The sequence below is a fragment of the Diadema setosum genome, chromosome 6, assembly GCF_964275005.1.
Source record: "Diadema setosum chromosome 6, eeDiaSeto1, whole genome shotgun sequence".
NCBI classification, from domain to species: domain Eukaryota; kingdom Metazoa; phylum Echinodermata; class Echinoidea; order Diadematoida; family Diadematidae; genus Diadema; species Diadema setosum.
In genome coordinates, this window is record NC_092690.1 from 13,836,877 (window position 1) to 13,908,965 (window position 72,089).

Here is a 72,089-nt window from a genome sequence, read left to right on the forward strand (position 1 = left end):
TACAGGGAATGACATCACATTTCAAACATCTGTGACGACATGAAAGAAAGATAGAAGTAACATAGAATTGAACATTCAAATTTTCTTGATATGCTGCTGTACATCATGTAAGGTAGGTATTTTATTATTATCATCATTATTGGAAGAATATATATGGTGCCAGGAAGGAACTACTTCATGCATATTTTTTTTTTCTTTCTTTCCACTCATCAGTGATCTTGTATTAGATATAAGACTGGGTGCATATGACAAAGAGTTACACTACGCGAAACTGCCGGTACACTTTGCCAAACTGTCAAAGCAAAATGATCAAGTGTTATACAATATAGGTCCTACAGTACCTTACACGTACTGGTAAATGCATATATACTAGTAGTCGCTAGTCTTTCTGCGTTTAATACATTATAGCTCTCACTTCCCTTTCAGTCACTTGCATCACCTTATGTTTGTTATAGAATAAAACACAAACTTGGTAAAGACGGTTAAGGTAGGCCTATCATTCGAGAAAACTTCAGAATTTTTTTGCGCAATGTTGTTGACCGCACATACACTTCCATGCAAGCCAAATTATTGCAATCAATTATGCAGAATACATGTGCTGTGATTGGCTGTACGCCCGGAGATTTGTGACGTAACTTTATTCATTAGCCCCGTCATCCAATGAGTGCGCCGCTGAAAGACCCCCCACGGAACGTGGAGCTTTAATGAATGAACTGTGCGAGAACCGCAGACTCTGCATGGCAGAACAGTTGTTTACATCTTGCTTCAGTGTACGCGGCAAGTCGGTGTGTTTCTCCTGTTCGCTTGCGAGCTCGCACGCTCGAAATCCCTTGGCTACTTTCGTCGCATCGCGCAAGTGGTGGTGGCAGTTCGAGTACGTTCACCGTGACTTGTGTGCGAGGACGTTGGAGAACAGCAAACCAACGACCCGTCCTGGGATTAGTTTACCAAGATAATAGGTGAGTGAACCAACTTCATGCTGTTGTTTTTACCGACTGTCATTCCGAACTACATGTCTAACTGAGATAGTAAATCACAGTAGCTTTCTTCTAACCAATATGTATGATTTAGCAGTTGTCTGATAAGCGACATCGACCTGCTTTTGTTATGAATTGCGGGAGATCGAAGAAGCTCGAGATACCCAAAACCTGTAAGTTACAAGACGAAAGACGTGCAAGTCTGCTCAGAACGGGGAAAAAAAGTTATCAAATTAACCATAACCTCAAGGTCAGGCGGGATGTAATTGAGACCTGAACTGTATATTTACAATTCAGGCTAATCAATGAGAAGGTAATGTGAAATTCTTCCTTTCTCCTTTCTGCAAAACAAGTCTAATGACTTCTTATGCATAAGAAGAGGAGGGGAGCATGTACATACACGTGTGTGATGAAAATGGAAGAGAGTAAAAAACCGAGGTTAGTTTGGCTGCCACAGTACGCACGACTTGGAAAAACAGTAGGCTGACTTCACAACAGATAGTGGTGGCAGGTTTGAGGTTTGCTTGCTTGCTCCCAAATGTCACAAATGTGTCTGAGCTGATGGCGAAAGCAGATATTCTATTTTCCTCCTTTCCTGCATCTAACTGATCGAAGTCATGTGCTTTTGCTTTGTGTCATTTTTCTTACTGGACGTGACATTTTTGAGATTTTTTGAATTGCAATATAAAACTAAAGCAAGCTAGCTTCGAGATGCCCATAATTTGACCATATAACGCCTTCCAAAATTTGACTACCTGCTACATGCAGGACCTGTGCTTTTGCGCTTGGTCAAATTTTGGCATCTACAGGTCAAACTGTGTTGCATTTTTTTTTTTTTACTTAGTAGGCCCTATTATGGAGTTGAAAATACTCAAGAAGAAGCAAAAGATGTGTAGAATCTAACTGTTTTATAGAGTAAAGAACTTTGTACTTTTATTACTGTAGCCTACACTGTATCTCGTCTGCTTCAAAATGAGAAATGATGTACGACGTTGTCAACCTCGAGCATTATAATAGTGCTGTAAGAATTATCCCAGTGCTGTGTATGATTTTTACTTGGGGGACACTGAGCTTTGTATATTCATTCTTTTTTCTTGCAGTTAGACCTATTGTTGGTGTACTCAGTAGACTCTCAAGTTCAAAAATGATAAAAATAACTCACCTGTAGTAGGGATGAGCAACATACTATGTAGTCCTGCAAAGTTTGTTAGGGGATGGGAATGAAAACTGGAAAGGTACATCGTAGATGAAATGAAAAAAAAAAATGAAAGAAAATGAAATGTCAGGGAATCATTAGCTGTCCAGATGAACCCTCATTGGTATTATTTGAATGTGTTTTAATCAGGCAAGTGATTCTTTTCACCTACCCCATCCCACCCCCCCCCCCACCCCCCTTCACCTGAATGTAGCCATTCACCTTCTGTGCACCTCCGTCTGTTGATTGGCTGGATTGATGAACCGCTCCGAGCCGAAGCACTGTGACATCATGCTGCTGGAGGAGTGTTGTCAAGTTCCCGACGTCAGCAGCCGGAAGCCCCGTCCTCACCGTCTTCACATCCAGAAGGTATGATCTCCCTTTCTTCTGATCTCAAGTAGAGCTTTAATGAAGGGGGCATTCCATACATACACTATAGTTTCACATTGGGTACAGTAGTTCATGAATCAATAGTGCTTTGTACGGATTTGTGGAATTTATTGTGGTCCTTGTATGGCAATTTAACCAGTACTCTGAAAAACTTAAAACATAATACACTGAACAAGGATGATGACATAGGAGGCTCTACACACATATTTCCAGTAATAGCAGTGTAATTCCATTACTTGACCGCTTGCTCAACAATTTCACCTGTGTGGAATTCATGCATGCTTTCTTCTTTTGTTCTACTTCCTTGAGCAATCAATAGTGCCTTTATATTGTGTAATCATCATGTGAAAATACTCTTATAGATACCTCATCCCAATTACCATAAATTTTGAAGCTCTGCACCAAGTATGACCAATTTTCAATTCAAAAGCAAAAGTCTAAAAAAATCATCTGGCGGTCTCCATTAACACAGTCCTTCCCAGCTTGAAAGCTTAAAGGGAAGATAAACCCCAAGAACAATGTGGATTGAGTGAAAGCAGCAACATTAGTAGAACACATCAGTGAAAGTTTGAGGAAAATCGGACGATCGATGCAAAAGTTATGAATTTTTAAAGTTTTGGTGTTGGAACCGCTGGATGAGGAGACTACTAGAGGTTATGACGTATGAGTGGACAACAATACCAAGAAAATATAAAGAAAATACTACAAAAATCCATTTTTCATGAAAATTACAAATTCCATCAACTTGATATTGACATATGTTAAGGGTAGCAATTATTCCCCCTGCTTTCTGAAAGCGGTTGGTCCACTGCTCTTTCATAATTCTAGAAAAGTGAATTTTTGTTGAATTTCCTTTATATTTTCTTTGTATTGTTGTCCACTCATACGTCATATCCTCTAGTAGTCTTCTCATCCAGCGGTTCCAACACCAAAACTTTAAAAATTCATAACTTTTGCATCGATTGTCCGATTTTCCTCAAACTTTCACTGATGTGTTCTACTAATGTTGCTGCTTTCACTCAGTCCACATTGCTCTTTGGGTTTACCTTCCCTTTAAATTGGGAAAGAATAGGTTCACACTACATTTCCGATCTTTAAAAGCAACTCGGAAGTTTACTACTGCGCACATCCACACAATACCTATTCTGAATACTGTTAAAGTGGTGCTGAACTAGAAGTGAATCATCAAAGTTTAAAACTTTAGAGTAAATCTTGAAAGATTACAAACAGCATGTGATCCTAACTAATGTAGAATATATTGTCTCTTGAACAGATGTTTAGAAAACTGCCGATTGTAGTTTTAGTGGGTTCATTCATGCACATGTTGTAGTATTACACCATCAAATTAGGGTCATTTTGTGGGAAAGCCACATTTTGTCATTGTGTGAAATAGGTCATCACCTTTTATCTCAAAACACCAGGACAAACAAACTATATGTAATTAAACTTTTACACCAACAAATAGCAAACAAAGGCAAATAAATGCCACTACTCAAACATTGTCACTCATGCTGCAACAGTAGATGTTACATTTTGACAATGACAAGAAATTCTGAACAGAGTTTACACCACACTCCACCAGAGCATGTGCTTTAAGTTGTGGTTTTATTTTAGATGAAAATAAAAACTGGGTACAGGTACTGGTATGGTATTTTCCTTTCCAGATTTCAAGAATTCTCTTGAAACGTAGTCAGTATATTTGTTTGTGATTCACTGAAATTTTTTCTCAGCACGGGATGTGACATGTATGGCAAGATCTGAGACAACACCAAAAGAAAAAGAAGTAGCAAAACAGACAGGAACGAGAGGTTATGGAGTTCACAAGTCTTAGCTCAGAAAATACACAAAACAAGTTCATTGCGAGGTCTGTCAGCCGAATTAGGATTGCGGTGAAGTCTTGGTCTATGGGTGCTCAGCGGACTGTGGCCCTCCATTGTCCGAGTCCTGAAAATAATTGCGTGCGTGAAAGGATTGGCGCCAGTAGTGATGCATGCTTCTCACAAACCCTAATGCCACGCTAAGTTCACATGGGGAATGGAGCAGAACGAAATTGGTGGTGTCACACCCCAAGAGTCGGGCACTGGACTCACTTCAACAGTTCACTGGTGTGAAGAAAAGGACCAGACAGACAGTTAAAGAAAGAAAAAAAGGAAAAAAAAAGTATGACGTAAAGTTCACGTTCTCATGTGCCAGTCTCCCTGACATTGTGTTGAGAATAGATGTAGACAAAACATTGTCGTCACATAACATGCTATTTTCAGACTGAAAAGAGTCTTAGCATGTTTACCTCGCACACCACTTTGAGAGTAGTTCTAGTTAATCCGCCCCCCCCCCCCCCATTTGATTGTCAGTCTGTCTGTCTGTCTGTCTTTCTCCTTTTCATTTGAATCAGCCCTATTCATTGACAAGGTTGCAAACATATATTTAACATTAAACAACAAGCATTACAAAACTTAGCCACACCTGAGAATGAGTTTCAACATCTCTTTCATTACCTTATGCGAGTCTTGAAATCAGTTTCAAAAGTTGAGCAATTACTTCAACAAATTTTTTATCTGCATGACTAAATCTGTGTGAAAAACACAACAACAAACAAACAAGCATGAAACTGTTTGTCATTCAAATCATAGATAAAGATGTGATCAGTCTTAATCAGTCCTAAGATTTAAGATGTATTTCAAAGGCCAATGCCCTGTGTATCATAATTGATTTGTAGTGAATCACATGCCAGAGTCCCTAACTTCTTTTTTTTTTTCTAGCGAGGTCGATCCCAGATTTGATACATTTCATTGCAATATTTCATTGCAACATTTCATTCAGCCCTTTCAGAGCCAACTTTAGAGCAAATAGCAAAAAGATCTTCTTTTTTTTTCTTCTTTATAAAGTAAGTATTCAACAGTTTACTTAATAAATTTGATTCATGTCATTCGGCTGTATCTGTGGATTTGCACCATAAAGTAGCTAAGATGACAAGACTGAATTAGTGTCATTTGAATACCACTTGACATGAAATTACAAGACATTTTGCATCTTAGAGCATTAATACTCAGGGGGAAAGGTTTTCAGAGCAAAATGAAATTAACATCATCCCAAAAAAGTTGTGTACAGATTTTGTGGTTTTGTGGGGGGTGGGGTTGGGGGGGGCGGGGGGGGGGGGGGGGGGAGAGGAAGGGCATGAGATGTAAATTTTTACACATGTATTTAATTTTGAATGTCCTATCTTTTGATAGTCCTTCTCCAGAAAAGGTAAATGGATATTGTTATCTTAAACCAGGTATACGTAGGAAATTGATTACTTTATGCACATTCAATCAAAGTGAGATTTAGGTTCTTATGAGGCATAAGTGATTCTACATTATGGTGTGATTTGTCTAACTATAAGCTGCATCAGCCTTCTGCATAGTCAGATTATTTATTCAATTGGTTAAGCTGACTTACCCTGACTCCTGTGTGATTCTTTATTTTTTTAATGGAAAGAATGAGATTTCTTTTTAAAGAGAAGAAACTGTAACATTCACTGACTTTCATGTGTATCTGGTTGACTGGCCATGGCTGCACAGAGCCGCGGAAGCCCCGCAACGAGTGAATCCTCGAGTGCGCTCTTGACCAACCCACAGGGAATTCTTGAAGTTGATTAGCGGAGATCAATGGAATACTTTTGAACTTCCCCCTCGTCTATTTTCAGCCAGCTTGGGGAGGCTTGTGTCTCCAACAATAAAGCTTTTCACAGGCGGCTATCAACTGGCATTGTGATGTAGGGATCAGCGGAACGCTTGGTCAACTATGTCCCCATGGAAACAATGAGGATAAATGGAGGAGGGGGAAGTGACTGCCACCTCATGATCTGAGCTTAGTGCCTTAAGGAGCTTAGTCACGGGTGATGGGCAAGGAGGGCAAAGAATGAAGGGGTAAACAAATTGTTGTATTGATCCCCCACTTGACTCCCGGCTGTACTGAGTATAAGCGAGTCCATTTAGCAGTCTTACTAAGGGTCATTCACCTATTTCATCTCTACATGTCCATTCTTGAAATGTCCAAATTGTAGGAGTAGCTGATTTGTGATGGAAATAGCAATCAATTCTGAGAACAACAATGACTGTGATTTGATAGCAGTGCAACTTTGACAGTGACACTAATTATGATGAATATTTAGTCATGTGTTGGGTGATATCAATCATGAAAATAAGTTAAGACCCTCATGGAAAATTTAGTTTGCATGTTCTCTTGTGCAATTTGAGAACATCTTTATTCCTTCAAGCGCTAGGAGTAACATGGAAATAATTGTTAATTACATATTTCCTTTATATCTTGCCATTGCATTTGATGCCAAGATATTGGAGGATGGTATAGATCAAAACTTACTGAATACATCAGCACTGCATGGACCAGCATGTCATACAGTGTAATATCACTATTAAGTTAAGTTGCATTTCTATCACCTAACACAACTTGATTTTGATGATTTAAATAGTGCTCCAGATGGAGATAGTTACTCTAAGAATTTTTTGGGACGAGGAATTAAAATGAAATGGAGAGATGTGTGAATTTTGTGATTTTGAATTATCTTGTGTGGATCTGTCAAGGCGGATAAAATTTTTGACAGCTGTGGAGAAATAATCTTCACTATCTTCATTTTGACTTGAATCTCAAGTGTGAAGGCATTTGTGCACACACTGATGTAGTGATTTTAACTTCAACGAGGGATGGGGGAAAAAACTTGAAATAAATGTGAAGTGTAGACTTGAGAAGAGAAAACACACTTTGAAACATTCATAAACTTTTAATACCAGAGTTATGTCTAAATGGTTGTTTGAGATGCACAATTCACTCATGCAGGCCTCAGCAATGTTCTGTATTTAAAGCTAGCACATTATTCTTCGTTCTTGGTGTTTACTGTTTGTGGGGACCTTTGGGTATATCATTCCAAGTCAGCTGATTTGTGGCTGATTGTGTTTCTTTCTGTGCTTTACAGCAGTCGGAAACACTTTTAAGCTCTTTTCATTTCTACTCCAGCGTATGGGAGGACCAAGCTAAATGTATGATATAGCTTCTACAGTGCTATATGTTAATGGGGACATAGTCAATGTTTCTTGTTTAGAAGATTTGCAAAAATCTGTCAGAAATCTGATACCCAAGATTTCCTGTATGAACTACGGGGCCAGTGTACCAAGCCCCGTTGCCAGCCCGCAGTTGACAGTCGTGCCTGTGGTCATGGGATCAATAACCTCTGCCGATGTTTGGCCGCTGACGGAAGCTGGGGTCTCCGTATTTCTCGCGAGACTTTTCAAGGGTCTGCTAATCCTCTCACTTCAATAGTTTGCGCAGTGCAGTTGATACGTTGTGCCTTTACGCACATATTAAAGGGAAAGAAAGGAGAGAGGCGTCGCGCTTGACTTGGTTTTCCTTCTCAGCTTTGCATTATTGTCACTTGCCGGTCAAGATTGTTTGTTCTGCGGACCTTGAGACGTCAGAAAGTGAAAGTGCTTTCATTGCGCAAGCAAGGCTTTATATTGTCTGCGTTGGTCAGTTACCTTAGTTCAGTATCTGACTCATGCCCCTATTGTCCAGTAGATCAATGCAATTGTTCAGTTTAATAGTAGCTCATTCTATGATTTTTGTGAGAAAATATGGAAGGCAAACATCTCCTCCTTTTCCTTTTTCTACATTTGCTTAATATCGGCAACTAAGTGAGATCCGTTCTTGTTGTTTTTTCTTCCTCGTTTGTTATTTTGTTTTAGACATTGCTTTTTATGAAATACAGGTCTGTGATTTGCATTAGCATCAAAGGCTGATCACAAAGAAAAAAAAAAATACGGGCAAACAGTCATTCAATAACTAAACGTAAATGTGAAATCATGGTGTGTAGGTTAATGAAGGCTAACTAGCGTCAGCATGTTAACTTGTTACTAGGCACACGGATTTGAGATCTCTATGGATGAGGGTTATGAAATAAACTCATGACCGTTCTGCTCTAAAGGTGTGGGGGGGGGGGTACTTGAAAGCTAGTCTTTAAAACATAGGCTAGGATGTTGATATTAGGTTGCTGCTTTTACTATTCTTCTTTTGGTGGGTATTCTTGATGAAATATGTATTTGATGAGGAGTAGAGCTAACATTGTGTTGTTGATATTTGCTTTATTTTTTATAGGGAAAATCATATTGATTTAAATGTTTTTGTTTTTTTTTGGCAGAATAATCTCAGTGAAATATTGAAAGTCTGAAATCACAGACTATACCTCAGCACAACATGTGTGTCTGTGGAAACAATCCAGAATTTTGAAAGTGCACATTACCTTGTGATTACCGTGAACTGTTTAATGGTAGTCTAGAAACAGAAGCATTTTGTAAAAATGCAAAGTGAAAAGCTTCCAACACGTTTTATATTTTGTGTATTGTGTCTATTGAGGGTGACCTTTTGCCACCCCAAGAAGTGTTACTTACTTGTTCCCCAAAACTGAAGATGTTGTAAAGGCACTTCTGTACCCAGTCAAGCGTTTTAATAAGACAGAGTCACACAATATCAAAGCATGCATGAAGCATTATTTATCACTTTCCTGAAAGGTACAGCAAGAGGATGTAAATCATATTGATGGACTTCATTGTGTAGATTGAGATTACCTACAGGATATTGTACCTAGAAGCTCACACTTAAGAACCACTGGAATCACTTAATCTGACATTGAGGTGACAGTAATTCTCTGATAAGATACTACTACACTGTAGTAACATTAGAAAAAACAACAACAACAAAACAAAAAACAAAAGCAATTATTCAACATAGTGCTGTGGTGTTTTGTCTATGGAAAAGGTTTGCACTGATTTCTGCTTGGGAAAAACTTCACTCCACAACTTATGCTGAAAGGAGAAATAACATGCTGTTTGTGCTGAATGTAAAGCCACATGTAAAAGACCGCAGAGTGTCGGCCATTAACCCCCCTCAAAACCACGGCCTCAAAATCCCATTACTGTTGTGCGCGGTAATGGTGCCAGTGGCAGTGAAAGGCCTACTCATGAACTGCAGATTGCATTTGAACATTTTGACCATTTGGGTCTGCAGCTTTAAGGCTAGGAAACCAATGCCACAAAGGTCTACGCGCAGGCAGCAAGCAAGGTATTGGAATGACTCAGGCTACCAAACCAAAGTTCGCTCAGGTCAAAGGGGCTCTCCTCTGGGTATGCCCCTCTGGGATTCAGGGGCAGAAAATTGTGGTTAAAAGTCGATTTTTTTTATTTATTATTAATTATTCTGGATTCACAGCAGTTGGCTTTAACCTGTTGCGGATAACTTTTGCAGGGTACAGAAATGTAAACAGCTGACTTTATCCTCTCATGGAGGATAAAAAAAAAAGAGAGAACAAAATTTATGAGGTTTTTTTTGCATGTTATCTTCGTAGTTTGTGCTAGTTGAATCAAAATTACCGAGGCAGGTGTTTCAGAAGTCAGTGGCAAGGGCTCTAAATGCTCCTGACTATGATGTCACTTAACACAACGTCTGTATAGATCAGACTAATTCATTGAGAATCTTGTGGGTTATAAGAACTTGCAGTTCGGTCTTTTGTACACAATCAACACCAATGGGGGAAGAGGGTTAATCATGTTATTGTATACTCCAGTTGTCTCAAAGAATACATGTTTTGGAGCAGAATATGATGGTTTCCAAGAAGAAATAAAAAGCTTTATGCAGCACGCCTACTCCTACACGAACATGTGAAAGGCATTACAGACTGTATGTGAATTCCTGGTAATATGTGACGTTAAAAATCAATTCATAATGCATGACATTTGGATGCATAATTTGTTAAGATGGGAAAAAAATGGAAGGGCATTGAAAAAGAATAGAAAATGCTGTTAAAAGAGTGAAATGTGTGACCTAAAAGAAGACCTAAAAGAAATGAACGTAAGAACAAATGTAGAAAATCAGTTGGTTTTCAGATGTAGTCTAGCCATTCCAGAACTTGTGTGACTCTGTGGCAAAGCATTGAATTGCTCATTTGTGTTTTGGTGGCTGTAGTGTCTTTTAATAAGAATATGCAATAAGTTGCTCCTGAAAGTTCAACAACAATAGGGAAAACGATGACCTTAAAGCAACAAGGGGATTCCAAATGTCAGAGCTTTTCATGAAGAATTTATGTTGAAAAGCGAGCTGTTATGAAAAAAAAAAAAGAAAGAAGATAAACTGAAACAAGTAGTTGAAAAATCATACAGTCAGGAACAATGTAGTAAGCTTCAGGAAAAGTCATAGATAAGTATAAAGAAAACTATGGCTGCTTATACAATGTAGTTTCAGGTAACTTATGTGGTAGTTTTTGTTGGCATGTGAGAATTGATGTCATGCTCACAAGCTTGAGACATTACACAGCACTGGAGTTTGTTTTATACATGTACAGTATGCGAAATGTCACGACCTTGTGCTTTTCCACTGTTGTACTGTACAGCTGAAAGTCGTTTCCCCAAGGCAAAAATTGAGAAAGATCGTCTCTGAAAATCATTTGGGTGAACAAACAAAATGAGCTCACTTAATAGCATAGAAAGGATCTAATTGTTACACAAGCAAGCTGGCTCTTCTGGAAATAAATTTGCTAGTGGAACGTTGTCCGACATGACTTTTTACTGGTCTCCAAACGGCAATGGTTTGTCATATTTACAACAAAAAAGCTCATAATTCCTTTTTGATCTGCGTGTGTATCAATGTCCAGCAGTTCATTCAAAAGTAGTTTCTTTTGAGGAGAGATCTGTGATAATTTGAAAAGAAAAAGAAGCCTCTCATTCTGTGTACAACTGTTATTCCTTGTGATATGTTTTGGCTTAGAGAAAAAAATAAATGAATACAAGTGTACCCACACACATACACAATATTAAAAGGAATTCATTACTAATGTATATTGGGGATATTTACTTCCCAGCAATTTAATACTTGTGAGTAGCTAATTGTCATTAATTTGGAGTCAGATTTTGCATGACCAATTTTGGGGTCTTTGCAAAAAGACTACCTTGCAGAGAAATTAGGCACAAAATAAGGTTTCAGAGAATGGCAGTTGGAAGAGGTGATAATTCTCACATAGCGAGTAATTTCACACATCTGTACCTGCTGTTAACGTGTGAAAATTAGACTGAAACTGCCACACATGAACTTTAAAGGTGCCCCTCTGAAGTTTGTATGTTTGTTGTGACGTTTGGAGTAAGTGTTCCATCTGCTTTTCATTAAAATGACAAATCGCTGTATTACACTCCTCTGTCGCTTGTCGATTATTGAATATAAACTAATTGGCATTTTATTTCACTTCAGTCTTCTCACAACGCATATGAACCTACTGTACAGTCTCTGTGATATACAGCTAACCCACAAACTTTTGCCTGTATTTTAATGACACTTTAAAATGGGCTTTTGTCAAAATTCTCAAATGGCACTCTTCATTCAGGAGTTAGAGGAATGAGTTTTTAACTCACAAGATTTGACGTGCTGTATTTATTAGTCATCTTTTAGAAGTTTTGTTTTAACTTTCAACATGGCACTACATGTAAACAATCTGGATGTAAAAGCAAAAAAAAAAAAAAAAAAAAGAAAGGAGTTTCCATTGATAAGTGAAGGTACAGTAAGTATATATACAGTCATGTTCACATTGGCATGTGATGTTCACATTATGATGTCATCATTATCATCATCAGTGTAAGTAATGAAGCATGCTGGCCGGATTTCTATGCAGAGACAAGAGATAGTTGGCTCAAAAAGAAAAGGGGAAAAAAAAGTTCAGACGTACAGTTGGCTATGAGTAATTGGCAGACGTCGTACAGGCACAGAGCAAACTATTCCAGCGATGGGGGATTTTAGTCATGAGCGGCTCATTAGCAGATCGTGAAGCGCAAAACAATGCAGTGAGGTGATTAGCTGCTTTCGTGCAAAGTAAAAGCTACACCAGGCCGAAAAATTCCAAGAGGTAGCATCGCGTCTGATAAAGTCTCATCTTGTTTTGTTTCTGCTGCTAAAGAGAAGTTTCCTGCCCAGAAATAGGGTATCTCAAATAAGGTGAGATTACAGGAAAGTGGCGATTTCCCCCCCACCTAATCAATGGACAAAAGCTCCCTCTCTCTGTGAGCCGGCGTGCGTACCCCCCATTCTGAAACAATGGATCAGTCCCAAACAGATGGGGCTAATTTGCATGCAGGCTGACAAATGCCAATTAGGTCTAGACCAATGGGAGATGGGGGTGATTCATGAGGGGTGGATGTGTAGGCTTGTTTGTTGCAGAGGATCAAGTTTTTTGCTGGAGAGTTAAAGTGCTGCAAAGTTTTATCACAGCCACATGTGTGTTTCTACGGTGTCCCTGCTTTTGCCGTTCCACTGGGAATAATGTTGGAAAGTGTGTAGCTGGGCCATCCTCTTTTCTCCTGCAACCGAACATTTTTTTATAAAAGGATACTGTGGACAATTTCCATTCTTTAATACGTGGATTGATACGGATTTAGTGGTCCAGCCTAATTTTGAGACATAACTCCAAGAGGTGTGTATCATTTTCTCAAAGGCTCCTGTAACTCACCTGTTGATTAGTAGCTACACTAGTGTGAGTGCAGGGTCTTTCTCACATTCATGCCCCGTATGTAGTCTGCTATAGCAGTTTGCCACACGACGCTCGAATTACAGGTACTGCCTGTGAAACTCAGGTTTTCTGTCATCATACACACTGTACAGTGTACTGTATATTGCCTCTCTATCATCAAGCTAGCCTTGACTATCGGTCTATAGCCCAAGTGTTCAGCAGTAAACCATTACATCAACAGTTTGATTGAGCACTCACTTTCACTGCATGAATCTGCAATTGCGTTTCTCGCTCCACAGATACAATTGCAGAGCAATTATCTGTAGTTATACAGAGTGCATTCTATACTATAGGAGGCTTCAGCCTGTGATAGTCACTAATAGTGATAAAATATTTACAGCTTGTACTGACTGTTAATACTATTTACTATCATATGCATGGGTCTTATGCATGGGGCTATGTAATGTGAAATACTATCTTACCTGCATTTAAACATGAAGATGTACATCACCTTTGTGAGTAGATATCTGTGTAAATTTGTGAATTTTACACTGAAACAAGTACTACAAGTATTGTAGTATACACAGTGGCTTGTACACATGTGGGAGCTAGTGGTAGCTGTGATGGGTGCTATGGTTTTTGGTTGTTGTTGTTGTTGTACAGGATACAGCTATAGTTTGTGCTACTAAAAGTCTGTGACACCATTAATACTCTCCTCCCAGTGTGGAGCCAGTTGTGTTGGGGTGCTGAAAGAGGGTTGCCAACCTAATCCCCATCTGATAGTTTAACACCATCGGAGTTCAACTCCATCTGCTGGGCTGTGATTAAGACTAATCACCACAGGGGTGCCCCTCCCTCCTTTTCCCTTCTCCTTCTCCTCCTCCTCCTCTTCCTCCTCCTCCTCCTTCTCCTCCTCCTCCTTCTCCTCATCCTCATCCTTACCTCTTTAACCTAAGTGAAGTACCTGCCTTTGAAAGACTTTTGCCTTATATTCTCAGAAAAATATCATTTGATGTCAGACACACATTGGTCAAAGTTTCAAATAACCTCACATTTTGTGTTATAGTGTTCCTTTTTATATTTTTTCTTTGCTTAAGTGCTCCCCCAATTGCACTGTCATGTAAAGTTTTGCATCTCGACACAAAGTGCATATTGTGATATGTTTATGGCATGACTCCTCTTTACAAGACAACCATGTCTATTCATAATCAACCCCGTAATTCTTGTTTTTCTGCATATAATTTCCTGTTTTGTTTTGTTTTTCTCATATTGTTTAATAAGTACTGGAATACTCTTTACCCTGTACCTACTAAACTTGTAGACAAGCATGACCCCCTACCCCCCCCCCCACTCCACACACACAGGCCCACACAAGAAAACCAGGCATACTTCTCCATGATTCTCCCTGAAATCATACCAAAGATATTATGGTAGTTTACCACATCTTACAAAGCAACAAGATATGAAATAAACTAGTTTTAACAAGTTGATTCCTACATGTAGCTGAAGGAAAATGTATCTTTGGGTGTTTCCGTATTTGATGTCAGAATGTCGACTTTGTATGCAAGGAAGCAATTTTAGAGTGAGTCGCAATTGGACAGCGTGTCAAAATTGATGAACTGACTTTCTGATTGTCCATACTGTGTCAATATTTACCTGACTGTTTGCTAACATTTACATTCATTTTCCTCTTGTTTGGCAAATTTGTTCTTAAAGTACACATCTCTTCATGGAAGTGAATGAACTGTTAGCAACAGTTTAGCTTTATTATACTGTACAAGGTTATGCAGGCGATTTCATGCAGTCATAAATGCTGTGTAGTCCACCCAGATACATTGCACAGTTGATCATACAATCGTTTTCGGGTTGCTTCTTGCAAAAATCATCCATCCATAAAAGATCTATTCTTATGTTGTACATACCTCACCACTACAACATGTATTTCCCATCTTCTATCCATTTGTAATCCCATCGCTAAATATCAATGTTTTGTAGGGTTGTTTTCATTCAGCTAACTTCAAAATGTAACTCCTACTACGGTGTATTAACTTGATACATGTACATGTACCTTGTAGGACCTACCTAAAGACAGTTCTTGTACAGTGTAGGCCTCAGTTGTATACATCAAGCATACACATAGTACATTATTATGATACCTAATTGGCTTCTAACTGAAGAGGTTAATGATTCGTCCAGTGTCCATATTATTATCATCTTCGAAAGAAACTGCCGTCTATTCTCACCCACTTAACAAAAATTATGTCGACAATATCAGCAAAACCACAGCCAGTTTCTCTTTCATCACACCAGTTTCATACCAGTGTCTCAAAGATTTTTTAGTCTTACTTTTTCAAACCCTTTATTTGAGGAGAAAAAGATGTAGTACAAGCAACATCAGAAGTTGTACATGAAATTCAACAGACAAAGTTGAGAGAGGTTTGCTTTTGTGCATATACAGCTGTATGTTGATTTTCATTGACTGGAGTCGAATTACAGTGATTTTTCTTATTGTAAACATCATCCAGCTATGAATGCTAGTGAAAGTAAAGAAGTGATCGTTTGATGATGCAATGAAAACTGGTTCTTGAGTAGGGCTCAGCGATTGAAAGCGCAAGTAAACTTTGGTCGTGTGCTGAATACACGAGCTGTACATTAACAGGTGCACCTAATACACGTCCCTTCCGATACTCCACCAGATGCTCATACCTACGAATGTTTGTGACTCCATCTTATGTTTACATTGCAAAGGATCAAGGTAGAAAAGTGAAAGCAAATTTCATCAGTTTAGAAACTCCAAAAAAAAAAACTCGTAGGTATGACTGTGATGCTCTATGTGCGGGTATCAATATCCATACAATGTACATGTAGATTTTATAGTAGAGTGTGGTTTTCATAGTGGAGGCTTTGATTGGTTTCGGTTTGTGCATTTTTTCCCTTTGCCCCTGTGCCCCTTTGGGCTGATCATGAGCAGGAGGTTACCTTCTTAAGGAATAATGCATGTAATGTAGCAGTATCAAACATTTTATATATCAATTGGAGGAAGAATCTGGTGTTTTGTTTGTCATTGTCTGAATATATATATATATATATATATATATAACTTTTTTTTATTGATTCTATGATATTCGTAGGAAGTTTTATGGAGAGGGAAGGGTGTGATTCAGTGTGGAAGTATTATAGTGATAGCTGGCTGGTTTTCAGATTTTGCTTGTAAAACTTGTACTGTGTGCCAGAGGGTCACTTGTGCCGAAGTCTACAAGAATTTGTCCAAGAAGAAAAACAAAGTCTGAAGAATTTTCTAAAGTACAGCCAGAGAGAATCGAGTCAGTGACCAACACGATTACATAATGTACAACAGTCGCTTAACATTTTTGCCTGTTTGTTTCTTTTTGTTTATTTTTTTAAAAGTGCAGCCAGAGAATCGAGTCAATGACCAACACGATTGCAACAGTCGCTTAAACATTTTTGTCTGTTTGTTCGTTTCTTTTGTGTTTGTTGGGTCCATTGTCCAGCTGGGATACCCCGACGGTCTGCTAGCCAAGGACATTGATCGGTATAACATTATGATTGGCGGCGGGGAGGCCCTCCGGATCAAGACTGAACCCAAGGCCCAGGAAGTCCCAACAGGTTTTGAGCTGCCAGACGAACTCTCCGGAAGCCCCATAGGTAATACATGTACCAACGATTCCATGAAATGTTTACAGTGTGGAGAGGGAGCAAGTGCTTCCTACATATATGTTTTGATTATCATCATTATCATCATCATCATGAATTTTGTTGTTCTTCTTGTTGTATTTATTATTATTATTATAATCATCATCATCATCATCTTCATCATCATCATTATCACCTTATCTTTCAAAATTATGAACTCTTATAGAAAAACCGTATCGGGCAATTGCCTTCCCCCCCCCCCCCCCCCAAAGAAAAAGAATTAGGGTTAGGGTTACGGCTACAGTTAGAGGAATGGTCTGGGGTAATTGCTCAGGGGCGTAATTGCTTTAGACCCAGAAAAACAACAGAATATGCCATGGAGTTGTAGAAACCATAATCTTTAATAGAATACTTGAATGGGCAAATGACTATATTTTCTTTATGCATGTATTGAGGACTACCTGAAAAAAAATTATTGAAATCAAGTATACAAAAAGAAAGAAAAGAAAATGCAGGGCAGATTTTTCTAGCCACCTGCCTATAATGGACACCTACATATGGTGGACTCCTAATGACTTATCTCCCAAATTTCTGTTGTGAACAAATGAACACAGGACTCATAACACATGTGGTAGGAGCTACATGATTAATTTGTGCAGGTACACTGAATGTTCAACATGGGCAAGAAAATCTCTTCAGGATCAATATTTTTTCAAACCAGTATATTGCATGGATGTTTTTCGCACGAGGGAAATGCTCAAAATACCTGCAAGAATGGCGATTATGCTTCGTTTACAATAAAGGAAGAATTTCTGGTCCTTGAAAATGTTATGAGCAAACTCGTCCTTGTGCGGCTAGGAGGAGTATATGATCGTACGTGATGTCTGAAGTGGCATACATTTAAGCGCACTTGTGTTGATGTTCTAATGAGGAGATTCTTTACCCTGGAAACCATTTGATCAGACAAGGGGCTGTAAAACAAGCTGCAGTTCTGCACACAGTGCATGGATGTTTACAGTGTGTGTGCGTGGATATTATAGATGCATAATTCTGTTCTGCCTTCCAAACAACAAAATCATCACATAAAAAATGAATTGATTTATAGAGTATGTGTTGCATGCCCAGTGGGTATTAAAGGGAACATAAACCCCAAGAGCAATGTGGATTGAGTGAAAGCAGCAACATTAGTAGAACACATCAGTGAAAGTTTGAAGAAAATCAGACAATCGATGCAAAAGTTATGAATTTTTAAAGTTTTGGTGATGGAACCGCTGGATGAGGAGACTACTAGAAGTTATGACGTATGAGTGGACAACAATACCAAGAAAACATAAAGAAAATTATACAAAAATCCATTTTTCATGAAAATTACAATTTCCATCAACTTGATATTGACATATGTTAAGGATAGCAATTATTCCCCCTGCTTTCTGAAAGAGGTTGGTCCATTGCTCTTTCATAACTCTAGAAAAGTGAATTTTTGTTGAATTTCCTTTATATTTTCCTTGTATTGTTGTCCACTCATACGTCATATCCTCTAGTAGTCTCCTCATCCAGCGGTTCCAACACCAAAACTTTAAAAATTCATAACTTTTGCATCGATTGTTCGATTTTCCTCAAACTTTCACTGATGTGTTCTACTAATGTTGCTGCTTTCACTCAATCCACATTGCTCTTTGGGTTTACCTTCCCTTTAAAGAAGGTATTTAGAGACAGTAGAGGCTAGAAAGTACCCTCTGTATAAAGTGAAATGTGTGGGTTTTTTTTTCAGAAACAGTCAACAAAAAGAATGGTTATGCACATTACACCTGAATTCCAGTGACAGCAGTTGAATGTCTGATTGAAATGAAAATAATACAATACATGTATGAGGCGCTTAATACAGATATTTCTAAGCGCACAGTTTATCGGAAATTTAATATTTAATCCCAAATAATACAAACATACAGAAAAAAATACAAGTCATTCTAATGATTGTGATTGTGAAAGTAGAAACAATAGTATACCAGTGATGCTGATAATAAATCCAAGAACAGTTCAAGATGATCAGAATGATCATGGCAATGACGGTAGTGATGGTTAATGTTTGCATTTTGTTATTTTCGTTACCCAGGTATAGTCGAACGTTAGAAAATTTTCATAATGCTGCCCTGTTGCAGGGCAATAGTTTTATCCATTGCATTATCCCATCACAGTCAATATAAAGAGATTGTACTATACCTTGAACAGTGTAGGTTAATTATGACATGTAGGCATACAGTTTCGTAGAAGCATTCACAGCTTTAGGCAGCTGTGACAATGCATTAAAATTTATTAAAATGCTTCTCACACATTGAACTGAATGAACTTTGACACCCACAGAGTTTAATGACCTCGTGATGGGGGGGGGGGGGGGTGGTGGATGGGAGATGGGGGTGGGGGAGTCGAACACATCTGACGTCATATCTCTTGTCACAAGAGTTTTTTTTTTTTTTTCTTTGAAGGAAGTCCTTTTTATGTATTTATTCAAACTATGCCAGAGCAGAGATGTGTAAACTGTTGGTGACTTTCCGTATGGAGCCCAGCTTGCCTAATTCACCGTTCTTGGGAGAAGCATGGATGAATTCGTGCCAAATTGGAAACAAAACATGATTACCGTCGGGCACTGCTCCAACCAGAAGCTGCAGTGCCTTTGCTCCTTCTGGAGCAACTCAAACAACAGAAAGAACATACAGGGGCACAGTTTTTGCCAAGTGTTTTTACATAGCTGATAAAACCCTGTGTAGTCAGGGTTAAATTTTGTCACTTTTTTGTTTTGTATCCACAGTGCGAATAACTGATGAATCAATATTTTGATATTGATTGGATTTGCATAATTTTGGCCAGCATTTTACTTGAAACCATATTGACTTTAGCATAGTGAATGAATGACCCAAGATATACCTAAATCTTGGTGCTCTGCCTCTCATGCAAGTCTGAAGTTGCTGTAGAAAAGACATGATCTTAATGCATTACAAGCAATGCTTGCAAAGTCAGTGGAAAAGAATCACGGTCTCCAACTTCTGTAGACCCTTTTTCTGGTGAAGTCCATGAACATGAGCAGATTAGTTTTATTCCGTTGTGATCCGATCACTTTAAGCTGCAATTTAATTTTCAGTGTTTTTTTTCTCAGATTTTACTTCCACAAAGCTGTTATCACACACAAAAAGGAAGAGATTATTATTCTTCTTATTCTTTTTTGTAGCACATTCATGCCCAAGAAGGTTACTTAGGGGACAAATTATGGCAAAAGGGTGATTGGGTTTTTCTGGAGAAAGAGATGCATTTATCTGACCTAGCAGCAGCCTCAGATTGGATGATATTGGCCGCTCCGTACAGGATTTCCATTTGGATGTCTTTTATTAGACCAATTTGAGCAATCGATGGTGAGTGAGGGCAGGCTAGTCTACACAGTGTAAGCAGTGGCAGCCTCGGGTCGCTTCTGTCCATAGCCCAGACTCACCAGCTCAAAGATGAATTTCTTTTGGCACTACCACCCAAAAAATTAATTATTCCCCTCCAGATTTCACATCCATTGCTTGATCTATGGTTAACTAAAAAGTAATGAAAGCTTTGAAGTTTCAATGCATTTAGTGATTTTGATGTCAAAGGATTACAGTGTCATGTGAGTTTAGTAGAGAATTTGATGAATCTGTATAAGATTGTGGTGCAAGGAACTGCAAAATCCCAGAATCAAATTATTTAACTGATGTGTGCTAATGGACTACAGTGTATGCCTATTTTATGTCAGTTAGTACAAGCTTATGAAATAACACTCATTTTTTTTTTTTTTTTGAGGGGGGGGTGGGGGTGCAACAGAGACAATCAGTTAATTCAGACTTTATCTAATGGGCGTAACACTCCGTTTCTTCTGCCATCCCTGTGGTTCCTGATCGAGAGGTTTAATCACTCCCAGAATTGTCTTACAAGTCCAAATTTGTGAGATATACATATGATGTTCAATGGGAGATATAAATCATGGCGTGTGCAGGACTTGAAAGCTTATCTACATCCGCAGTGATGCAAACTGTGTTTCAACACAATAGACCATTTTCTGTAATTTATTCAGTGGATTGCCGTAATTGCAACCACAAAGCTTACCCACAGACTTGTCCTACCTATAGCAGCAACTGATGAATGCTGAGAGAATCCTTGCAGAAGAAACTAGTAGCAAGAAGCAGGTAAATACACTTGTACAATGGGTTGTTATCACTATCAGGCTGGTGGAAAAGAAACATCCGTTAATATCAATACATTACAGAAACAGTGTATTGGGTGTGGTGATGGAGGAGGGGGGAAGGGGGGTTGGAAGGGAAACTTGACAGGTAGGGGTCATTGATACCAAAGGGGGTCACTGATCACTCTTTACTGTACATACTAACTTGATAGACTAGATAGCCATTGTAGTATTGAGTTTGATACCAATGTCTTTGTTCTGCGTAAGCTGCTGTATACAGGTAATGACTCAACTGTACAAGGTTCTGTAAGAATATTATAGCAGTTGAAGTAGGCACTATGTTTAAAAACAAAGAAGATGGAGGAAAGGGAAGGCAAACGAGGAAAAGAAGTGACAATGTGATCTTTTCTTATTAAATGCCATTTCATCTTGCCCTTGTTGTAACATCTCTGAGAGAGACCCCGTCTGTCACTGACATTCCTTTCTGTCTGTCTATTGATATGTGCAAGACAGGTGATGACATCACAATGCATAAATTCAGAACAATAGCCGTCACCGCAAGTGGGGAAACAGTGCAGTTTCCTGAGCAGGTTTTATCAAGTATTGAAATATCTGTACGACTGATTCTGCCTGCAGAGCCTAGTGATGACTATTCATATCACCTGCATCTTTCACTTTTGTTTCTTTTTCTTTTCTTATTCTTTTTTCTTTTCTTTTTTTGTTGTAAATATGGACTTTCATTTTCTTGTTCTTGGTATGTGTAGGCCTATGTTATGTCAGACAATACTGCAGACAAATTCTACGATAGTCTTGTAGAAGGAGGTTGACACAATTTTGTGACAAATACTAGTTTTTGTGCTATCATATACATGAACACTTGTATGTCAAAGCGAAAGAGATCAGAGCATTAAAATCACCTTCGCATGAGGGAACATTGATGAACATGTCATGTGAAATTAGTTTTCAGATTTGATTTTATATACAAATAAACTCCCTCTGTTCAGGAAAATATAGGAAGAAAAGCCTCAATAAGGTGAAAAGTGTAGAGGTGCCATCACATGAAAAGTGCGTACACACAAACACACATGTTTGCAACTTCCCATGCTTTGATCAAATGTTGTTGTTTTTTTGCTGCCCTTCCACAGCATGATATGCAAAAGGTCTGGTCATGCAGACTAGTTTGTACAGTAGTTAACCTGCGATGGCCAAGGAAAGTAAGGAAAGTAGAGAGAGTGAGTGAAAAGAGCTGCCCTGATTGGACGGTTTGCTCCGAGTCTAGTGAGGGAGCGTGAGGGAGGGTGATAAGTGTGCCCAGGATGCGGGGTGGTTCTATCGCTGGCCCACACCTGTTTCCGCCCAGATCCTGTTTTTGTCAGCGGGCCAAGCAAATAAGAAAGGGGAGGGCGGGCAGGAGGGAGAGAAAAAGATAGAGAGAGAGAAGGAGAGAAGGGAGTTTACTGACAAGGCTTGACCTATGACCTTTCAAAGTGTAGGTCAGGAAAAGTCTTGACTGTTATCATCAACTTCAGATCCCTATCAAATCTTCGTGCCCATTCACAACTTAAAAAAAAATAAATAAAAATACTTCCCTGATCTGCGCCTATGAGCCCCAGAGAAGTATTTCTGGTACAAATGCACTTCTCACGTCTCCTGTCTCATTAGATCATGCAAGTTGTTTATCATCATTCGCTCTCCCTGCTTGCTTTTTAAACAATTTGTCTTTCCTCAAATTAGATGTCATATGCTCCATCCTTAAAGATCAGACAGGAAGGTGTTTTTTTTTTTTTTGTTATTATCATTATCTCTTTGTTTATAGAAGTTTTCAACAACAGGGCAAAAAGTTGCATACATTTTTTATTTGTGGAATATTGATAAGTGAAGCAGGTGGGGTGGATTTCTTTTTTTTTTTTTTTCCTTTTTATTATCAATGCCTAGAAGATGACTTTGGTGTCCTTGGTTGCGTTTCTCAACTCACTTCTGGTGCAGAATTAAGGTTTCCAAACAACTTTCAGGGAGTTTTGGGCAGTTGATAAATGCAAAGCAGTTTTGATTTGGGGGTTAGAAACACGCTTTTGAAATGCCAGAAGAAAAAAAAAATTGTTATTGAAGTTTTTTGAGCCCTAAATGCATTTCTGCAGAGTTGAGAAGCGCAAAGTGTATTTTGAAACACATTTATAGTTCAGACCTGCCCATGCCAATGTACACCTCTCTGTCCCACGGGTCGAACTGCAAATTGGAGCTGCGCAGTGACAAGATCTCCCAATGGACTTATGACAGAGTTAATGAATGCAACAACTCGAGAAATGTGCTCCAAAGTTGTTTACCAATATGTTTTGATAGTGGGTATTGAAACAGCATTTCAAACATAGGAAAGTTGATAAACACAGCCTTTCTTACACTGATCTTCATAAATTTCACCAACTTAACTGAGATTCAAAGTATGGAAAGGACAATCTAGACATCAACAAACCTTGAACAAACATATTTCTGTCTTTTTTCAGTGGAGGAAAGGTGGTAAAATTTTCAGCATAGCTTCAAGACAACAAAATGTACTCAGACATATATGAAAATTAACACTTTTGCAATGAAATGGTGCTAATTCAGAAATTTTTGGAATAAGTCATGTTTGGGCTCTCAAGATATACAGATAATCCTTTTAGAAATGAATGTTATCATACCCGAACAATGAGAAAGTTGATCAGAATGAATGACAATTGAAAAAAAAATACAGGTGTGGAAAGCATTATGATAAAAAGTGTTTATTGTCAAAAGACTGCTAAAAGTGGATTAGTGTGTGTAGTAGATGTAGTGGTACTCCGCCTGACTCAGAAGATCTTTGGAACATTTGTAGCTCATAGCATGATCCTTAGCGCAATCACAAAGACACTTAATTCAGTAAATATTCTGTTGTAAAGCCATTTGAAGATGGTGTACAAGTGTAGGTATATCATCAACATTGCAATCGTGCGATCAGTATGGCTTGTTTGGATGTTTCCTGAAAGATGTGATGATGTTTCTGTTTTGTTTTGTTTCGTTTGTTTTGTTTTAGACCCAAGTGGCTTTGATACTGTCACTGAACTGGTCATAGTTCTCTTTCTCTGCATAGGGTAGGCGTGTTGTGATTATTTTGTTGAGTTTCTGGTTCTTTTTTTAACAGTGTTATTTCAGGAAGGAAGACGAGGCCATGTAGGTTGCTACACCCAAACTAGCCGACAAATTCACTCGTAGTTTTCCGTGGCTTGCGAAAGCTGTGACAGATACTGTCACGAGGGTCCGTGGCTGTTTTTATCACTCTGGAAACCGCTCAAATACCGAGCCCCGTTGCTAACTCATTGTTGAGTCACGGTCGTTGTGAACTGACTGTCTTTGCCGAGTTTTTTTGTCAAAATGCCAAGGTTTACCATAACCTCAGTGCGTGCCGTTTCTACAGGTGACTAGCAGTACTACACTACAGTCTGTGTAGGATATGCTGTGTACACAACAGGCACATAATGTACATGTACATGTAAAATATATTAGTTTACACAATCAGGTGTGATCCCTACATATATGTTAAACTATGGATCTTATCTAAAATGTAAATGATGGTCATGCACATTACTTTTATTTTTCCACTTTTTCAATGAACCATTTAAAGCCATGGTTATTCTCGCATAAACATGAGAAACATTGCAAGGTATGAAGTTTATGCATACGTCATAGAAATTTAATATGTAAAATGTAGCCAAAACATTAGACAACAGACATACAAATCCTAAGTTTGGATCAATTTTGATAAAACTAAGGAATCTCATTTGAAGAAAATGTAAGAAAGACTTAGCTTTGAGCCAGATATTGGTATGATTTACTCCTATTTATTGCACATTTTTTGGTGAATTGATTCTTGATTCTTTGGCATTTTTACTCCATATATAAATAAACTTCTCAGATTAGTTTGATGCCAAAGGTTGTTATCTAATAGTGTTAATCTCTTACTATCCTATGCAGATTGATTATTCTGATAGAATAAAAAAAAAAGATTAGCTCAAGATTTTCTGAATCCTGTAAATGTGAGACTTTTCTCCAAATCTCATTTCTACCCAAATTTTACTCAAGCATGATTTCATAGTAAAAATTAACATTTTGTTGCTCCATATACAAGTACACATAGTGCTAGTAGATAGAAATATTCTTGATGTTTCTTTCTCTTTATAGTATAATCTCTTTGTATTTCTCTTTTTTTTATCAGAGGTTACATAATGACCACAATTTTAATCGCGTGATGTATGCGAAAAGTAGACAGATTCCTTCCTCCCGCTGCTGCGCTGAAATAAACCCATAAACTACGAAACGACCGGATTCCTCGGCTGAAGATGAATGCGTCCTGTTTGACGCTCACTAAGGATCGCTGCACTCTTTTTTCCAGGCCTGCTGATCTGTGATAGCTTTCGTCTTTCTCTCTCGCTCTTCCTTTTTAATGAGGGCAGGGATGTAAGCCACCAATTTTCATAAACAGGTTTTATACCAACCATTGTGGTTTGCTTGTATCAAATGAGGGGGGTTATTAACTCCCAAAACTCCAAAGAATGGGGGACAAGAGATGATTGATGGGTACCAAAGGGGTCCTGTCCCAATTAGATGCTCACATGACCATCCAAGCGCAGTGTTGGGGGGAGACAACTTCTGACCGGGGTCAAACGGTTTTGTGAAAGAAGAGAAACCAGTGGAAATTATTACTCTGTTCGGTGCAATGGCATTAATAAGACAAACAAGCGGTGCTAAGGGTTTTAGTCTACTGCCAAGACCTATCATACGAGCATAGAAGATACCACAGGCGAGGGGAAAATGAAACACTTCTCATTTATGGAATATCACCAGTAAAATGCAGCATTTGAAAGTATTTCTTTGACTGATTTTTTCTGCACTTTGATGATGTCTCATGGAGAGAATTTCAACAAGAGCGGACCATACTTTAAGTAGCTGCATGAGTTAATGCAACAGCAACTGTTCAGGTTAGTACGCCTTAGACTTTTTGTGCAATGAAAGTCAAACATCATTCGGACGATTCAAGAGAAATCATTTTTGTCTCACTGTGTACTAACCAGAGGATGAATGCTATTCGAGAGATGTCATCACCTGTTGATCAAAACGACATCTTTGCAGGGGAGGTTTTGAGTCCATACATTTTGATGATTTATCAAGATTTACTCTGGTTTATTGTTCATTTTCACAGAGTCTGTGACAAGTCTTCAGTAAAATGTCTGTGAAAAAAAAAGATGTCTGTGAAAGAAATAATTCAGTGAGATAAATGTGAGGGGAGAAACCTTATATAATGCCTCATTTTTTTTTTCTAATCCTTTACTGGAGCAAGTTTGATTCTAACCCAGCAAAGTAAGTTTGCCTGAAAGGATAACTTGTGTCATGGTGATTCTACATATTTAGTCTGGCGTTTGCCAAAGTTTCAAGCAAAGTTGTATTTGTTTTCAGCGGGTCTGTTGATGAAGACTGGGCAGCAAAGATTTTTGAAATGTTGCAAACTGGTTATAGTGTCTTGATAACTAAAGAAAGCCATCATCATAGCTCCCCAGGCATCGCCAGTGAATAGGGACTTCGTCAGCCCCCGCCCCAGCTTCCGGATTGTGGTTTAAGGTTTTTTCAGCAGTGGGGGCACCCTCGTGACCCTCCTGCGAAAAAGGGGGTTCACCCGCTGATTATCATGCTTTTTTTTTTAGGAAGCCTTTCGTCTCTGAGGATGCTAGGTGTTGTTGTGAGCTATGAAAGGAAATCGTCCATCTCCCCAGCTTGTGAATAGGGTGGGTGAAGACACCATTGTCATTCAATCAAATACCCCCGCATTTGATTGGGGTCGGAAATTGTGATACATTCAAACTTTGGTATCTTTTTTTTGTCAGTGGGAGGGTGTGATTAATCAGTGGAATACTGACGTTTCGTTTATTGTACAAATATTTCATCCTGGAGCCGTTTTTTCAATTCTTGTGGAGCTTTGTGTGTCATTTCGTTCAGTAAATTATGACATTCTCCGATCAATATATATATATTTTTTTCAAAATATATTTACGACACCCATGGCTGTTTGTGTTTTTACTTGTCTGGTCTTTTCAGTACCCAAATTCTATACATTGCATCACACCAGTAGATATTTTCCTTCCTGTGTAGAAGTCTATTTTGTTCTTTTTCTGGCAGTATTATTCCATTGGTGTTACCACATCTCGCCTGCCAGCAGGGGATACTGATATTCAAATATATTCACATGGAAAGGTGATAAAGAGAGTCAAAGACAGGAAGGCAGTGTGCCAAATCCGTGTCAAAGCCCTTTGATATGCAAATCAGCAAATTCCTGCCGTGTGGACACTCGCTGAAATGCAGGGAGGAAGGAATTTTAAGATAAAATCGATAAAGCGCCCTCCCCTACTTTGTCTCTGTGGTGAAAGAGACAAAGCTGTGCGGAGCGGAAACTAAGAAGGACCAGCGCTGTGCCATTGAGTGGTGTTACCACTCTCAGAGGGCATTGACCTGGCATTTGTGGGGATGAGCCCTGGGTTCAGTCTGTTTTCGTGGCGATGGGGAGGTGTGGCCTATCTGGTCCTATCATTTTACTGTCTGGCTTAGGAGATCAATGAGGCCTGGTCTTGTATTAATCTGCTTTTCATATTTTGTCCTTTTTTTTTTCTCTCTGTACCAGAACATGGCTGCCTGGAACAGGTAAACATGGAGTTCGATCTCAGTTCACAATGCACTTTTTTTTTTGGATGGGGTTACAATGACATAAAAGCATGAAACAGGTGTTTGCTTCAAATCGTCGACAATATGGTGGAATCGGCTTGCACAGGAATATGGGCCTAATGCCCCATGACTGTGTATAAGGGTGTTGACTTTTGATGTCTACTCATTAATGCCCAAGTAAAGCAACATACAAATGTACACTATCACTTGTGCATATTATATGTGGTGTTGAGGGTCTATCAGTGTGCTGTGTAGCCACCTGTCCACGCTGTGATCATTGTAGTTGATAGCTGTACGCCAGGTTGTTTTTGCCACTAAACTCGCCATCTCGTACACGATGAAACGTCGTAGCTATTGTCAGCTCCTCTTTGAGCCTCGGAGATGTTACGACACGATAATGCGCAACAAAACCATTGTCGCTTTTTTAAACCCAGGGGCTGATGGCAGTTCGTAGGTTTGGCGGTTTATTTTTGACCCAGGCTTTAATTAATATGTCCTTCTGGGCTGGGTGCTCTTCACTTTGCGGCCGCCTGCAGTGTGGGAGGAGTAAACAAAATATCAGGGTGGTGTGGAGGCTGCAAATGGGACACTGTTTGTGATCATGCTGTAATCTTCGAGATTAACCTTACAAATATCACTTTAGTGATCAGCTGCAGCAAATTCCCACGAGGTTGCCTGGTCCATACATACTACACGTAGTGATTGACGTGTCTGATGCACAATCTACACTCCCTTTAGTACTGTATTCCGTATGTCTGTGAAGTCACTTTCAGTTTAATTATATACCTGAGCATAGCATGATTATCACCATTATTTATTGACTGTTACCTACATGTAGTAAAAAGCATATTGAAATTGTTATGCAAAAAGTACAGTACTGTTGGACAGAATGCAATATAATAGAGATCTGCACTCTGATGTCCTGTATTGTTTCATTGAAAATGAAAACTACACAGTACTGATTGAAAACTAGAAGTATTAAAGAAAGCTCATGCATGTATGTGGGTTTGAACAGAGTTCTACAATATTTTACAACAAACTTTTACAGTCAAACTGTTCAATTCACAGACTGTTTAAACAGAGTTCTACAATATTTTACAACAAACTTTTACAGTCAAACTGTTCAATTCTCAGACTGTTTAAACAGAGTTCTACAATATTTTACAACAAACTTTTACAGTCAAACTGTTCAATTCACGGACTGTTTAAACAGAGTTCTACAATATTTTACAACAAACTTTTACAGTCAAACTGTTAAATTCACGTGTTGGACCTGCCATTCTCACATCATTCATGCACCCTGAAATCCATTCTACACATGTACTCGTGATATCATATCATGAAGCTTTTCTTTTTTTTTAAGAATTCACTTTCTGTCAATGTGATTTCAGTGTTTCATCGTAAATATTTTCATTATTAGTATGACAATTTACTTTGTTTGGCAAAATAAATACATACCATGGTAGAACAAAAAAAAATAATAATAATAATTTCTCTCTCTTTGTTAATACCGTCAGTGCTATGAAGCTGGTGATGAAAACACACTATATGAATGCTAGTGTGATGCACCTGTTGCAAGGTATGCTTCAGAAGGTTTTAAAGTTTGACTTCTGTTCCCCCCCCCCCCCCACCCCACAGACCTCCACCCGGCAGTGCCCCCACCCACCCCTGGCACCAACGCTCTCATGAATGCCTGCCTGAGAGAGAGCTTCAGCAGCTTTAAGAAGGAGCAGGAGCGTCTCGGCATCCCTAAAGGTGAGTGGAGCCTCCACCCATCCAAGATGTGTTGCCTCGGCAACAGAGTTGGATGTTGAGAAGGCCAAGACACAATTTGCTGCGATTTGTACCTTGGCGAGAAGTGGGATCTCTTTGTGTGACCATGATTAAGGACCAATTGTACATGAGTTTCCTGTCAAGTTTACCTGAAATTTAGTTCATTTTGCCCATTGTGCAACTAATTTTCTGGTTTATAAGTTTTAAAAGTTGAAAAATACAGACATGCCATTCATCAGCCCAAGATTGAAGAGATGAATGTGTTTCTCAAGATTACCTTGTATTTTGGACAGCGATCTTTTCTTTACAAATTCTTCATTCTTATTTGCTAATGGCAGTTATGTTCCTCTATGCTGATTGTTGATTTGAGAGCCAGGAGAGAAAGTCTTTAATTGGAAGACTTACTTTACAAGAGCTGTCTTCTTATGGCCCTTTCAGATGTGCAATCTTAAAATGTCATCCTTTACATGATACTCCTACCTTTGGGTGTGATGAGGTTAAGTTCAAGAGTTTGTCTTTAATCCGGATGTTGCATGTCCTTTCGTCCCTGCACCCCGTAGATCCCTCACAATGGACGGAGTGCCAGGTGGTCGCCTGGGTTCTCTGGGCCATCAAGGAGTTCAGTCTGGAGGGCGTGTCCGTCACCAACTTCCGCATCAGCGGGCGGGACCTGTGCAGCCTGCCGAAGACCGACTTCTTGAGCAGAGCGCCCCCCTTCATGGGCGACATCCTGTGGGAACACATTGACATGCTCAAGAAAGGTGAGTCTTGCCTTTGAAACCGGCCAATCAGAATAGAATCAAGTTTTCAGGGAGCATGGTTTGTTTGTCTGTTTACAAAATAAAGTTATGAATAGATTTGGATGAGATTTTCAGGAAAGGTTGATAATGACACAAGGAACAGATGGTTAAATTTTGACAGTGATTCAGATCACTGTCTGGATGTAGGATTTATAGAATATATGGTGGAAATCAATATGGATAGAAATGAACTGCTTGGCGTAGGTGTGTGCTTTTGAAGTGCTTTCTACTTTCATAAGAGATCTGTTTGTGAAGTTGAGTCAATTGTATCTTAAAAAATATAAGAACATAGTTACAAGCTCTTTTATCAAAATTTTATTCAGTTTGCTTGTTATGAAAATGCATCAAAGTAATGGTTGTTATTGCTCCAAATCTTTACTTTACTTCAAAGGCACCAAGGAAAGATAGATATTGCTTTTATTCACAGCAAGCTGATGATATAACAGAAAGTTTGTCAGACAACACATTAGTAATGAGATGTGTTTGCATATTTTGAAATAACTCTGCTGCTTTGAAGAACTCAGCTGCCTTTTTTCCAAATATTGAGCCCTGGAATCTGGCCGATGTGTATTAATGTTGACAGCCTCCCCTCTCACCCCTTTGCACACAGAATGCGACCCGTCCAACATTCCAGCCCAGTCTCCGGCCTCCACACAGCCAGCGGCGACGACCACCACGACCACCACTTCGGCCGCCCCGGTCTCTTCATCGCCGCAGTCGATCAAGCTGGAGAGCGTTAGTTCGGGCTATCTCAACACGACCTCCTGTATGCCGAGACTGGATGACTTCTTAGCACAAGGTATCTAACTAAGAGTGGCATGATGCACGTCACTAGACTGGTGCAAGTCAAACCAATCTCTGTGCATGATTTCCGCTTTTGCTTCTTTTTTCGGGGTAAAATTTTTGATTCTTGCTAATTCCATCCAAACTCTTGTATGCCAAACCGAGTCAACTTCGTAGGGCAATAGACAAAAAGAAATTGTGATGGGCTCATGATTATTAACCATCATTATGCATGTTAAGAAATAGATATCCTTGGGGGGAATTTAGCTTTAGCTGCCTTAAAACTAGTGCAAAGACCTAGGTTTATTTATGGAGATTTTTGGATCCACCCATCAAATTTATCAAGAGTTCATATGGCTGTTCTAACTATAATTATGTTTTTGAGCATTCTCCTAATTGGCAAGTTTGGAAAACTTCCTTGAACAAGATGTCATACAAGTATATTACTAATATTTAACAAACTCGTATCATAATCCCAAACAAGCATGAAAGAGACCCCATGGATCACTAACAATATTTTTGCTCATGTAGGCAAGACTATTGTTGGCTCAGTTTAGTTGAAACTCAAAATCCCAATACAGACAGTTTCATCTACTCTCCCTTGCTTACTTTGATTTATAAATACATTTAATCTATAGAGGCTGTCATACAGAACTTAGTACAGTAATTAGAGCTGACAGTGCTATAAAAATCAAATTGTTTGATTACAAGTGAAGAAAAGGATTTCAGGTCATTAAGAGGTCAAGAAGGAGAGATTAAGCCGATCATATATTTTAGTCACTCGGAAAAAATGATTCTGTCAAGAGTTACCGCATTGAGGATCATCCTCATTCAAAAGCCATCTACAGTTGAGGTGTTCACTAGTCCCAAGTAAAGACTAAGGAATGGAATTAGACATAAATGGTACAGGTTTGAAGTGTACCTCTCATGGCACTATGAAGTGATGTAAAATGTCTTTGAAAAGAAGAGACCTACTTCGAGCCGTAGGGAATGCAAGGGCAGTGCACTCAGATTTGTGAAATATTGCTACCGAGCTTCTCCCCCTGATATTCAAATTAGCGATGTCAGCGCAATTAAAACTGCTACAATAACAGTTTGCAACTAGTGTAGCACTGCGAGACTTAGTAACCATGGCGATATGACCTTGTTTCTCGATCTTCATCACTCTCATTTCAAACGCATCGAGTAAAGACAGTCTGCTTCTGAGCAGAGTGTGATATCGGATTAGCAGAATTTTAGACGTCTTAATGAGTATTTCCTGTAACTTACAACACGTGACAGGGACCGTCTTATGTCTTGCCTTACGACTTTGGCCAAAACACGCCGGATCAAGTGCGTAACCCTGCCCCGTACGAAACCCATCATCTATATATCAGAGACAAATGCAAGCCAAGATATGGTTCTTTTTCATCATCAACTCAACTCATCGTTTTCACAACGTAATACCGTACGAAACTTTCTAGCAACTACTGCAATGTTCTTTAATTGCTATCAATTTCAAGTTTTCCAGGAAGAAACGTTGTCTTCACTGTTTTGTTCAATATATATCAAACATATTGTGTTGGTATTGGATGTCCTCCAGGATCATACAACTTTATCTTTCCCAACAAATTGAAGATAGTGTTGACAAACATGTAAGTCTCTGTGTTCATAGTACAAATAAGAAATATTGTTAACAAGTTGCTGTCATACGACCATGATGGCCATTTTATCTGTGTGCTATTAAGGTTGATATTTCATTATGTTTTGATTACATGATTTTTTGATTACGGATACAAACATATTTCATTCATTTTTTACGCCAAATTTGCTCTGACCTGTTGCTTATTAAAACAATGCACTACTTTTAAGAACAGTAGCATTTAAAATCAGTAGAAGAATGAGAAGGATTAGAAAGGGCAGTAGAAGTAGCTTCTCACTGTCAGCAAGTTGTAATATTTAAGTTACTTGGAAAAACTTTAGAAGGGTGTTGGCATTGTTTAAGTAAGATGCTCATCCTTAAAAAGCTCAATTAAATGTTCTTGCAGAGCAGTCAACTACATGTTATGACATTTAGTATGCTTTCTATTCTTTAAAAAAAGAAAAAAAAAATCCGGAAGTAGAATATATTCATTAAGTGAAGAAAATGCTGTCTTTTCCTTAAAAAAAAAAAAAAAAAAAACTCATTTAGCATGCACAGTAATTACAATTTTTTTCATTTCTAAACCAAACTGTGATTATAGCCATAAAAATGTGTTGTTACACTGCATCAGGTATCAGTATATTATTTAATAGGCAGAGGTTGGCACCCCTCCCTGTGCATGTATGTTGCACACAAGTTATGTACAATATAATCAACCAAAAGGCAAATGCACTTCCCAATGAGCATCCCGTGTATGCACGTAGCTGGCTGAAAGTTTGCTTCTTGCAATGTAGTCAGAAACGATTGGGTGTTATCTCATTGAAACCTACAAGAGGAAACTACTGGTGTATTTTTATCTCCTGCCTGCTATTCCTGGTGGCATAGAGGGATGTGACTCCTGCGGATTGCCCACTAAAAAGATTTTAGGGAAAAGATAACAACAGGGTCAGGTTTAATCACTCAAGACAATCCCTAATCTCAAGACTACAACACTTTGATGGAGCTCCCAATGTCCACAACACTGGATACTGTCCGAAACATCAACAGCCTCTGCAAAGGAAGCGTGGCATTTAGTGTTGACAACTGTTATTGTTTGATATGCAATACTGCCTCGACTTGGTTTCCAACACTGCCGTTTTGAAGATGATTACTGATAAACCATCTGTATTTGTGTATTGTTATTGTTAAGTATTATCATAATTATCATTATGATATTATTAATGTCTTTATTTTGTTTTGTCTTCATCTTTATTTTTTTTTCAATTTTCTTATACTCCAATATCAAAGTTTTCTACATACATACGACCATATCGTTGCCAACCTACAAAACTAGCAAATAGTTATCAGTTTAGTTACTGTTGAAAATTTATATCATGCACATGATCAATACTACCTGAGGTTTTTGGGTTTTTTTTTCTTTCCATAAGTGACAAATTAGAAGAAACTGCAACCAGATATTTGTTTTTCTCAAATTATTTGTTTTCCTCAAATTATTTATGTTATCACTGGAAAACCACAAAATGGCACTTCAGTGCTGACTAGATAACAAGTTGTGACATCATGCAGAAACTGTGCAGTGATGCGTTAACGAGGCTCCCGTTCAGGAGAAACATTTCACACAAAACGCAGTACCGGACGTGCGTCGCTAAATACAAGGAGGTAGTGCTTTCCAGCTCGAAAAGAGGAATGTTATTGGCATGAAACTTGGCTCAATCCAAATAGGCTCGTAACGCGTCTCCAGGAAGTTTGTTCAAATGACATTGGCTGAACTTCCTTGATGGGGCTGATAAGACAGTACTCAGAACTGCCACCTCTTCACTAAAACCTTTTGTCAGGAAAAGGCTTTACACAACTTAAACATAGTTCCCTTACGGGTCATGATGCGTGTGAGTTGTTTTGCCAGCAGTTCATGCCCAGCTGTCGACTTACTAACCCAGTGACCCCTTAACAACCATATTGTTACTTTGATTACTCTGGTACAGTACATTATGTACAAGGCAGTTCCAAAGTGATTACATCTTTGAGATTTTCCACGGAATTCAACCTGTTTCTTAAATAAGTCTAGTGAATGTGAACAGTTTTCTGCTCTGCGGAATTTTAGTATATGTATACTTTAATCTCAGTATACTAAGCAAAATGGCATTCAAGACTAAACAATACACAAATACACACCATTGGTTGGGTTGAGTCTCGTAGGTTAGGCTCCAGTGAATATTGTAATCCATGCAGTTTGCTGCTTAAACAAGTTTCAGACTTAAGATTTGTCGTAAAAGATTTATTTTCCATGAAATGAAGCAGTTAAAAAAACAAATAAATGAGAGGAAGGGTTCAATAGTTTTATGCTTGTTTAAGTTTTCTTCTTTGTGCATTTCCAGTTTGAGCCAGCACATTGTGTTGAGAGGGCATTGTTTTTTCCAGAGAGTTTGTTGTGCTACAGGATTTCTGTTCTGGTGTAAATCATCTTGAATGGAGTGTAAGAATACATCCTTATCACAACGTGTCCGTTTTGAGCATGCTGCGTAACACGGTTGGTCCTTGGAAAGGGAAGAGAAAACAAGCCCGAAATAAGACTCAAGGACTACATGTAGTCAAAAAAGGGAAAGTTGAGAGGTGTTTGTCACGAGCGGATATTTTGTTTGGTGGTGGGATAGCTGGGCATTGATACCAGTGAAGAAGAGGAAGTTGGGAGTTCCTGAACGTCAGAGGCTCATTCCTCTGGTCTGCAGACCAGGTTAAGCCGAGAAACAGGAAGAGTGGGAAGGCCCGATATAACAGATTCATTTCACCCAGCCACACGCTCTGGGCGTACTCTGCCTTCCCTCATTCATAAAAAAGAACAAAACAAGCTGGATGATAAAACAATCCTGGTGTGGTGTGTGTGTGTGTGTGTGTGTGTGTGTGTGTGTGTGTGTTTTCTGATTTATCTCTCTGTGGTTTTTGCAGGCCAGAGTGTTAAGTTTCCCAAACATTCGTTCTATCTGTTCTCCCCACTGTTGCTGACTGCTACGCGGCACAGCTGGTCTAGTTAGTCAAGCGCTGGTCCTTAGAGCCACTGGGAGTCAGTGGGAGTGCCTCTTGAGATATTGTCATTGAGTCTTTTTTTGATGCTATCGCGACGCCTTTTTTATTAAGGGGCTGCCGCGATCATACTGTCTGCAGCTATCATATCGTCTGGCGTGTAAATCGTTCGCTTACAATGTGTGAAATATTGGACAGGACGTGACAGAAACCTTTTGACTGCATGTCAGATGAAAGCCCTTGGGTGTACCTGCTGACCGAAACAATAAACTCCACTGCCTGGTTTCCCGATTTCCTGTGCTTCTTTATTTTATGCAAACAAATGTCTCTTCCGTTCATCCGACCAGAACCCAGGATGTATCCACCTAATTGTTACTACGGTATGTTACATACACTTCCACTTGAGAAACTTAGGAATCTCTTTCCTGTAGTGAGGAGTTTTGGTCAGTTCCGTTTCCAAAGAAGTTTGCCACCGTTTAGATATCAGAGGCTCACTTTATCTGGTTCGTCGTAGCTGAAGTTTGTGATGCAGTTGCTGGGCAACAGAGTGGTATCATGTTTTGAGCGAGACGGGGACTTATCGGGCAGTTGCGAGGCATGTGACTGCTCCTGGGAAGGAACCTTGATATTTCAGCCAAGAGAGGATGAGAGGCACGCGGCTCTTGGTGTTTTGAAATGTGAAAATGTAGTGAACAGGATTGCACTAACGTGCCTCACTCCCGGCAGACATTTGCACGGTGTAGCATTTCCTTCTCGAGAGTTTTGAACACTGGATGGTTATCTGAACCTCTGCTGCCTACACAAGGCATACCTGGGTCTCTGCCTATCCCAATCTAATCAATTCTTACCAATTTTGTGATGCGACATGCTAGTAGTAAAACTGATTGTTATTTTTATTTTCATTGTTGCTTCCAAGTTATACCTGATGCAAAAGCACAGATAGATGGACAGACAGATACACACAGACAGGCAGGCTATTCCTGTGTCTACCATTTTTGTAGGGTTAGGTTTTTCTAGTTTACGTAAATTTCAGCAGATTTTTTTTTTTCATTAGGCTATAGAATTTATTCATTTTTTAAAATCCATGTTGTATTTATTTCTGATATGAGATGATCAACACTAACTGACCAGAAGTTATATCCCACTCCACCCACTCCCCAGGTTTCTCTGTAGACCAGCCCCAGGCGGTGCCTGTCTCCGCCCCCCAGTCCTCCGGCTTCAGCGATGGCATGTACCAGGTCTCCGAGTCCCTCCAGACACTCAACGAGTTCAACGCCGAGGACATCCTCAACATCAAGCAGGAGGACACGGGCAGCAGCTCGGACTACTACAGCCTCGAGTCCTCGCCCAACTCCAACCAGCACTTCCTGGAGACACCAACGCCCGAGTGCTACAACAACCCCCTCATGTACGAACCACCCATGCCTTACTTCAGCGGCCACAGTACGTTCAAAGGTGAGAGTGAACCCCTGTACCTTCTAGCAGCACTAACATCATGGGGCCATCACCCCCCTCCCCCCATATCCATAGGCAGCTGACCAAAGTCGAAACTGGTCCAACTTTGCCAACTCGTTGATAGAACACCTTAGTGTCAACCTGTCTTATAGTTTGTACAAGGTGGCATAATTTTCTCACAAAATTCTCTGCAAGGACAAATTGGGTGAGGTTCTTTTCGATACATGTTAAGTCAAAGTGACACGTCAGCAAAGATTTGAGTGAATCAGACAAGTAAGTACCAAGTCAGCTTCCTACACAGTTTTACTTTCTTAGAGTCATCCAGTGTGACGTGGGGGGGGGGGGGGGGCCTATGGGGACGCCGTGGTTACGTGACCAAGCCAGCTATTTCAAGGTTCCCTTGGGACACCACATCAGTTGACTCACTGACATCCCAAGTTGTCAAAGCATTCTGAAGACTCATCTTTACGCTCTGTGCTCAATTTTACGTTGGAAATCTGATGCTTTTGTGGCATTGCTTTCATTCAATTCATATTTATCGCCTGGATACAATCACTGGGAAGAAATTTCATCGAACACGAAAAATTGCTATTCAGTTTGGAATGAAATCAATTTTGTTTGTTGTCATCTTAAGTGCTGAAATCAAGAGAACTGATACCACAATCACAGAAGATTGGTCTGGGCTCACTCAACCCCTTGGCTTGGGGGATTAATATAGCAATACCAAAAAGTTAGTCAACTTTACGGAATGCTAGCATCGTTAAAGTAGAGCAGGGCTTGTGACACAGGTATTCCTGCGAGGGTGACTGATGTAGGAATGGTGTACGGTCCATTTGTAGTCACTCTTCCGGATCGTGCCCTCCGTCTCCGAGACGTGGATCCGCATAGTCCATGGTCTTAACTGTGCTACTTGATAATCTTCCCACTTACACGTTATGGACTAATGCCTGCATGCATTGACATCTAATCAGTAGCGCAAAGGTGGTTGAGACTCCAGAAATCGCACCTCGCAATCACCCCCATCTGCTGGCATGCCTGCAGGGTAGAGTTAACATGTAACCGAGTATTGGTAGTCAGGTTCATGAGAGAAGCCACCTTGGACTACCCTTTGGTGTATACAGAGCATCAAGTGCACAAAGCCCATGTGAATTCTGGCATTGTGTTTCATGGGGTACTATGGGGCATCCCTTTCCATTGTCTTTTGGTAATAGAAATACAAAGCAGTACCCGCTGCATGCTATAAGGATTAGAACCAACACTTGCTGTCGGGCGAAAGCTCGGTGGTCTAGTGGAGATGACGCCTGTCCGGTGATCAGGAGGTCGTAGGTTCGAATCCTGCTCGAGTATGTACGCCCATGATTTTTATCATGGCTACTACTAAAACACTGATCAATTCAGTGCTTATTTACGTCGATGTAGGGCAATTTGTCAATCAGTTGCAATGAAAACATCACGATGGAAGAATTTTCATGAATTTGAATAGAAATGGTGTGTTGCAGTGTGTGGTATAAAGTGGTCTTGAACATTGGCCTTCCACTGGTGTTAGAGTAGAGGGAGATCCCATGGGGCTATAAAAAGTCAGGAAAACAGGCAAAGGAAATTGATAGAACAGGCTTGCTCATCGCAATCGGAATTAAATCAGGGTGTGACCGTATCCACAAATGCCTTTTCCTCCTGGTGACTTTGGTTGATTTCCTATTAAAAAAAATTCCAATGGAGTGTCATCACGTTCACCATGTAGTAGTGCATGCAGTCCTCTTTGACCCCCAAGCTTATTTTTAGCTTTCCTTAATGTTTGCGTGTTAGGGTTTGGAACACTGCGGCCAGGTAAAGAGTGAACTGTTCGCCCACCATTGGTATCACATAACGTATTGGTATGTGTGCATGTGGCAGTTGAGGAGGGCTGCGCGTGTAACCGTAGCATCATCCTGGGCTGTGTATTTGTCATCCCATGTTTGTCAGACATGGTTTTAGCTCACGCTGGTCCTACTTCACCCTCTCCAATCCCCCAAATTTAACTCCGAAGCCGTCCCTACAAATTGCACCAGCCATGTTAAGCCCCGGCACGGCTATAAATAGAGAATAAGCAACAGATTTCCAAGGCGTAATTAACAAGTTCCTCTCCGTGAGCCGCGTACAGGAAAGCCCCACGAATAAAACAACCCAGAAATGCTAAATCCCCGTTTGTCAGCCATGGGTTACCAAAGCAATCTCCAATGCTAAACTCCTTCATGAACTTCAAAGATGGCAGGGAAGGATGGGGGGGGGGGGGGGGGGGGGCACGGAAACAAAGCCGAAGTGATGAGTTGAAGAATGTTGTCAACATCGTTCATTCACCACCGACTTTTGCCCATATAAGGGCGGGCGGAGGAAGTGACGTGCGAGGCGTTTGCTGCAGGGCACTTCCTGAGCCCCGCTGCGCCTTTTCCTGGCTTCCCGTTCCAATCTGCACGCAGGACTCGCTTCCTACAGCAGCTCACTGTAGTGAGTAATGCATACAGAAGCCCAATGTATATTTGGGTTGGGGGTGGGGGGGGGGGGTTGTTGGAAGCAGCTTGTGTCCAAATGCAGAAGAAAGTTTGATTCGGTACGGACAGGAGGCAGGCAAACACCCAGAGATGACATTGATCAATTAATTCCTGTTTGTGAGGGCTTTGAGAAGCGGGCACACTCTTGATGGAATTCGGCTGTCGTCTTCTTCAGGCAGGGTGCCATCACGTGAGACAGGCGAGGAGGATGCTCCTGTCCTCCCCAGGCAGGATGAGATACTGTAAAAGTGGATATTTTTGCGTGATTAATTTTTCGCGCTCGGCTGGGTTAGATGAATTTCACATGTTTTTAAATCCGCAGAATCAGGACATGATTTATTGGAACATATGGCATGCGAAAATATTTGCGTGCTTTGATTTTTGTGCTAGCTTCTGGTTTGCGCGAAATGTGCAAAAATTTCCACGCTGCGAATATTTTACACTTTTACAGTACTCCACAGCAGAACGCATATGATGGTACAACCTTCATATCACAGATGCTATGCCCTAGACATGGTCCAATCACATCTGTAATAGCAGTCAAATGCTGCTACTCACCATTCACTGTTAAATGTAACAAATCAGGGCTTCGTTTTATCAAAAGATATAATTGATTATAAATTCACTTACCACACAGGCTGCCATAGACTTATAATAGAAATCAACTATATTATCAATTACAACTCATCATAAAACATGGCCCTGAAGTTTTTCTCTTTGGACATACTGTATGTCAATGCTCTTTCTGAAAACTCTTTGGAAGTATAGTAGAAGATGAATTTTTTTTTCTTGAAAGTAAATGAGGGAAAACAGTAAGCTGCACCTTCTTTAAAAGGATTTCACATATAGCCATTCTGTTGGTTGAGTTCCTGCAATGGCCGAAAAAAAAGAAGAAGATATTTATGGACACGTTCTGTCTAGGTACATATGATAGGTCCACTGTGATATCTTATTGTATCTTTATAAACCAGTGTGCATATTTTCACAAAATGACACTCATTGATTGCTGTAACATTGAAGGATGTATCATAGCCTAAAAGATGGGAGTTTTTTTCCATTTGGTATGGATATCAGCCACTCTCTCCCCTCCCCCCCCCCCCCCCCGAACACACACACAAACACACTCACTACCCCAACCCAGTTGCTGTCATCCTACTCCAGGGAGTGTAGCCGACTTGTTTACCTCTGGCTTAGAAGTGCTTATGTCCCCCTCCCCCTTCTACTACCCCTCAATGAAATGCTTCGCCCTCTCACAGGGAGCTCATTTTCCAACAATGCACAAACAACTAAGTTTGTATACTTAAAACCATTACTCTGATAATAACAATATTATGCACCACAACAACTTTCATGGAAAAATCGTGTTTTTGTAACAAGTCAGCGATATAAAGCTGTTGCAAATAGGGAGGTGAATGATTCATGCAATATATGGCAAATTGTCAAAAAATCATCAAGCTTCATAAGCATCTACGATTTCCCCATAGACAAGTCTGACTGCCTGTCCACACTTGAAGCATCACTTAAAAGTAGAACTATTCATTTATCACACATACATGTAATATCCTTACCCACAGCATTCAATGATAAATTGACAGTTTAATTCAGTATCTTTTTTTTTGTCTTAGTCAGTAGTTGCTATTGTGATGAAACATAAGAACATGAACTCAAGTGCTGCTATATTATGACTCTCTTGCTTAAAGCATTAATGTGATCTTGTCTTTGTGCATTGGAAAGAGCAACAGCTGCTAGTATCAAGCAGTATGTAATCCAGCTACTTGTGCCTGGGAGCTTCATGTGGAGAGACTAAGAGTCACAGAGTCTGGGAGAAGTAGGAGATGGTACTCTGAATTTGGAGCGAGTCTCTTCTCCCGTTCGGAGTGTGAAAACTCGCTGTATATCCTGTGATCTAAATTTAAAGCCCCATGACCTTCCACGTGAACGCAAACATTAGAATCCATCTGGCGCTAGACGCGATTACTGCCTTTAAGCAGAGGGAGAGAAGAGATGTGCAGCACTGGCAAAGAACCAAATATAGTGTGATCCTCGGTGGATGGAAAACAACAGACAGCAGGTCGCTGGGGCGCAGTAGCACACAAACATAACATGACACAGCTTAAAGTACTTGTTGAGAGCCAGAGTTTAGACTACTCACGAAAGAATGTGCTGTTTCTCTGTCACTACGCTATTATCTTGAGAAAGAAAACATCGCAGAAGAGTTAAGTAAATGTAGGGTTTAAGCAGGAATGAATTTGTGGCAAATGCCAACTCTTAAAAACGGATTAAATGGTTTATTATAGACATTAACAACCGAGTGAAAAAGTGAAACTTTGTCAGCTACATCAGTCCAAACAAAACTCAAGGACATGTGCTGTCAGGTACATTTGAATTAGTTGGCTATTTTTGAAGAGTTATTAAGTATTCTCGGAAAGTTTCCGTGGCGAGAGGCATAACTTTGATTTCCGGTCCACCGTGCACAGAATTCTCCCTGGAGTAAGAGCTGGTGAAGACCACAACACACTAATCGCAACATTGATTCAGTTGGTCCGTTTCAGGACCAAGTAACTTTCTCAAATGATCACAAAATACAACCATTGTCGTCATCCTTCCTGCTAATTGGAGTGTTATCATGTTACAAAGGAGATACTTCATGTGTCTTCACACACTTTGCAATATCATGTAGTATTTTGAGATGGTTGTCTGCTGTGCTGCTTTTTCAGTTCTTTTCATTTGCATTGACTTTCACCTCTTTGAATTTTTATTTCTGTTTGCTTGCATCAACCTCATTCCTTCATTGATATTTTGTTTGATCTGTAGGATCAGTTTTCACCCTTTCATTGCTTTTTTTCTAATTCCTGATCCCTGTTTTTGTTCTCTTTCTCATGTAGGCAACCAGTTCACCCCCTTTGAGACATATGAGGGGCACCAGCCCAGCCCCGCCCCTTACCAACAAGTCCCACGTTCCCTGTCTGACAGTTGTACTAGCTCCGATCTGAGTAGCATCAGCGGGGCCTCTCGGTCAGACTCGCCCCTTGCTGGGGACGTCTCGTCAAACCCCGTAATCCCGGCCGCTGTCCTGGCTGGCTACTCTGGTAAGACCATTCCTCCAATGTGTCCCACTTCATGTTGTGTTTTTTTTTAAATCATCATTTTCATTATCTTAAGAAGGGATAGGTATAATTTGTTCATCTGTGCAAGTGTATTAGATATTTATCTCATCTAGAGGGTGTTGTCGTGGCAATGCTTTGCCTTGGTAGCGTACTGGTTGAAGAGACTCTCAGATCATTCCAACGAAGCTCATTGGCACCTCATCATGATGTCATCATTATGAAAAGGGAAAGAAAAAAAAAAACTCTGCGGGGAAGATGAATGCCTGCTGTGATGACATAAAGGCGAATTCATTGCCCTAATTCTCTTTCTCTTTCGGCCTGCATTCATGTTCTTTGTTTCAAGCGCAGCAGATTGACACAGTGCCATTGTAGAGGGCACAACATTTTCTAAGGGGCGAGCTTGGCTGCCATTAAATGCCAGTATGTCTGTGGAAGTTTATGTCAGCCATGAGGAGTCCGCCAATTTCGACAGAGGCATTACCTGCTGACATGGCAAACTTCCAAGCAAGCCTTTGCGTCAGTTAATTCAGCATGGACAGTCGTCTCGCCCTGCTTGTGCCATGTTTGTGTTGTTGCATCTTACCCCTCACAATGCCCACAAAGCCTTGTTCTTTTCGCTGTCCCCCGCCCCCCTCTCCCCTGAACCCCATGCATGGACAGTAATCTCTGCTACCCATGAGATGATGCAGAGAAAAACGCACTAAATAATGTAGTCATTGCCCAAATATTTTCACATTTCTAATGATAGATGGTTGTGTATTACTCACACTCTGTGTTGTGAAAAAGCAAATATTCAAGTGCTGAAATAGGTTGAAATTTCATCCAATATTTCATTTCAACAAGATGATTTGATGAACACTGCAAAATCTGCAGGATGGTGAGTAACTTACATCACTGCACCTTCCCTTTAAAAAGCAGACAATTTTAGAATGCAGCATTGCAAATGATATTCAATTAAACTTTCAAATTAGTTTATGCTGAAGTCGTCTCTTTATATGAGGGTATTTTCTTAATTGACAGGCATTTCTAAAAGAAAATGTGTGTGTTGATTTTAGATTTTTGAAGGCAACATTCAGTTAAGATTGCGGAGAGTTTATGTAATAATGGCTAGAATTTTGTTCAAAACAAACCTATAGTAAACTGAGCCAAATTTGATGTATGTGTGTGGGGGGACTTTTGTAAATGAGCGGATTGATAAAATCAGAACAGACTTCTGGCAATAATATTTGTAACACCTCATGCCATTGTCAAGATGAAGCCATAGCTGCCGAGGGATGATTGTGGTTTGAGTTGAAGGACGGGCCGGGGCCAACCCAGCCGCCGTGGCGACTCCGGCCTCGACATGCCTGGTGGCGCACTTGACAATGAGGCTTGCCAATTAGCTGCCGCTGAGCTTTTCAAATATGAGACCATTGTGTCATGCCGGTGCGTGCATGCGTTCTGGGCCTTTTCATTGCTGCTGAATTATCACAAGACCAGATAATTATCAAATACCTTCCTTTTTATGGAAGACTGTCTGAGGAAACTTTTTATGATTGATGGGAAAGCTGTTTGGATCAGAATGGTTGAAATATAAGGAAGAGAGTACAAAAGTTTAGCAGAAATGTTTATGAAATGTGAGAAAAAGTGTGAAAGTTTGTTGGTGAATCATCTGAAATATTCCTCTTTCAAAAGACAACATGTCCATTGGACCCACCGTGATCTATTTCAGCCAACATTAGCATTAAATGCAAGGCATCCTCAAATTGGCAATTACTGTTTCAGATCCCCACTAGTATTTTAATTTTGCATTACAAATACCCGGTAAAGCATAATATTTCACGTTGTTGAACCCAATAGGTTATGACCACGTTTGTTAGAAAGCGATGTTTTAATAGCTGAAATAGCAATTCTCCTCTTAGTAGCTTTGTAGAATAAAGATGTTCATTATGTTGTGTTTGATAATTTCTGGTCCACTAATTCTTTGTGTGGGAGAATATTCATATTTTTGCTGATATTTTGCTAATTAGTAATTTATGACAAACGCTTGAATAGCTACAGTGGAGATAATTAATTGTCACCAACAGTTTACCAGAGGATTCCACATGGGGGGCCTGGATTGACCCCCTGTTCGTTCAAACATGAGATTTTTTGTTTTATATCATTCTCAGTGATTTGATCTAGGTGGGGGAGGATTGTTGTGGTTTTCTGCTCATTTCCTAAATATTTTGGTATGTCTAGCATCATATTGAATGCTGTCTGACGCGATGTGTGACAATTACGAAGCCATTTATGTCGTTTGTTATTGTTTGTTGTACGCATCCATGCGGGACCAGGTCTGCGAGCTATATTTCCTCTTGTCTGGTACCGTAGATTCAGTCAACCGCACCCTCATTCTTTAAGATAGGTGCGTTCGGCGGGGCGCCTGCGAGTGCAATTTCCCATGGCGAAGTTCATTCAGGTCTTACTTGTCGCCTCTGTAGCTGTGTAATGAACTCGTGTGTCATTTACTCTCAAATGTCTCCTTCATCTCTTATTAAACAAGGAGAAACAATTATGACAATGAAAACTAGACAGAAACGTGCCAAGTTTTAATTCTTTTGAGCTACCATAGTGACTTCTGATGTGTTACATTTGTGTGCATTCCTGGTGTGACGAGACTGCATTGTCACTGAAGGACTTAAGGGTCACTGAAATGTCATTTCAAGTCATTGACTTTATGGGCTATATCTGTGGGATACAATTTCTTGATACACCTCTACCATTATACACATGCACATACTTTTTGCAATTCATCTGTTCTGCAGTAGAGTAAGTTATTCAATAAAAACTGTCACTTTCACGCTTTGTTGCTGGACTTCCAGATATTAAGTATGCACACCTCTTTCAGATATTATGCAGTAAGGTTTGTGAAAAGCTAGACTTGTAATTGCATGATTGGCAGGTTCAAAAAGTTGAGAAGGAATTTTTGTGCTTGTGAACATTCATACTAAGTTGTGTTCTTCATCCTTCTGTGATTTTGTATATCCTCACAAGTATTGATTGAAAGTCATTAAGTACTTGATGCAAACATTACTGTTCTCAAGGCAGATATTCTTCTCTGTTGTTGAATAGCCACTCACTATGATCACTGGGTAGACCTTATTCTGATCTTTGTAGCACTGAGACCAGTGTCCATCGTTCAACTCACTGACCAGTGCATTGTTGTTGTTTTGGTTTACCCTTTACAGGAAGTGGACCGATCCAGCTGTGGCAGTTCCTGTTGGAGCTATTGACGGACAAGACCTGCCAACACATCATCAGCTGGACCGGGGACGGTTGGGAGTTCAAGCTGTCTGACCCGGACGAGGTGGCCCGGAGGTGGGGCAAGCGAAAGAACAAGCCCAAGATGAACTACGAGAAGCTCAGCCGCGGCCTGCGCTACTACTACGACAAGAACATCATCCACAAGACGGCGGGCAAGCGGTACGTCTACCGCTTTGTCTGCGACCTGCAGAGCCTGCTGGGATACTCGCCGGAGGAGCTCCACGAGATGGTCGGAGTCAGCCCTGCGCGGGACGATGACTGATAAGCGTTGCCGCGGAGACGGAAGGACGTTTTTTGAATCACACGACCTGCTTGCCTCTACCTACCTTTTCACACGAGACTTGGTTTTCATGCTTGTGCTGGCAGGTTTCTTCGCCGTGCCACCGACAGGACTGCTGTGATTCCGTCACTGAACGTGGTATGTGCGAGAAACCTGTGAGTTTAGTGCTAGATCGTGCAAGCGGTGACTTCTCGTCCAGTGTAAATCGCCTGTCGATTGCATAAGATTGGGATGCGGTCCGCGGAGTGTGATCTGTAGATGTTTGTATCTCCTGCCATAATGGTGAGAATAGAAGCGCCCACTGTGGAATTCATGCTTCGCACAGCTAAAGATTACCTTGGTAAGAGCGAATTCAAAACTGTCTGTTGTATACGTACCATTCACCACACAACAAGATGGAAAATTATGTATTTTTGCACGTGCAGTGCTTTTTCGTCCAAAAATGTTGAGAGAGGAGGGCACTGCGTTGTAGCGATACTCGCCAAGCACCTCCTAGTAGTTTTTTAAACATGTTTTAAGACTGTTTTATGATGAAAAGACAGGAAAAACTTGGTAGTTGGATGTCCAGAGTTTGTCTAGAATGTACTTACACAGAGGTGCTGATGCATGCTTTTGTACATTAAGCTAAAAAAAAAAGATTGATGCTAATGTCAGCTGGCTTGACATGGTGGATTTAGCAGTTCTCTCCTGTTTTTAAATGAACATGTACTATTTTAGATGATAAAGTCCTAAGCACTTCCTGTGTTGAAAAGAAAGGCTGAAAAACAGAACTATTGTCTTTGTATGTATTTACGCTTGTGCAGAAGTAGTGTCCAGATTCAAGGATAGGTGATTCATTTTGTTTTTCAGTCCTGACAACAACAACAAAAATTTGATTTTTTGATTTATTACAGTGTTACAAATGCGAATGTGTCAGATAATTTTCATTTTCAACCAGAAAGGAATTTTTGTCTCAGTTCTAATTGCTATGTTCATAAGGCTTTCATTTAACAGGGATACAGTCCCATTTGAATTTTTCAAAAGAATGTGAAAAACTTGCCGCCACTTATCTAATATGAAGGAAAAATTCCTGTATAAACAGTCAGTCTTTATCCTTCGAAACACACATTCCACTTTCTGATAATTTTTTTTGTTTTGTCGTTGTTTAAAAAGATGTGTAGTTTACGTTCCTGCAGGAGCGACATGTAACTCCATACCATAATGTGTCATCTCACAGGACAAATTCATCTGGTGCTCATGCATATCAATGTCCAGAAGAGACAAAGAATACAATTCCATTTATTGTCCATACTTGGCAGATAAAATGTCTGGTGATGTCTGACAATGTCTGATGATGTCTGACAATGTCTCATGGCAGACAAAAGGTGCTACGTCATATCATTCCTTCAGAGTAGTTTTGTATAAAGAGTGTCTCGTTTAATTTTTTTTTTACAATTTGGGCGCTGTGCAACATCCTCTTCTATTTTGTGCTTTTCTTACCTGCATTTTTAACCGATTCAGAGCGAGGCAAGATGTATGCAACAAACATGCAGATTGTCTGAGAGAAGATTGATTGAATTCATGTTGAGAAGTCAAAAGGATGGTGAAAGCATTGGCAGAACCCAACACTGTTATTGTAAGCTGCTAGTTTATGCCATGCTTTTTTGGGGGGATGGCAAACTCGCATGAACGCATTCATGGGGAGGTACCTCCTCCGTTTGGCTTGCAGATGCATCGTAGGATCGTTTGTTGTCTTCACGTTGTTTGTGCCTTGATATAGTTTTGAGAAAATATTGCCTTCTAGAAATTGTACTGAGAGAGAGAGTTACGACATGGATAGTTTTTAGTACAGGCGACATTCAGAAGAACACATTTTTTATATTTGTACTTACAATTTTCTGTACAGAGAAACTTTGCAAGCCTGTTGTTGTGTGTATGCGTGATTGGGTGTGTTAACTTGTTTGTACATGTATGTTTTAATGAGTGTGCAATTTGTGCTTCATTGTATAAAACAGAAGAATACATAGAGAGAAATTGAGTGTGTGTGTGTGTGTGTGTGTGGAGAGAGAAATGAGAGTGAGAAGATTGATGATATGCATTGCCTTTGATATTAGTGAGTGGTGGAGAATTGACTTGTATGTACATGTTCATGTCACAGAATAGGGTGTATGTGCCATGCACTCACCGTGCATTCACTGTGCATTCACTGTGCATTCACTGTGCATTCACTATGTGCTCACTGCAGACATTGTGTGTTCACTGCAGTCTGCATGTGTATGCCATGCATTCAGTGTGTGTGTGTTTGTACACAATGCATTCATTTGTGTTCACAGTGCATTCAATATGTGTTCATAATGCCTTCAATGTGTTCACAGTGCATTCAATGAATGCATTCACTGTGTGTTCACACGGCATTCAGTGAGTGTCCGCTGGCCATTCAGTGCGCATTCACTCTTGCATTCATGAGCACTGTACTGCATCGGGAGAGAGGACAAACTAACTGACTGACTGAATGCACAACTCACATTCTGTATATAGCTTACTGTGAGTATGTCACTGGTATTTGCACTGTCTGTAGTGCATGTTGTAAAATAAAACAAACAGAAGTCCAGATGCATTTGTTGTAAAAAGGCCTTTGACACATGGAAATGAATATGTTTGTATTTTTCACAATTTTCTATGTAAAACTTTTTTGTTAATTACAGAATGAGAGTTAAATATTTATGTTTGTTTTGTTTATAGTGGTGTTGTTTAGTGCTGGCACTCACGACATCTACTTTTGATATACACCACACGTGAAGACTGATCTAATATTTTGCTGTCATTTTTCTTTCATTGCCTTGATAATTTTCCTTTGGAAGTCCACCCTTCACATATTAACTGTCAGAGAAATGATACAAGTGCTGTAAAGTTTGACTTGTTACGGATAACTTTGCATCGTAAGTTTTGATTCTCTGGGTTGGTATTGGACTGGAGTAGCATGATGGAAACCATGTTATTAGTTTGTTTCAAATGATTTGCTTTTTTTTTTTCAACAAAGGGAAATATGTGTGAAGCAACCACATGCATTATGTTATGTTCTCGTTGCCCAAGTTTTGTTACTGTGCCTTGAATAGAGACTACTGGTCTCTCTGAATTGACAGATATGAGTTCTGAAAATAAATTGTGGAAATGTCAACATAAATTGTGGAATCCTGCTCAATGTATTATTCTTTTAGTGTGTGTACAGAGTAGATTTGTTCTTGAATTTACCCATTGCAGCGAACACTACCAAGAGTAAAGTCCTGTGTCTGTGTGTAACTGTGTATGTGTGTTGGTGTCTGTGTCTGTAGCACAGGAAGTGATAAAAGTGATAGCGTAATGACTGTGTTAAAGAGAGGGGATGTGTGTGTGTGTGTGTGTGTGTGTGCATGTGCATGTGTGAGTAGCCTTGATAAAAGATGCAAAGTGATTGTGATTTAGAGTGGAATGTACTGTATATGTGTGTGTGTGTGTGTGTTTGTTTGTTGAAGCACAGTACAACAGAAGAAAAACAATTTATAAGTACTACAAATGGAGCATTTCATGGGTGTTATTACTGCAGAAGGATATAATGTATATAATATATATGGCATATTACTATACAGGGCTCGGCATTAGCAGTGGCCCAGGGCCACTAATAATTCATGTTGGTCAACCAAGTTTCTAAAATACCATCTTTTGGTGATCAGATCTAGCACTTGTATTCAACATGGATTGCTATGTTTCCATTTCTTTTCGGCCTCCAGAATTTCAGATTTAAAGATTTTAGTGGCCAAAATGGGTTCTCTGTTGGCCGGATCAGGCCATGAAAATCTTTGCATTAAAAAAATTTTGTAATCCAAAACTTAGGGAAAAATATAAATTAAATTTTGATTTTTGCTGCCAGATTGGCCACCAAATAATAGCCTTTTGGAAAATTTGGTGGCCGATATCAATTTTTAGTTGCCCCAGACAAACGGGTCACGACTGATGTAGAACCCTTTGTATATATATATATATATATATATATATATATATATATATATATATATATATCTTGGAATTTTCCACGTGTTGGACTTCGAATGTTGTAATTATTAGAAGAAAGAGTCTCAAGTACGCCATGGATCCAACGATTACAAAAAAAATTTTATTACAAAAACAAAAAAAAATTGTAATCGTTGGATCCATGGCGTACTTGAGACTCTTTCTTCTAATATATATATATATATATATATATATATATATATATATATATATATATATATATATATATATATACATATATATATAATATATATATATATATATATATACACGCACGCTTTTTTGTTCTATAATATTCTTTGAGTTTCATTCAATATCAAATCCATATTGACAATGAAATTAATATTATCAACAACAACAAAAAAGCAGCTGTATTCTTCTTTCTTGTGCTGTTGAATCATTTTTCCAGCATACAGTACAATATATTTGGGTTGTTTTTTTTTTCCAAATCATACCGTGTTTATATAAGAGAAATGGCATGAAATTCTGCATAACTCTCAGAAAAAGCTATCTTGATTAACCTAATCAAGCCAATCCAAATGTGCCTTATTACACACACACACACACAAAGAAATTGTGCTGCTAAATCACTTTTTTTAAAACATAACTTCCTTCTTTTTTTGCAGAGCACATGCTATATGCAAAAATATATCAAATTAAGCATAACTCTTAAAGGGGAATAATATCTTGATCAACTTGATCAGATTAATCAATATCCGCTTCATTACAAAAATTCTCTTACACTCCCTTGAAAATACAGCATTTCCCAAAACGTGTCAAAAACTAAAAAAAAAAAAGCATACTTAAATTAACCAAACAAAACTCATCATTTTTATTTAACCTATCAACCTACCCCCTCCCCCGTACAAAACAAAACAACCATATGTGTATATTATCAAAACAAACCGTATTCCTGCCTAACCCCCTTAACTTACACACCATTACTCTCCTGTTACCTAAATACTGTAACCCCGACCATCCCACTTATTTCCCCCACTAGCATACCCCCGGAAACTTACCCTCGACACACACCCATATACACACAAAACATCAACAAAACAACAACAACAACAAACATACCCACAAACACAAGCATTCGCACACCAAATCACACTACATACATGTGGTATCATGGTTACCTGTTTCCTAGACAGTAGACACACACCAAAAACCGAAGCTAACCAAACGTTTGACATGGGAAAGAAAAAAAAAGTGACCACCATAATGCTGATGCATACCGATTCCTAAACATTAATACGCCACAAGCCGAAACTGACCATATATCTGACGTGGGGGAAGAAAGATTTAAAAAAATAACATATATAATTCAAACGATCAATGTGGACACCTATCCCCTGCCAACAGTGTGGATAAATCAATTAAAAAAAAAAAAAAAAAAAACAATCTCTACGAAAGTTTCAACTGCTCCCATTTTTGCAAATGAAACCCAAGCTTACCTGCTTTCACCGCAACGTTCTTTTCCTCCTCTATAAAATCCAAAACAAATTTCTTTATCTTTTCCCTCTTAGGTAACTTGTTTTGTTCTCTTGACCGAAATATTACAAATTTCATCAAAATTATCAGAGCATTCACACATTTAATTCGATTTGAACTACCTCGTAAACCCAAGAAAATATCTCTCTATTCGAAAGCTTCTAACTCAACTAAATCATAATACTCAATAAGAAACTGCCATATCGGCTTTACTTTAACACAATCAAAAAAAAAAATAAAATAAAATATGTGAATAAGTTTCCCTTTCCAATTGACAATAAGAACAAAGGTTATCATTCACAAAACCGAACTTGAACAAATGTTCCCTTGTGTATATCACCCCCTGTAACAACTTAAACTGATATTCCCTATGTTTACTAAGTAAAGTCGTACTTCTAGGTCTAATAAATAAATGTCTAATTTCCTTATCACTGAAATTATACTTCACTTCACCATATCTTATTTCCAGAGTATACAGTTCTTGTAAAGCTGTAACAAAATACTCATACAATGTTTTTGACTTAATATTGTCCACGCACACACTTGATATTGTGCACACACACACACACACACACACACACACATATATATATATATATATATATATATGAGAGAGATAAAGAGAGGGGGAGGTAGGAAGAGATGAAATGAAAAGTGAAAGTTAACAAAATAACTTGGGACTTAATTGTTCAAGAGTAATGCATGAAATGTCCATTCAACACTTTCATTGTGCAACAATAACGTTAGCAGAGGCGATGGGAAATCCTATACAAACAATGACCAAGGTCGATCCTCTGAAGTGGTTTATTTGCGCTCATTTATTGTACCTGTAGTCCAAACATTCTCACACACAGTTTGTTTGTAATTTCTTGGCAAAATTTGTAAAATCAGACCACTATTTTCACTAAAAGTGATGAAAGGACAACAGCCGAGCAATAGAAACCTGAAATTCAAATAATCAGACCATATCACCCTACCAATAAAAATGATTTGTTCGTCCTTTGCATGCGCAACTTATTTTGTCTCGCTATATTTTTATCCCTGTAAATCAGACGCAATTCAGCTACCCGGCTGCAAAGTTTGATGATCAATCAATCAATCAATCCATCGATCGATCGATCAATCAATCAATCAATCAATCAATCAATCAATCAATCAATCAATCAATCAATCAATCAATCGATGACAATAACCAACCACTTATAACTGCAATGACGTATAATGATACTAACATCTTATTCCAAAGAGATGTCTGAAACAATCATATGACAGTGACGTCACTTAGGTTGAGGCTCTCAGTTTGGCTTTAAAAAAGAAAAAACGGAATGGAATTTCTTGGAAATGTGTGTTCTTGGTAAAAATTCAAATAGGCCATTATTATCAATAAAATGATTAACGGGCAACAACCGACCACTAAAAATTTCGATGACATATGATGATAATAACACCTTATTCTAAGAGAAATCTGAAACATCACTCGATGGTGACGTCACTTGGGTTAAAGCTCTTAAAGTTTCAGACAAAAAAAAACGACGTGGAATTTCTTGGAAATTTTTGTTCTTTGTAAAATTCAATTAGTCAGGCCATTTTTTATATATATTTGAAAAAAAAAATGATTTGAGACAACAACAGACCACCGAAAACATAACATGATACACTGTATTAGCATCTTATTCTAACAGTCTAAAGAGATGTCTGAAACATTAGACGATGACAGCATTTGGGTCAAAGTTCTCAGCTGGTTTCACACAAAATAACCGGAAATAAGCGTGAGTTAGGTCGGAAATTATGGTTAGGGCAAGTTATTTGTTTAGTATTATGAAATGGAAAATGCGTTATCCCTGGGTATCATAAGAAGATTCGAATGTGAGAAGAATGTGAATCACATCAGCATTTCATTTTACTCGGTGAATAAACGAAATCGGAGTGATCTAGATGTAATCTCGAGCTGCACAGTTGGGCTTAACCCAGATGTTTGCTGCAGAATTGATTATCATCCTATCACCATTGAGTTGGCTCCTCTGTGTTTTATTGTATATCTTATATGGGGAAGATGGGGGGGGGGGAATAGATTGAACTGATTGAATTTATTGAAACTACGTAAAACTTACAAAAAGGGCAGATAGATAAAAAGAAAAAAACGGGAACTTTAATTTCTTAAATCGTGTCAGTTATACAGTTATGAATGAAAAAAAAAAAATTAACATTTCTGTGACCGAAACAAATAGTATCTATGCAGATATACAACAAGGGGGTTAATAATTAAATGGTACTTTACGAAATACATTAAGTATTGGGTAGTAAACCTTAATATGATATAAAGTCACGAAAGTTCCAAAGCCCCCCCCCCCCAAAAAAAAAAAAGATAGATAGATAAATAAATAAATAAATAAATAAATAAATAAATAAATAAATAAAAATCACATAATATGGTTTCTTGGATGTACTGTAATGGTTAAAATGGCAAATCACGTGCCATTTTGACAATCTTGCTGTCATAATATCATCTTCGACATCAAGACAGCTTGTCACAGGGATGTTCTATCTGTGCAGCATGGTTCGTTCAGTTGTATTGCCCATGATATTATCAGAAGTGTGCAAATTACTGTAACCGTGGTCATGTTTAGCACGAGAACTTCCGGCAAGCCCTGATTCTGCTCTTCCCGAATATTCTTTCCTTCTTCCGGGTCGTGTTCATGTGTATGTGTGATTCACAAATTTCGACCATCATTTTTTTTTCATCGCCAGTATAACGGACTGCACGTACGCGTTCGTGCAATCTGTCATGCACGTGTTTCGCATTACCGTGAACATGACTGTAGGGAAAAGTTTCCTGTTGCTAAACAGACAGTACTGTCCCCGTATATTACTAATACTTGGAGTTAGTGGTATGATAGCCATGATAGCAGCCATTAGTGTCTGCGGTAATACTACACCATTCCTCGTGTTCACAATCACGCTATCACAGCACACAATAGGAGTCGTGATATTAATGATGATGATGATGATGATGATGATGATGATGATGGTGATGATGGTGATGATGGTGATGATGGTGATGATGGTGATGATTATATCAATGATAATGATAATGATAATAATAAAAATAATTATGATGATAACAATGGTAATAATAATGATAATAACAATGATAATTTCCATAGTTATAATAACCATACTAATGACATGATTATAATAATAACAATAATTATGATAATAATGATGATGATAATAACAATTATTTATCTGACAATCCTCTTTAGTACCAATAGGACTGCTTTTCCAGAGGCACCCTGCTATCTTTGTTAGCCTACCATCATTGCCTGAGACCATGATTTTCGCATAATATGTCAAATGGGATATTGTCGGTAAATATCTTTTGTTCGTTGATTTTGATTTGATTTGATTTCTGAATCTGCATCGGTCTCACACTCGAGACTTGATGGACAGTTCCGGTATATTTGTTATACGTATAATATCACTAAGATAGTACAACTGTAAACCAAACAATATACAAAAAGCAAACTATACAACATACTCCTTCCCCCTCCCGTACATTCTAATGTATATATGCTTATGAATTCCTGATTTTTTTTCTATGTCATGTTTTGTTGGAAGAAAATGAGAATGAAAATAAGTAAATTGAATTGAATTGAATTGAATTGAATTGAATTGAATCAAATTAAATTAAAATGAATTGAATAGAATTCATAAGTGATCTAATCTTAACATGATTTTGAATTATGAAGGCAACGCAAAGGCGGATTTTGTAACTGCGGGTTCCAGGGAAGATATCAGCAGTGCAAATAAGTGTTTGGAATTGAGATGGAATACCAATTGGCATAAACACTAAATACATATATCTATAGAGAAGCAAAGAAGAACGGGCAGAAAGAAATAAAAGGAGGAATAAAAGAGATCGAGGTGAAGAATTAAAGATAACACAAAAAAATAAACATGAATAACGATCTGAATATATATTTTATACAAGTCAGAAAGGTCGCATGATTATATACTAAAATCAGACAAATCAGGCAAACAGTTTGACAATAAAAATACAAAATCTCAAAGCGCAAAAGCGATGTATATACCAAGTGTAAGCAAACTCATACGCACATGTTTTTACCATAGCTTTTGAATTAACGTTAGCGAAGTTCTGAAAGGAAGTGACTTCTTAAGGAGCAAGGAAAGCACAAATATAGAGTCGATATGGGCTGTGCTTCGTATACAAATCAATAAATCACCGGCATACCCTCTCCAATTTGTGGATCCATACACAGTCATTTTCAACAACTCCGAAATAACAAGCAAGGGCGAATCTTCTCCGCATTTCTGCTTGTGAAATAACATGGGATCGAAGTGTGTGTGTGTGTGTGTGGGGGGGGGGGGTTATCGTCATCAATCACCTGCACCCAGCTTAATCAGAATGACTTCATTTGTTTAACTTAAACTGATTTTTGTTTCCCACAGGATGACTACGAGATTAATGTTACAGAGAACACGACGTGCAAGATGTCGTGCGTCGGCGATGTCAAGGTGTCTCTCCCTCTCTCTATCTCTCTATCTATCTATTTCTATCTATCTTTCTCTCCATCTATCTATCTTTCTATCTATCTATTTCTATCTATCTATCTATCTCTCCATCTATCTATCTATCTATCTATCTATCTATCTATCTATCTATCTATCTATATATCTACCTATCTATCTATCTATCTATCTATTTCTATCTATCTATCTCTCCATCTATCTATCTATCTATCTATCTATCTATTTATATATACATATATCGCTATCTTTCTATCCATCTATCTCTCTATCTATCTGTCTATCTATCTATATTTCTATCTATCTATCTATCTATCTATCTATCTATCTATCTATCTATCTATCTATACATCTATACATCTATCTAATGATATATATATATCTATCTCTATCTCTTCCGGCAGCATATCTCTGCGACAGACATGAAAAAGGGAGGAAAGATATGGCTTAGTTGGATTGGTCAAAGTACGCGGAACGTGGGAAATTACTTCACCTTCAACTTATATAATATGAGTCACATGAGGCTGGGACAAACCAACTAAAAATGCGTAATGAATATAGACTGAAATAATTATGCACGTCTTTAGGATGTGCAGGTAGTTAGGTCTTCGGAAAGAATGGTTAACTGAGACACATAAAGTAGAAGTAGGATAACTAGAGCGATCAAAATACTTCGGGAAGAGTATTTCCAATGAGAGCGAAGTACAATTTTAAGTTCAAATTCAAATCAATTAAATCAAAATAATTCAAATCCCCATATTTCAATCAATCATTTTCTCTTATCTTTAGCGACATATTGAGAAATTCATTTTGTCCAAGCTTCTCTGTGAAATCTACTTTTGGTTGAAAATTTTACCGCATCACCTCAGAATAAGACTCATCAGCAGATATGTTACAACCATCTTCATTCCCTTGATTTCACTTTACAACAGCATAATTCTACCGTTGTTTGACATTGCACTATTTAATGATTGTGTCCTGTATCATGATACAATTAAAAGGTTAAGAAAATCTGTTTTATAGAGTCACAGGAAACGTATAAATGGACTTCGGAAATTACACTTTTTTTTTCGAACTGCACAAACTAGCATATGAGTGAAGGTGACAATCATTATTAATTATCCGTTATCGTTTATCATGATTTCATGATACATACTGTGTTCTTAGTGTTCCTTTTCTGTTCTTATTTGTCGATTTATGTTACACGTGAATCTCATTGCAAATTGATAGACATGGTAGAGATAAGTGCATATAGGGGGTTATCACAACCTGTGTCACGCTGTATTGTCTTTGTATTTTGTCTGATTCGTTCCGAATGGTACAGCACAACCACAACGTAACCTGGCCTTCACGCCTAGCATGAACAAAAATTTACTGAGTCATTACAAACCCTATACACCATGCAACAGACAACAGACAACAAACATCACGGAGATCAGGAGCGCGAAACGATAGGGGCCCTTTTTGTGTGCATAATCGTTGTTTTGGAAGCTGGCCAAAGTAGTTTCTTTGAGCGAAATATATACAGTTTCAGGATTTGAAATAAACCTCACGCTCACATCACTTCCAAGGTTACTTTCGTTCTCTTTGAATTCTGAATAACAAGCATGAACACCCACATGCACAGCCCATACCATATGCGATGTATAGCATACGCGGGATATAGGGTGTGGGTGTGTAACATAAACACAATCTTTTTCTTTTTTTATTCGTCATTATTATATACTGGCATATATATTTTTTTTTAATTCTTTATTCGAATTTCGTTCAATTTCATATTACAAAATTCACTTTCACCTAGTAGTAGTACGGTATTATTACATGTACTCAGTACTTCACATTTCATCTTCAATACTATTGCCACTCCTACAATGTACATGTATTTACTAATGGGTTTGTTCATTTATTAGTTGTAGGTCCTACAGTGAACTCTCATTATAGATTGCTGTTGTTGTTGAAATATCCAAATAACAAAGTAATTTTCTTGACCATGGGCTTGGAATGAATATTTTATCGTATTTTATTGTTTCTACAACCAAAAGATTTTGATATGGCAAAGAAATGCCATTGGACATATGGTGTTTATTCATAGTGAGGGTCCACTGTACTGCTTTATATGGCATGTATAAACATGTACAACATTTTTGTTGAATTTTACGTAGTACTGTATTATTGGTACTTCACATTTCAATACTATTTGCCACTCCTACATGTATGTACAAGGACATTGTACTAATGGGTCTTGTTCATTTATTAGTTACAGTAAGTAGGGTGGATACATGTACATATATACAAGTTGTAAGTATAGTAAGTATACACAATGTAGGGTGGATACATGTACATGTAAGTATTCAATTTCTCCTGGCAGAAAGCCCCCAGGTTTTTATTCATTGCCTTTTTTACCTTTAATGTGTTTGTTCATTGAAGTTTTTGCAAATATCTTCTGTTATTTTGTGTGTGTATGTGTGTATGTTCTTGTGTGTGTATGTGTACCTATGAACCTTTTTAATGCAAGCGTTTTTATACTGTCTACCTTTCTTGCAGCATTGTGCTGTTTTCAAGAGCCTACATGCAGATTGTCATGTTTAGATTTGAAATAACATGAAAAATGTTGCCCAATGACTTTGAACTGGGTGTTGACCTTGACGATGACTTAAATTCCACAGTAAGGGAATGTAATTATGTAAGTTGTGATGACTTTCAGGAAAAGCTTGCATGCAGCGAACCACATGAGGATTTTACTATGCTTCATATAAATGCTAGGAGCCTTGTTAAAAATCATGATAATTTGCAAGTGTTGCTTGAGTGTTTACACCATGATTTTTCTTTCATTGGTGTCTCTGAAACTTGGTTTAAGACATCAACTGATGCTAATTTATTCAAGTTGCAAGGTTACTCCCTAATCAACATCTGTAGACCTGATAGCATTGGTGATGGTGTTGCCTTATATATTAAAGACTCCATCGATTATAAGCTACGGTGTGATTTGTCTGGTAGTAAACCTGGTTATGAGTCAATTTTTATTGAAGTTGATGATAAGGAAAAGCATATTGTAGTTGGGTGTATTTATAGGGCTCCAAGAAGTGATATTGAATCATTTTGTGATAATATTGAAGAGCATATGCAAACGTTATCTAGGGAGAACAAGTTTGTTTATGTTATGGGTGACTTCAATATCAATCTGCTAAATTCTGATTATGATGATAGTGTGAAGGGGTTCTTGGATCTTATGTATTCACATAATATGTACCCTCTCATCACTAAACCTACTCGCATTACTGACACATCTGCTACCCTGATTGATAATTTTTTCACAAATTGTATTCAAAATAATGTTGAGAGTGGTCTTATATTTTCAGACCTATCTGATCATTTGCCTATTTATTGTATAGACAAAGGAAAAGTAAGCATATCAAATGGTGAAAGAAGTATAAAAACTAAGCACGCAGTCAATGCTGAGAACATATCTATTTTCTAACAGAAGCTTTTAGAAGTTGACTGGCATGACCTATATAGCTTAACTAGTGCAAATGATTCATACGATTATTTTATTAATGTATTTGGTGATGTGTATGACAAATGCTTTCCTGTTGTTGAATCATGTGCCAAGAAGGGATGTAAGAAACCCTGGATCACACATAGTTTGCTTAGGTCCATTAGGAAGAAGCATAAGCTCTATAAATTATTCATTAAACATCCAACCTGGATAAATAAGAAGAATTATGTTGATTACAAGAATGAATTGACAAATGTTGTGCGCTTTTCAAAGCAAAAATATTTTAGAAATCTATTCCATGATATAAAAGGGGATATCAAAAAAACATGGTTCCATATAAACAAATTGATCGGAAAGGGGAAATGTCACAACCTTCCCTCAGAAATGTATAATGGTGATATTTCATTAAGTACAAATACGCAAAAGGCGGAACATTTCAATCAGTATTTTGCAGGAATTGCTGCTAAGATAAGTGAAAAGGTCCCAAGTACATTTTTTTTTTTCAGGATTATTTGAAACCTACAAAAAACAGCAAATCCTTATTTTTGAAGCCCACTACTGCATCTGAAATAATAATGCTAGCTTTATCACTGAAATCCTCTAAGTCATCAGGTTCTGATAATATAGCTCCTAGGGTTGTCAAAGAGTGTATCCATAGCATTGCTGTCCCATTGTGTGACATATTTAATAAATCTCTGTCGCAAGGAATAGTTCCAGACAAGATGAAAATTGCCAAAGTAGTTCCTGTGTATAAGAAAAGTGATAACAGAAACATTGAAAACTACAGACCCATTGCCTTGCTGCCTGTATTTTCTAAATTGTTAGAAAAGATTGTATGCTCAAGAGTAAATAATTATTTAGCTGTAGAAGGCATTTTGATCCCCGAGCAATTTGGTTTTCGCAAATATTCTTCTACCAGTATGGGTGTATTGCATTTAACTAACATTATTGCTCATGCACTTGATGAAGGGAAATTTTGTCTAGGCATTTTCTTAGATTTGTCCAAGGCGTTTGACACCATTGACCACCACATTCTTATAAGCAAACTTAAATCTTGTGGTATTCGTGGAGTTCCTTTAGACTGGTTCAAAAGCTATCTGCAAAACCGAATGCAGTTTGTGGTTGTCAATGGGACCAAATCGCTTTCCACCCACATTGATTGTGGAGTGCCTCAAGGCTCAGTGTTAGGCCCACTATTATTTCTTATCTATATAAATGATATCATCAGTGCTACATCATTGTTTACTTACTCACTGTTTGCTGATGATACAAGTCTTCTGTCCTCCCACAAGGATGCGTACAGTTTAATATCTTCAGCAAATGAAGAACTTAACAAACTTTATCGTTGGTTTTGTTGTAATAAATTGTCACTTAATCTTCAGAAGACACAATGTGTTATTTTCAGAACAAGGAATAAGAGGATACCTGTAAACACCCCTTCTCTCATTATTGGTGGACATCAGGTAGCTACAAGCGAAAATGTATTATTCCTTGGTATTACTATCAATGAATTTCTGTCATGGAAGCAACACATACTAAATGTATGTTCCAAAGCTTCTCGGGGTGTTGGTGTGATGCATAAGCTAAAATTTATTGTTCCTAAAAGTGTCTTGACTACACTGTATAATAGCATCATAATGCCTCACTTGATGTATTGTAATGTTGCCTGGGGTAATACTTATAACAGCCATCTTCATAAATTGTTTATTGTACAAAAGAGAGCTATCAGGCTAATAACAAGCTCACACTTTACTAGGCCAAGTGCCCCCCAGTTCTTACAGCTGTGTAAAAGTAAATTGTTTACCTCTAAACGAGTTAGTGTGTTTTAACTCATTGGCATTCATGTACAAGCTTCACATGTCCAGTTCTCCCTCCTTATTTCTAGATTTGTTCGTCAAAAACTCATTTGTTCATTCCCATAATACACGACAGAAAAACCTTCTGCATCTACCTCGTGTAGCTACCAGTATTGCCCTAAATTCTTTTTATGTGTCTTGCATAAAAGAATGGAACATGTTGCCCTCAGATGTTAAAGATAGTACCACTTTTTCCAGATTTAAAGTGTTGGCTCGGAAGTATTTGCTTCATCGATATTCTCAGTCTCATTGATGCTGATCCTTTTAAATTCTACATACATGACTTCATCTCATCGCTTTCCATTTGAGTAACATAGTCTAATGCCAATTATGTTTTGCTTTAAAATTCCATAGGTAGTGTGTGTGTGTGTGTGTGTGTGTGTGTGTGTGTGTGTGAGGGATTGAGGAATTCCATTAGAATTATTCTATGGCTTTAATGTTTGTATATAGTAGTGAGTTGTTATATTACATGTCTTAACTTGCCTTTCCAGGGGTTCTTATTATACAAGCTTGCTTTTCTAAGACCCCTCCACTTTACATCTATATATGCATCTACATGCATTGTCAATTTATATTCAATTCTGCAAATTGTTTTAATCACATATTCAACAATGTATTCCTTGTTACATATTATTGTTCTTATGTAATTTTTGTATTGTGGAAACTTTTAATAAACTTGAAATCAAACAAGACAAATACAACGCTCGCTAACACACACACACACACACACACACACACACACACGCAGACGAACCTTCACATGCATTTTTTTTTATTTCCATTCAAATAATGTAAGGTCAGTAAGCTAAGCTATTCTTGTGGAGCGTAACAAAATATTCGCATCATTTGAACACAATTAACAAGACTATTTCCTTCCTGCGCACATTTTTTTCACAAAATAAAAACAAAGATTAAAGATTGATGATAAAAACACATATGCATCCCAATTGTTTAAATGATAGCGATAGATAGATCGTTAAATGTAGATAGATGGATAGACGTATACAGATAAATGATTAGGTAGATAGATACCTAGTATAAAGATAGATAGATAGATAGATAGATAGATAGATAGATAGATAGATAGATAGATAGATAGATAGATAGATGGACAGTGTGTTTAAGCGTGCGTGTGTGTTTTCGGCCACAATACTTGGCCAAGGAATTACTTTGATGATTCAAAATAATTTTATATTCTGTATAATGATTAATCTATAGACATGTCTATATCTTTTAATGCAAACATACAAACATGTATTTATACATTAGGTGTGTGATGTGTCTGTGCGTGTGTATGTATCCAAGCAATATCATCAGTTGTACATATATTACTTGCACTTACTTTAGAAATCGCCGTTCTGTGACGGTACTACAAGTATTCCCACTAGAACCAGAAGGATCTCCGCCCAAGCCGGCAGGGGTCTTGGCCACCAACATCATACAAGAACTCACCAACATCACAGACGTGACAGAATGTATTTACATGGCGCCCTTTAGTAAACTTAGATCCGGATCATTATCCGATCATCACCTAAAACCTGCTCTTTCTACCACAACAGACACATCCGGAAAACTGCATGAAAATTTGTTCATTTTTTTTTCTGTAAAGTGATACTTCTATACAGATGGGCAGACAATTAAGCTAACTAACCAACAAACGAACAACCGCCATAATCCCCAGGAAAATCATGGTCTTGTTTGCGGATGTATAATCAACGAGGTATGTCTTGACAGAATCTGTTTAAAAAAAAAAAAAAAAAAGTATAGCAGGAACTGAAGCTAGATGTATCGATTGGTCATCATGGCATAAACATTTATCGTTTAATGTTGCACACATCATTAATGTCAATCAATCGTTTTTTGATTAGTATAATGACAAATTGCGATTTGGAATCACTTTGTATTGTTGCACATGACACAGCTTTAATTTTGAAAAGAAAGTCAGTTGAACAAATTCAAACCTTTCTAGGACTTTAATTGGAGATGTAACCTCGCGTGAACTTTAGAAATACGTTGGTAGCACTTAGTAACTGGTTTATTATATCAGTCATATATCTTGTGAATATATTGATCCTCACATAAAATAGTGAACCTGATTCCACAATTTTTACACTGATATCAAGTGAAAAGGGAAAGAGAGAGATGGGCATCTTTTGTTGCATTCCGACAAGCAAGTGTCTATGTCAATATGGCAATATATGACCGTGCATCTTTGGAGATTCATTTGCCAAATAAAATATGTAGAGAGATTGAATTAAATCAACCAGATCCCATTGTGCTTTTGTGTGTATGTGTGTGTGTGTTTATTTGTTAATGTGCATGCGTCTACAAAGAAATGTCAAATTTATTGTCACAAACGCAACTCTGGCTTATGGTTCCATTCTCTTCTATCCCATATCGATGACGTCACTTTCGGTATATATGCGGTTATGTATCGCAAAGTCAGTCAGCCCGGACTGTACAATATTCTGTATACTGGCGAGTGTGACAGCGTGGTACACATGTGTCACGCGCAATTGGAGGCATAGCAGAGACTTAACAGATTGGTCGTAACACCTGTCGACGCAAAGCTTTGTCATGGCACGAAGAGCCATGTATGCCCTTGTTTTATCCAACCTCAAATCTCGCTCGCTCTCTTACTTAAAGGTAGATATCATCACGTTTGAAGTGCCTCTGTTAAATCCCCTTCCCGTGTGCTTTACACGGCTATAATATCAAGAATTTACATGGTAGTTATTCTTTATTTGTTCCATTTCAAATTCAAGTTATCTATTTCATCTCCAACAAAATGTATAGATACAATGACACGATTGAATGCACATAATGCCACGAAATCATTACAACAATGTAATAAAAAGCCAAGAAACTCTGAACTGAGATACAATATTTATATGTTGTACATTAATTCCGAAACGAAGTTGTTGGAAATGGAGGGGACCGTTGAAAAACGGGGCTTATAGTTTGTAAAACTATATAATCGCCAGTCTCTAAAAAAAAAAAAAAACTCTCATAAAAATGTCTAATTGCAAAAGACCATCTAACTGCAAAATTAACCGAATTGGGCGTTTGTAACATGCTATTTTCTAACATGCAGTTTTGATATTCATCTGACAGTGACCATTATATCATGTTGTATCCAAGTATCAAGTTTTCGGTGGAACCGATGAAAGTAAGCTAAACGAGAAACGGAAGAAAGAAATCATGAGATGTTTGCGAATTTGGGTCAAATATGAAATATCAAATATGAAATATAGGCCTTCACGTGGTATACATCACAGATAAAGTTATGTTAGTCAACACTTTAACATGCCGCTTTAGAAAACAATTTACCGTTTAAATTTGACAAAGTTGAGAAAAGAAACACAATAAGTTGAATTTCAATTTCAACTCCAAGTTATCTCTGCAACTTTCTTTTTTTTTTTTAAATAGATAATACAATGTGGGCCTACAAAAAAGAACACAGAGATTTTAGTAAAATAAGATTTTCTAGGGAAAATAAAGTTTTACAAACAAATTCAATAGATTCAGATACAGAAAAAGGATGTTTGGATTTATTTGATGTGATTTCATGTTTTTATCTTTTTTTTTTCCGGTTACAGTAACAAATGGATACAAAAATACATTTATGCAAAGAGAGTAGAAGAAACATATCAATTAATAGATGTCGATTCCGTAACAACTCTCTACACTAGTATATAACATGCAATTCTATTCATTCTAAATCACATTCGAATTCTATTTTTGTCATTCAACAATATGCTTATATAAAAGTAGTAACAAATACTTCATTATTTTTTTTCTTTTGGGGGAGGATTCGAGGGGTAACAACGAATAACACAGTTTGACACGGTGAGATGAACAATTAACAGAGTATAAGTAATAATAGCAAAACGATATAACAGCGAAACATTACACACATCAAAGTGAACAATGTATAGGCCTATACAAAGTACGGAAAATGAAGGGACATAACGTATACTAAAGTAGCAATGGTAAATACCGTAAATACTGTAAAATAAGTAAACAAAGTGAGTAAAAATAAAGGGAAACAACAATCATATACTGTAGAACGAAGTATACGACTTTGGATCCCCGCCCATTTGATATAGATTATTAACATCGCTACACAGGCAGTGTGTGCTGTGTGATTTACATAAAGTCACTATATCCATCTGAGAATGCAGGCCTATATGAAATATTATTGTGACAGTGCAAGATAATGTAAGTTTTTGATTTTCATTCCTTTGATGTAAACCTTGTGTTCCTATGTGGGTGATAGAATATAAAAACGCCCTTTTACAATAATTGATAAAGAGAGGAAGGACGTAAATGTCTCCTTTCTCTATTCCGCAGGAGGCTCCCCCTTTTAATTGTTGTTTAATCCACGTTAGCAAGCCATGTTATTCTCCACAGGTGGGAGAGCTCTAGCATACACACAGTCAATGGAGCAAGGTAACGTAAGACAGTAGTCAGTGGGACGGTATTCGCATTGCGGAAGCTCCGGCTTAAACGCCCCGCGATCTCTCACCATAAAAAGACGGCATGAGCTCGCAACTACGGAAATTTTTCCCCACTAATAGCGTACTGCTGCTTTTATACGCAGAATTTATTTTGGGTACTTTAGTGAAATTAATTGCAGTTGAATTTAAGTTTGTTTACCAACGAATGCGTTACTGAGTTGCCGTTGATATCTTTCGTGAATTATACAATTACAGTTTAATGTAGTACAGGTCCTGCTCTTGACAACAACCTGTGTGTAAGGACCACGTTAAGCAGGGGAATTAGTGAACTTTCTCGAAACAGTTAGCATGAAAGTGATTTGACCTGTAAGAAGGAATTACATATTCACAGAGGCAGTGGGGAAAATGAAAGTGTTTTGATGTTTTTTGGCAGCATTATAGACAGGCTGGCCGTGTTTCAATACGTGTTCTACAATGTATGTAGTGAGATTATAATAGAAATCTTGCCCGTTTCAAATTACGCGTCTTTAAAAGCTGCTTTAAACGCGAAGATGTAATCTGAGAGTGTTAAAGGGATGATATATTGGCGGGGATGAGGATTGAGCTTGAAACTTGTTGCAAGATGCTGAGAAACCACTTATGAAATGTTACAGAGCATCAAGAGGAATTCAAAATTTATTTGACGAAAATTGCTTTTGAAATGGCTGAGATATCCAAAAACAAAGTAAAGTAAAGCGATCCTAATCATAGAATTGCTCTGTTCTGGATATCTCAGCCATTTCCAAACCAATTTTCATCAAATAAGAGTTGAATCTCTCTTGGAATTACATGCTTTGTCACATTTCATAACATTTTTCTCATCATCTCACTACGAATTTTTAGAAACCTGAAGTTCGTTCTGACCCAAAACTGTATGATCCCTTTAACATGATTTACATATTTGTTTCTAAACATGCATGTGACTGAAAAATGGCAGTAGAAATTTAAAAAAAAAAAAAGTGCTAGTATGGTTTCCACTAATTCTTCCTCGAAGACCGTACAAAAAGAAAAATAGCAGACAAACAAATAATATGCATGAGCAATTTTTCGTTAAAGTATCTAGCGTAAAAATTATACCTCAAGGTTAAGGAATAAAAGTTTCTGTCAACGATTTCACAACTAGTATCGACTCTGCTTAGTCATCTTCTGACTGTCTTTAGACGAGCAATCTTTTCTCTGTGAATTTAATGTTGCTTTGTCACCGTAGAATAGATGTGACGTGTCCAACCGCACAGACTTCAACGAAAGTTTTAAAGGGGAAGCTTACCCAAATATGTATGTGAATTGAGTGAATGCAGTGTTATTAGAAGAGCACATCAGTGAAAGTTTGAGGAAAATCTGACGATTCATTCAAACGATATGCATTTCTATATTTTGGGTGTTACGAAGATTTTTTCATTCTCTTTTTTTTTTGACAATAGACGAGGTATAAAAGTAGATACATAGTAAAAGAATTAGTAGCAAAATCACATTAAACGTGAAATATTAAGAACTTCATTTACTTTTTTCGAGCAGCGAATGTTACTGTGAAAAAAAATTGAAATTATGTTAACACTCGGGATGATTTATATCTTAAATTTTTGCCATGCAATGAAATAAAATCTAACAGCTATGCAGGCCTGGTGCTATAGTCAATCGTCAAAGGGTGCTATTTTACGTTGTCATCATAAATGACACACTTACTGACATTTGTCTTTTTGACATTTTTCGTTGTCATCGTAAATGACACACTTACTGACATTTTGTCTGTTGAGTTCTCCGAAGTCTTTACAGATCTATTGCTTTTTGAATGTACGTCCGTTAGCGTATTATAAGCATGCACGTCGAACAGTTAAGTGCAGCCATAATCTATACGTTAACGCTACACTGTAAAAACATCGGTGTTAGATTTAACACCACGGGTGTTAAATCTAACACCGATCAAACTTCAATAAAGGACCACACCCACAGGTGTTAAAAATGCACTGTGATGGTGTTGAAAAGTGTTCACCTGACACTTCGTGGTGTTAATTTGACACTGTACCTGGTGTTATTTTGACACTGAACTGGTGTTAATTCAAAAATGACACCACATGGTGTTGATTTGATATTTGTTGGTGTTAATATCAATGGTTTAACACCCGTCCAACTTCAATAAGAGACCACACCAGCTAGTGTTACTTTCGTGTAAATTTATTTTCACATTTTTTCAAAAATCTAGTATTTTAATGTAAAATTCTTGATCGTCTTGTTTAAATTAAAAAATCAAAAAGAAGTGCAGTTACTAAGAAACTCTTCAAAAACAGTTTAACATTTGGAAATGACACCTGGAGGTGTTAATTTAACACCATAAATGAGCACCGAAAATTTAACACCAGCTCGGTGTTCACTATTTAACACCGGACTTTTTGCAGTGTAATGATCAATCAGGTATACTTCAGGTACGTTTTTTTCTCGTATTTACCTATTCCGAAGGTTCGTTGTTCCGAAAAATTCGTTAATTCGAAAATGAAACAGGATTTGTTATTCAGAAGGTTCATTAGTTACACCTTCTTTTCATTTTCGGGCTGACGAACCTTCCGAATAACGCTACAAATGTTCGCATTAACGAACTGTATAGGTGAAGGGAATTTGCTTGTTTCGGAATAACGAACCTTTGGAATAAGAAACATCACCCGTTTTTCGCATCATTCTGCTAATCAGCTGATTTGTTTGTTCGTACGTCCAACTTATCGTCCACCCCTTTGAACTTATGGTATCTTATCCATCACTGGGAGTAGATAAATGCGGTCAAGCTTTACCAAGCCACACAGATTCATGTGTCACTCGCCATATCGTAGGGCGTGGTGCGCTGCGAGGGCAACGTCACAACTATCACTTAATTACGTATGAACTTTGGACTTTCGGGCTTCATCCCATCAAAAAATAAAATGAACGTCTTAAAGGTTTTATACCAGTCCTACACAAACTTGTATCAGTGTCATGGACTTTGCGATGGCCGAGCGCAGACAGCTCTTAAATCATTATTTTTTTTTTTTTAATGTGATTTCATGTATTTGTAATTAGTACTTATAATTGATTGAATTTGTTAATATCATGTCAAGCTGTATGTGAAAATGTGGAAACAAAATCACTGTATGTGTGAGAGTACATAACACATACGTAAATGGACTGACTTAATCGATTGATTTTTCTGCAAAGCAAGGCCCTATGAATGAATATAGCCTACATACACGTAACGCAGCTTTAAGTGCAAGAAAGGCGTAGCAAATCAAACGCATCAAAAATTCCCTGAAAGTTAGATACACTGACACACACACACACGCACACGCACACACACACACACACACACACACACACACAAATGGACAATTCCATTTTTTTAGCCGCTTGTTTAAGCTGTTTTGTGCTAGAAGGAATCTCTCTTTTTTTTTTTTTTAAAAACTCTTTTTTTTTTAATCTCGGAGACTAGTAAAGTGATCTCGAGAATATGATAATTCTTAAATCCCGACAGTTAAGGAAAATAAGTTTGGCAAATGTGGAGCACGCGCCTACGAGTGTACAAACTTTAGAGTGACTTGCCACCCCAAGTTCGAGTTGACCCGAATGAATTACTGAACTGAGTGTCACTATAAATGGTATTTTATGTCTGAAAATTCCGTCATTCTACTTTCTTGAATAAACTCTGTTAGTTAAAGGAAATTTCGAAAGTGGCCTTTTGTATTGACCTTATACCTACTAAAACTAACATGGTACAGAAACACAAAAGGCATGATAAAAACCAAGAGCTATGGTCGTTGACCACTCGTTTAATCCCTATATAATCTTCTTTTCTTTCTTTCTTTCTTTTTTTTTGCCACTCATTTCTTTTCTTCGATTATCAATGTTTGGTTCCATTTAATTCGTTTTAAATATCTGCAGGGCGTGTGGTCCTTTCATTAAGGTTGATCGTTTAACGGTAATGATTTTAAAGTTTAGACAAAAAAGTAGCTTTCAAACAAGCCGGTAAACAAACGCAAATAGGAACAGATGGGGGATATAAACATCATTTCTATTTTTTCTTGCAATTCACTTTTATGAAGGCTACTTGAGACTTGGAATACATACATATGCATTCATGCACAACAATTAGATAAATATAATAGAGTCATTACAACAACAACAAAAATAGTCTCTTAAACATGCATGATGATGCTCAAGAAGTGACGTGATATCTATCATCTTTGTATTAATCTTCTTGACTTATTGACTTTCAACTACCTCGAGATCAGTTCATCGTTAACTTTTCCCTACCCTAGTCTCATGCTGCAGTCCAAGTAATTCATTGTGCGAGCTGTTTGTCGAGTCGACCTTTGTGAAAAGATATAAAAAGTGCTGAGGCAGATCACTGAACTCATTCTAAAAACATTTAAAAGATAATCACGATAATGTCGATGTGAAAACGATTACATTAACAATGATAATAATCATGATAATATAGATGATTTCACTCAACTCTGCATACAGTGATGACGTTGTTTGGTTTTTTTTTTTTATTGTTTTTACTTTCGTGCCCTTATTGTAACAGTAATCTTGTTGTGGTTCATCTTTAATACATGTAATCTCACATATCAAATATTGATTACCTGGCGCATCTGATCTGAACTTCCTGTGCCTTACAAAGAAAAATATTGCCGCTTAGATAAAAACAAAAGTGAAGGAAACTGGCACATTACAGGCTGTAACCGGCACTTCTTCCCAAAGAGCTCCAAACTACATTACGCCATAATTCAGAAAAATAATCTGTACGACGTAGTGCGCTGCGTTTACGCATTTCCCAAAATAATCAAATGCCAACTAAAGTTCACCTAGTGTGACGCCAAAAAAGCCACTGGACTTAATTCAGTTATCAAGATAAATAACGACATAACAAGCGACTTTATCGAAAATAATGTCAGTTGAGATCATTCCCTTGACTCTCATATGTTCCCTGAGTTCATGCTTGACTCAACGATAAAAAGTTGCATCACTACACGAAACTGTCAGGGCAAATAACAAGCTCTGCCGTCAGACGATATTAAAAGAGTATGACGTAATGGGGGAAGTGAACGCTGTCAAAATGGCAGGGGGAGAAATAGTAGACGGCGGCGAACCAACGTCACGCACATGTAGTCAAAGTTTTCGTGAACTGCCCGCTTGATTTACTTGCGCTGAGCAATCTCCATAGATTATAATAGGTACACTGTGACCGTGACGAGATGTCGCTCGCTGAAATCTGAACTCAGTTGTTTCATGCCGTTACAGGGAAACTCCGCCCCTTGCCTAAAACTGACTTAGGCACGATGAGTGAAATCAGAACAAACAAAACCGTAAAAGGCTCATTCAAGTTTCAACCAAAAAAGAAAAAAAGAAATTGGTTGAACTTTAAACTTATGTTTTTTCAACGAATCAGTGACGTTGTTTACAATCACATGACAAATTACATTAACAATGATTTCACTGCCTCGCATTTAGCTCTTTCATTGGTTTGTGTTTCAGTACATCACTTAAGCTTCATAAATCCATATAGGCGCATTTGACTTCCAACCTTTAAACCTTCCAAGTTAATATCATTGGGTCATACAACACATTCCAACATTTCGATGCACGCAGAATATAGTAATGAAAAACAAACAAACAAGAGATTAGCTCAAATCTTATGCGTAATTTTGACATGTCAGTTAAAGGGGATGGCTAGTAACTGATCAGTGGGAATCAGTGGGAATGCTGGGGGATGATTGTTCCAATCCTTGTGGGATTCATTTAAGAGTACATTATGAATCTATTGTTGTGTGAAAATTGTTTGCTTTAAAATGGTCTCATATCCAAATCAATGCGATCTTAATAAAAGGTGG

The 72,089-nt window shown here is 38.2% G+C and overlaps 1 protein-coding gene across 2 annotated transcripts; it reads left to right on the top strand.

The window, feature by feature from the left end:
• The first annotated feature begins 2,389 nt into the window (after window positions 1-2,389).
• LOC140229435 (protein C-ets-1-like) lies at window positions 2,390-49,481 on the top strand. 2 transcript variants are annotated; one of them, XM_072309685.1, is made up of 8 exons: window positions 2,390-2,541; window positions 16,609-16,762; window positions 29,307-29,423; window positions 30,002-30,202; window positions 30,852-31,040; window positions 36,825-37,118; window positions 42,532-42,735; window positions 45,963-49,481. In XM_072309685.1, the coding sequence occupies exons 1-8, from the start codon at window positions 2,431-2,433 to the stop codon at window positions 46,298-46,300; spliced, it is 1,608 nt and encodes a 535-aa protein (XP_072165786.1). In that variant the 5' UTR covers window positions 2,390-2,430; the 3' UTR covers window positions 46,301-49,481. The 2 variants fall into 2 exon arrangements, with proteins under 2 accessions (XP_072165786.1, XP_072165787.1); XM_072309686.1 differs by lacking the exon at window positions 42,532-42,735.
• Window positions 49,482-72,089: the final 22,608 nt, after the last annotated feature.

Bases quoted from the DNA above. Each gene is read 5' to 3' on its own strand.
- LOC140229435 (XM_072309685.1), top strand. From the start codon at position 2,431: ATGAACCGCTCCGAGCCGAAGCACTGTGACATCATGCTGCTGGAGGAG. The intron at 31,041-36,824 runs GTATCTAACTAA...CCCACTCCCCAG, and splicing joins GGATGACTTCTTAGCACAAG to GTTTCTCTGTAGACCAGCCC. The intron at 37,119-42,531 runs GTGAGAGTGAAC...TTTCTCATGTAG, and splicing joins CGGCCACAGTACGTTCAAAG to GCAACCAGTTCACCCCCTTT.